The sequence below is a fragment of the Xenopus tropicalis genome, chromosome 7 (genome assembly GCF_000004195.4).
Source record: "Xenopus tropicalis strain Nigerian chromosome 7, UCB_Xtro_10.0, whole genome shotgun sequence".
NCBI classification, from domain to species: domain Eukaryota; kingdom Metazoa; phylum Chordata; class Amphibia; order Anura; family Pipidae; genus Xenopus; species Xenopus tropicalis.
The window spans coordinates 47,562,575-47,634,663 of NC_030683.2; the positions used below are offsets into that span (position 1 = coordinate 47,562,575).

General features: G+C 37.4%; 3 protein-coding genes across 3 annotated transcripts in view; 2 read left to right on the forward strand and 1 right to left on the reverse strand.

Moving 5' to 3' along the window:
• The first annotated feature begins 2,211 nt into the window (after window positions 1-2,211).
• mttp.2 (microsomal triglyceride transfer protein, gene 2) lies at window positions 2,212-39,703 on the forward strand. The gene is made up of 18 exons (XM_002939722.3): window positions 2,212-2,577; window positions 8,276-8,463; window positions 8,809-8,919; window positions 12,961-13,068; window positions 14,953-15,069; window positions 19,927-20,066; window positions 20,646-20,793; window positions 24,026-24,183; window positions 24,619-24,787; window positions 25,732-25,839; window positions 28,191-28,403; window positions 28,803-29,017; window positions 29,747-29,844; window positions 31,255-31,376; window positions 31,448-31,678; window positions 32,527-32,651; window positions 34,543-34,713; window positions 39,376-39,703. Exons 1-18 carry the CDS (start codon window positions 2,505-2,507, stop codon window positions 39,524-39,526), a joined length of 2,646 nt encoding a protein of 881 aa, XP_002939768.2. The 5' UTR covers window positions 2,212-2,504; the 3' UTR covers window positions 39,527-39,703.
• A 17,261-nt stretch (window positions 39,704-56,964) lies between these two features.
• LOC116412463 (steroidogenic acute regulatory protein-like) lies at window positions 56,965-65,386 on the forward strand. The gene is made up of 7 exons (XM_031906729.1): window positions 56,965-57,089; window positions 58,949-59,071; window positions 59,897-60,036; window positions 60,637-60,795; window positions 61,455-61,639; window positions 61,722-61,815; window positions 63,554-65,386. Exons 1-7 carry the CDS (start codon window positions 57,026-57,028, stop codon window positions 63,668-63,670), a joined length of 882 nt encoding a protein of 293 aa, XP_031762589.1. The 5' UTR covers window positions 56,965-57,025; the 3' UTR covers window positions 63,671-65,386.
• A 2,302-nt stretch (window positions 65,387-67,688) lies between these two features.
• LOC100488368 (protein NDNF) overlaps window positions 67,689-72,089 on the reverse strand; it is a 12,137-nt gene continuing 7,736 nt past the window's right edge. The window contains exons 3-4 of the mRNA XM_002939723.4: window positions 71,837-71,964; window positions 67,689-70,743 (exon numbers count right to left, since the gene is read on the reverse strand). Of these exons, the coding sequence (XP_002939769.2) occupies window positions 69,389-70,743; window positions 71,837-71,964 (1,483 nt within the window). The 3' untranslated portion in view covers window positions 67,689-69,388. The remainder of the gene's footprint in view (window positions 70,744-71,836; window positions 71,965-72,089) is intronic.

Below are 72,089 nucleotides of genomic sequence, written 5' to 3' on the forward strand. Positions count from 1 at the left end.
AAAATAAAATATATTTTTGTTAAATATGAAATACTGTTACCATTAAACATATATGGGCTGCTTTTTAACAGGTCAAGGGGGTTAGCAGGACCAGAACTATGGGTAGGCAGAAAAAGTTTACCATGGGGGGGACACTTGGCACATACCTCTATTTTTGCCTACCCCTAGTCTGGGCCATTGTTCCCTACTGCCGCATGTCAGCTCTGCTCCGGTGCGTGGTCCCCCCACCCCTACAGCGTAACTGTGCACACGCGAAAGAGCGTGCACACAAGTGGTAAAGCTGCAGGGGGGGGTGTCTAGGGCGCCCAACCGGCTTGTCCCAGCTCTAGAGGTTAGTCGCACTTTTTTGTCGCCCGCGTCTTTTTTCGCCGCCCACATCTTTTTTTTTTTGTCGTTCGCGATTTTTGACGTACCCAATGTTTACGCGACCACACCATTTTTTGACTTGACCGCACCCAATTTTTACGTGTCCACGGGCAATTTGATGCGCAACAAATTTTTTTCCACATGACAACTTTTTCCACGGCAAACTCTCACAGAACTTTTGCAAAACAATTCGCTAATGTCGAAATGTGAAAATTCGCTAAGAATCCATGCCTGCTGAAAAAAATCTCTCATCACTATTTTACATGTATATTACATTGATTCATAGTAAAATGGCACACACATTCATTCGAAATATGCAGTGTTAACTTGATGCATAATGACGCAAAACAGTGCATAAATACAGAGCCAAATGCACCTCCAATAGACTTAATTTTAATCAAATAATTAAAATAGTTAAAATTTGCTTTTTCTCTGTAATAATAAAACAGTATGTTGTACTTGATTCGAAGTAGGATATAATGAATCCTTATTGAAGGCAAAACCATCCTACTGGGTTTTTTTAATGTTTAAATTATTTTTTAATATATAAGACTTAAGATAAGGATATCCAAATTACAGAAAGACCCCTTGTCTGGAAAACCCCAGATCCCAAGCATTCTGGATAATAGGTCTCATACCTGTACTAAGCACATAGGAACCATACACATTGATTTGGCTCAGATATTCACAAATAAAGCCACCCAGAAACAAATTCAGATATCTCCCATACCTTCACTCCACACTACAGAAGTTCCCACACACTCTCTGTATTTCTTTTCTGACACACCGGGGTTCATTTATAAAACTCGTGCAGTCAGGGCCGGAACTAGGGGTAGGCAGAAGAGGCAGCTGCCTAGGGCGCAACGATTGAGGGGCGCCAGGCAGGAGCCTCTCCTGCCTACCCCTAGTGCTACTTTGTCATTGCCTCCGCCGCTTGTCATTAGCAGCGGAGGCAATGACCGATCTAATCGCCCCGCCCCCCCTGGCCCACTCCTGCGTGGGTTGCCTAGGGCGCCTGGTCGGCTTGGCCCGCCCCTGCGTGCAGTGCATATTTTTCTCGTAAATGGTTGTTTGCGCATGTTTTCCCCTAAATGCTTACATTTTGTACTACTCTGCCCATCTTTTCTGTTTTTGCAAATTACACTAAAATGCGAATTGGGCTCAAAAATTCGCAAATGAGATTGCGATTTGCAGGAGCATGCCCTCTGTGTGTTTATCTGCTAATAAAGTTGTGGAGTAACTTAGACGCAGAGTGTGTGCATACATATTCGCATATATATGCTATATTTAAAAAGCTCTAAGGACATTCAGACTGCTAGTAACATTTTCACAATTATGTATAAAGGTTTTACAAATGAGTTAACCAGTGTTTGTTCCTGGTGCTGGCAGTAGTATGAATTATCCAGTTGTCTCAGAAATGTATACAAGTACAGCATCTTCTCTGTACCAGCGCACAGCAAGTCTAAGCAGAGAAGCGCCCACCCCTTCCCTTTGCTCTTGTACCCGGTTTGCTAGCATGGCAATAATCAGGCAGTGAATGTGTGTGAGGTTAATACTGGGGATTGTGGGAAAGTTAATAAAGACACAATGGCCCCCGAAATCAGGGGCCCTGGGCAAACTCCACTGCCCTTTTAATTAAGCAAACTGTCTCCAAGCTGCTTCCCCGGGCTCAGTCAGGGAGCTAAGCTCATTCTCCAATATGAAGCGACTGTGCCGCTACCCAGAAACATCCAGACTACTAGGGATGTGGGAGGGGAACAGCAGCCCGGGTAGCCACCAATCAGATGGAGGAAAGCCGTGGGCGGGGTTTAGTTGTCTGACTTGGTGCTTTCCTGTGTTCGCCCTGTGTGCATGGTGGGATTAATGATTAAACTGGGTCCTGGGAGAAGTGAGAAAAGCAGAGATGGTTGCAGTTTGGAGCCTTTCCTGCAGCCTTGCCACTCTAAGCTACATGTCACTTCACATTCCTGCTGCACCCTGATAGTCACAGGCAGCACCGTTCCTAGGTTACTGCAATGGCGTTAAGTGTTAAGTAACTTTTGTTAGTGCAAAGGGAGGGGCAGCATTTTGGCTCTGGTGTAGGAACTCTGAGCACTTGGTTTCTCATTCAACCCAATTCAAAGCCCTTTCAATGAAACATGGCTATCAAGTCACATCCCAGCTTGTCCTATACACAGATAGCGCTTCTCCTCTTCTGCTGCTCTGCAAAGGGTAAGTAACAGTGAGTCAGAATTACTAATAAGGAGCAAAATGGACAATCATGCATTCTATCTCATAGTGCAACTTTTAACTCTTATTTATCCCGAGGGCTTAGGCAGTATTGAAATTTAATGGGAGATTTGTCAGGGTTATGCTTTTCTCTTGCACTGGTAATCATTTATATCAAAGTTTAGTTAAAGGGGATGTAAGCCCAAAAATAAAATGTTTTCTTGTGACTTGAACTAGGGTGCCACCTGGCAAGTAAAACTCAAGCTTTATGTCAATAGTAATAGGGAAGAAAGATAAAAATGTTGGGGGGCTGGCATTTATTTTTTTTCAGAAAAGGTGGCACCCCTAATTTGAAAGTAGCATCTTTCTGTGCCTTATGGTTCTCTTCTGCCATGTTTCTTACAGGGGTTGATCACCTTTAAGTTATGTAGATGATGTAGAGAGTAACATTCTGGGACAATTTGCAATTGGTCTTCGTTTTCGTAGTTAAGTTATTTCATATTCAGTTCAGTAGCTCTCAACTTTGGAGTTTCAGCAGCTGTTTGGTTGCTAGGGTCCAAATTACTTTAGCAACCAGGGCGTGGCTTGGATGTGAGACTTAAGATTAGGAGGGTGGCTGAATAGAAAAAAAGTACAAAAAGTAACAATAACAATAAAACTGTAGCTTCATAAAGCAATAGGTTTTTGGCTGCTGGGGTAAGTGACCCCCATTTAAAAACTGAAAAGAGTTTGAAGAAGAAGGCAAATAATTCAAGAACTATAACAAATAAATAATGAAAACCAATTGAAAGGTTGCTTAGAATTGACCATTCTATAACGCACTAAAAGTTAACTTAAAGGTGATAGATCCCTTTAACTTTCCAAGTTTTCCCTGTGCTGTGTTTTTATCTTGGGCCAATGCATTTTTTCCTAAGGGGAAACCAGAAAAAAAAAATATTTGATTCACTAGTGGGTCCATAAAATATTGGAATCCCCCCTGTAAATAGGACTTTCCTTGTTCTTTAACCCTTTCAATGTTAGCCCATTTCATACACCACTTTTTAATTATTGGCAGTTGCATTTTGAACTTTTTGTTTTCTCCTGATGAGAACTTCTTGGTTTGGTTTTGAAAAATACACTTTTTTTTGGGGGGGGGGGGGGGATGGGGGGCGACCCAAGCAGCTTTATAAATTTGCCTGTATTAATACCTTTAAAAGGAAACCATTATTTTTCACAAAACTGTACAGAGAAACATATCATTTTTTGTATGCTGGTAAATACAACTGATTTAAAAACCTCCATGTTTTCCAAGTGCATTGATACCAGATATCCCACAGCTGAGGATAGAGGGCTGCCATGTGGCCCAAGGTGGCACCTTGAGGTGTCCAGATACAAGAACAACAACAGACACATAAGGGGTTATTTGCAATGCTCTATGCAGTGTGCAAAATGCATAAAACTCTACAGTTAGCCATTTTTTTGCACTTGCGTGGTCGCAGGAAAGATAATTTTAATGTGTATTGCCACCATTAGACTTCTGAGTGTACCTCAGAGTGCAGAATACGCCTTGAATTGAGAGCTGCGTAAGTTAGGCAGAGAGGCAGAAGCATGTCGGTGACCCCCTTCCTTCCCTTACACGCCACTTCATAGGCGCAAGGAACAGAGCTGCAGCAAATGCAGCCCGCATTGGGCCCTGTCCTTGCACCCTTATTGCTCTTGTATGTGCTCCCCCTGGGGAAATGATAAATGACCCCTATAGTTTCTACATGTCTACTGTTGTTCTTGGCCCTGAAAGGTGGGTGAACAAGTGGGGAGCAAATGGGCAGCTTTAAAAGACAACCATCAGCTTGGCGATTATTACCTTACCTTGGCTGAAGAAAGGGTTAAGGAGTGATAAAGGAGACAAAAGCTTATAATGTGTATATAAAATGCCTGTGACTCAATCAGGAGTGAGCAGTAATGTAACTCTGAGAAAAAAAGGCAGAGAGCCTTTACTATTATAATACAAAATCTCTTTCTGAAATATGGGAATAAGTAAGGCTCATTAATCTCCATGAAATATGTAAAATAAAATTAAAAGTGATTGGCCAGTCAGAAAGTAGTTTATGTGAGTTAACAATTTCAACAAGGTTATTTATCAAAAGGACAATGCTTGCAAATTAAAGGACAAAAAGTTAAAGTAAGACACACATTGAAAGTCATGATCAAGCGTTTATACAGCACATTATGCAGATTGGACTTTTCACCCACTGCCAAGATAGATAATGTATGCTTGTTGTCAAGGGTTCCCCACCCAAAAACAGTTTCTTGTGTAATAAAAAATGCATTTCTAAACAACTTAGAAAAAACACTACTATTTAACACTATTGAAGATTTGTATTTAATGTATACTGGAAAGTTGTTTAGTATTCCATTTTTTGTTACAATGTATAAAACAATCCAGTTGCAAAGGCTTTCATTGTATCAATGCAGGAGCCCTCAATTATAAGCTAAGTTGTAAGAAACTCATAGCAACCAACCAGGCATTTTCCACTTGTTTTAAGGGGATGAAAGCAAATTTCTGTTTGTTTGCTGTTATTGCGCTGACTCCAGTTAGACTATTTTTTATTAAATGTAGTCAAGCTCATTGTCATAGGGGTAAAGAGAATTTGAGAAGTCTGAATTGTATCACAAAGTCTATAAATGTGCATGAAGCTTTATTTACAAATTCAGATTCAACATCTGATAGAATAGTGAGAGAGTTCTTGGACTGGTTACTGGATACAGACTACAAAGGAAATGTATTATTTAGTATGGGACATAGCGAAACATAGCCTGTTTGCTAGATCTGGGCCATCCAACCAAACTCCTTTACAGGTCAGGACTTAAGGTGGCCATACACGGGCCGACTATAGCTGCCGATATCGGTCCCTTGGACCGATTCGGCAGCTAATTGGCCCGTGTATGGGGAGAGCAGAGCGGCCTGGCCGACCGATATCTGGCCTGAAATTGGCCAGATCTCGATCGGCCAGGTTAGAAAATCTGGTCGGATCGGGGACCGCATCGGCTCGTTGATGCGGTCCCCGATCCGACTGCCCCATTGCCGCCCACATAATCCGATCGTCTGGCCCCAGGGCCAAACGATCGGATTATTATTTTTTTTACCTAAATGGTCCCCGATATCGCCCACCCGTAGGTGGGGATATCGGGGGAAGATCCGCTCGCTTGGCGACATCGCCAAGCGAGCGGATCTGCTCGTGTATGGCCACCTTTACAGGTAGATATGGTTGGTTATTGTAGGTTTGCTGTACACTGAGCACATATAGCAGCCCACAGTCTAATAACAAAAGGGCTCATTTATGTGTGCGAGCGCAGTGTGCAAAGTGCAATTGCCAATGACCACTGCAGTAGCACTAAATTATTACTTTCATTTGCATTTGCCTGGCTTTTATCTGCCTTTTAATTGAGGCTTAAGCTAATATCTAGCTATAATCCCTAAGGTATCTGGCACTGGAGTACTGTGCAGACTGTCGGAGACATTACAAATGTTTCTAGACAATTTCCCTTGCTCTCCCTATCCATCCCCACTTTATCTGGAAAACACTCTTAAGATTGCAAATGAGATTCCTAGATTGTGTAACACTGAAAGTACAGAATGCTGAGAATATACAAATGTAGAGCAAATATCGCATGATTCAAGCTGTGTTCATAGAGTGCACAAGGCATCTTTCTGTGAGAGTCTATAAAATATTTGCATTATGTTGGTATAGGAATGCCAAAACAAATTAAAGGATTGGTAAATTAGTTCATAAAGCAAATAAGTCTTAAAGGAGACCTAAGGAGGCACATTCATTAAAGTATGACAGGTCTCATTACAAAAAAAATAAATTTTTTCTAAAGTTTACAACTTTTGTGTATTTTCTGCAATATTTTCGTTAATTTGCCCTACTGTTTCGTACTTTGCGACAATTTGTGCAACAAAATCGTATTTGTTGCTACGAGTATGAAAGTTTCGGATTCATTCAAGCTTCGGTATCGTGACTTTCCTTGGGCCAGGTTGGAGGTACAGAGTGCCATTGAGTCCTATGGGAGGCTTCCAAAATCATGCATTGAAGTGTCAAAGTCAGAAAGGTTTTCCCGCCATTTACGATCGCTCGGCTGTGAAAATTTAGTGACTATGGGATCGCCAAACGTTTCAATACGAAAATTTCAGAACTTGCAGATCGTAAGTACGAAATCTTCGTATTCAAATGAATGGAATTTTCGTGTCTTTTGCAATCATCAGAAATTATCGGATTTCGTTATTCGGATTCGTACTTTAATGAATGTGCCCCTAAGTGTAACAAAGTAGGGTATAAATGCTGCACAATTTGGTTTGGTTCTGTACCAGCCCAAGACAACTGCAGCCCATGGCAGGGAAGATCCTTGCCACTAAAGATGCCCCAGTAGCTCCCCATCTTCTTCTCTGCTGATTCACAGCTTCTGGGCTGCTGTCAATCTGGATTTAGTGACCAAAATACTGTATATATATAATATAATAGTCACAGTACAAGGCTAAAGTAATTCATTCAGGTTCTCATTAAATGGCAGTTCCAAAACCAGCACAATAAGCATCAGAATTCAATAATCAGTCCTTTTGCATTAGGTTATAATGCCATTTGAGAATCTAAAAATAGATGTGACTTAAACTCTTAAAAGAGAACTAACCCCTAAAAATGAATATGGCTATAAATACCATATTTTGTATACTGAACTTGTTGCATCAGCTTAAAGGATCCGCAACTCAGTCACAAGAGCTTGCCATCTTGGATTTTGTTAGTCAATGGCGCCACACATGCTTAATGTACTCTGGGTAGCTATTAAATGAGAACTACAGCCCCCTAGGTATAAAAGCCCCCTTAACTGGCCTGCATCAACCCCCCTCACCTCTCCCTTCTGGCATAGTCTATAACCCTGCTTGAATATGTGCAGTTGAAGCTGATTCCGGCTAGCCCCGACTGTGCATGCTCAATCAGGGTCCATGTCAGCGGTGAGACCCAAAGCATATTCTTTTGAACAGGAGATGGCGCCCATGTGCGCTGCTCTGCATTTTTAGGTGGGGTTTTTCTGTAGGGCCAGTTTTTAAAGTTATAGACTATGCTCAAAGGGAGAGGTGAGGGGGAGTTGATGTAGGCCAGTTAAGGGGACTTTTAGACCTGGGGGGGTGGGGTGTAGTTCTCCTTTAAGAAGCTAAGCTTAGGGGTTGAATCAGCAGAAAAAAAGATGGGGAGCTTCTGGGGGCATCTTTGGTTGCATAGATATTCTTTGCTAAAGAGCTTTGGTTTCCTTGGGCTGGTACATAAGACCAAAACATAATGTACAATATTTCTGCCCTACTTCTTTAGTTAGGCTTTATTGCTCCTTTAGCTTCTACACTTAAACAATAGGATTGGGGTCTTGTAGAAAAGATTACTCCTAGAAACACATCTAGAAGTGTCAGCAAAGGGTGTGGCAGAATGCCTTATACCTTGCTTTTTGTACTAGTTACCTTACCGGGTTAGTTTACTACTGTAGCTACTCACTCTGATGGTCCTTTATGGATAGCACTGTTACTGTGTATGCCTATTTGCTCCTTAAATTTAAAAAGGTTTCTATTTGTAGAATGCTAATAGGAAATGTTGACTGAGAGCACTTTTGAAATCACACTGCTCATTATTACAGTTCTGAAGCTATCACAGCTTTTTCATTGTTTTTGATGATTTAGCTTTTTCAGAAGCCCTATCATTCCAGCCAGGAATTTCCTACCAGTACCACTACATGCTTGATTTAAAGGTAAAACATATCTCCCAGCCATCTATGCCAGAAACAAACCTGAAGATTGATGCCAATGTTCAGACTTACCTTCTATGGAGAAATAAAAGTCAGCTAGAAGAGCAGCTGGTGCATGTACAGGTTAGTGCTGGTATTAGATGTATCAATGATGTCAGATAAATACAAAATTATTCATTATATTAAATACATTTTTGTGAAAGATTTGGTTTTCTTTTTAAACGGGAAAAGGATATTTAAAAAATGTTAATGTAAGAAATTACATTGTCTAATGAAATCAGATTTAATTTTTTGCAGCTTTCCAATACTCAGTGGCTGAATTATTTTCAGTTTTAAAGTTTTTCTTAAAGAAATTGCCAGTAAAAGCAGCGTCTGTCTGCCCCTTGCAGTTTTCTGCATAAATTATTTTTGGGTTTATAAAGGAAAATGCATATTATGGATTATTTATACTTCCTTTTTGTTTTTTAGATAAAAGATTCTACAGTTCACAGAAATAACAATAGTAATTCTGTTATCAAACATGTGATAGACACTGGCAATTTGGGCCGCCCTGTCCTTTTCCATTGGATATCTGGCAAGGTAAGTAATGTGTGATTACTTGAAGACCGTTATACTCCAGAAGTGCCCCTGAGGGCTGTAAATCCGGCAATTTATATTCTCACCGGTGGGATGTCATATCGGGGAGATTAGTCACGGGCGACTAATCTCAGCATGTGCCACAGCCCTGGGAGTGCTTGTGACTTTAGTTGTTCATGGAAAAGCCACAATTTTTTCTAAAAGGCAAGATTTAGAAGGGAAGTGACAATGGGAAAAATGTGTGTGAGAGGAACTAAGGGGCTGATTTATCAACGTTTCAAATTTTTACCACATTTAAATTCTTTGGTGCTAAAACTCATGAATTCAAATGGTTTCCAAAACTTGAATGTTCTATATTTATTCAGACTCGCTTTCATCCGGTATGGTACCTTATTTTTTTGGCAGTTTGTAGACCCATTGAAAGTGTTGCATAGAATAACATTTGACGCATGCAAGAATTTTTTGTAACGGTTTTATTTGCTCAAGGTATTTATATGCAGTGCAGGTATGGGACCTGTTATCCAGAATGCTTGGGACCCAGGGTTTTCCACATAAGGGATCTTTCCGTAATTTGGATCTCCATAAACTAAAGTGTGCCAAAAATCAATTAAATATTGAATAAACACAATAGGCTTGTTTTGCCTCCAATAAGGATTAATTATATCTTAGCTAGGAATAAGTACTCCATACTGCTTTATTATTATAGAGAAAAAGGAAATCATTTTTAAAAATTAGAATTATTTGCTTATAATTGAGTCTATGGGAGATGGCCTTTCCGTAATTTAGAACTTTCTGGATAACGGGTTTCTGAATAAGGGGTCCCATACATGTACTGTAAAAACTGGGATGTTATGTTATAGTCTACCATTTACAAGATACCTTGTTCTGGTGGATTGTGATTCTCTAATGCAGTGTCACGCTAAACATACAAGAACTTTTTATTGTTGCGATCCTGTAGAGCTGACATAACTTTTAGATGTTAAAGGGGAACTCCGAATTCTGAGCCAAAATGTATAAAAGAACCCCACACAACACAGAAACTCCTATACACCTATCACTGTAATCTGTTCCTTTAAAACATATAAATATATACCATTTTTATATATTTTAATCCAGCTGTGAAACAGTTCTCTTTCTGCATCATTTGGAATTCTAGCAGGGGAGAAGGGACTAAAACATTGATGTTACAAATTGTAACAACTTCTGCACAGCTACAGACAGTGTGCAGGAATTACATAACACACAGTGCACTGCACTGTGATGCTCTTTCCTTATTGACTTTACATGTGCAGGGAATTGTGGGATTTAGAGGTTGCAAGCTGAAGGCAGACTAAGGCCAGTCGATTACTGTTAGATTGTTTTTGTTTTTTTTGAGTCTCAAAGTAGTCAGCCAGATCAGCAGGAGAACAGGGGGCCAGGCTTAGGTAACTGTTCCAAACCATATTATTACATTAAGAATCATGAAAAGGCTTCATATTTTTTCATTGATGTATATTACAAAGTTGTGTAAAATTAGGTTTACTTTTCAAAAAGCTTAAGAGTTCTCTTTTAATAACAGAGCATACCATATACTATGTCACTTCACATAGTATATGGGTATGCTTAGATGCATATAATTGTTGGGCTGCTAAAACATGAAAGTTCTTTATTGCAGAGTATTGAATCTTAGGCTTTGTGTAAGAATTAAAATCACCACTAGATGGCAGTTGAACATTAGAAGATACAAAGCATAACACTATAAGCTAGAATTATACATAGTTAAAGGAAAGAATTTAGGACAAAGATGATAAGGGCAGTGATCCAAATTATACAAATATATCCAGGTATTTTTCTTTAATGCTCCAAAAAGTTAACTATAATTATAATGTTCATAGGCATTGAACTGGAATATAATTTGTATTTTGTTAAATCTTTTTTTTATTTGGTTGTTCAAGCAGATTGGCCAGTCATTAGTTAATATGATCTGCAGTTAAGAGATTTGAAATTGGAAACAGAGTAGAAAATTCTATTCAGTGGTGGCCTCCAGTGCCTCATGTGACCATAGGACTTTGGTTTTAATTTCCAGCCCAGAAGCAGATAAGTTGGAAAACAGCATACATAAAGGGTCATTTACACTGTTGGACGCTGTGTGCAATGTACAAGAAAAAGCTGCAATTGGTCTTTTTTTTGCACTTTGCACACTGTGTTCTGCTCTTGCAGAATGGCTGCAGGCTCTGTTCTCCTTTCAGAAAACTGGGGATAACCCCTAGAATAGAGCACTGCCTGTTTGAGGCAGCACTCTATCCAAGGTAAGTGAATGGGGGGAGGCATATAGATGTCCCACCCTCTACCTAAGTACAGGGTTCCTCAAGTGCTTGTTAGATGATCACTAAGGGGCACACTCTTACACCCCAGGGGTCTGTAAATGAACCCATGATTTTAACCTTTGACAACCAGGAAAAAAGAAAAACGTGCACTTGAAAAGTACTTTATATATATATCCAACTTTAGTTATAAAATAATATTCTTAATTGCCCATAAACGCAAAAGCAACAAAAGAACTGAGCTTGTCAGTCTTTCATCTTAACCAACTATTGATTGACACTTTTTTGGGCCCCAAAAATCAGCCTATCACAGGGCAATGAATCAGATCTCGGATTCGGTGTTACCGTGTGACAGTCTGAATCTGCCCAAGTAAATCTCACTGTAAATTTAACATTTTTCTAATTGTCTATTTTTTCTTATTCCAGAGGTTTAAAAATAAATAAATAAATAAATAAAATATATATATATATATATATAGTTTTTATGTTTTTATGTAAAGGTTGTGACCAATCTAGAGTTTGTGTTGTGTTACTGCTTCCTTTGGGTCTTAATATGCCTATTTCATCATACCACGCACCCCCACTAGGCCATTCTTCAAATCTATTATGTTAGATTTTTACACAATACTTTAAGGCATATTTAGCAAAAATTTAATTTCAAATGTTATTTATTTTCCATTGAAAAAACAAACACCCTCAAACATGCTAAACTCAAATGTGTCACACTGAACCCATCATTTTCAATTTAAAAAGTCAGTTTTGCTAATAGAACTCACATTGATTTCTACATTCATTTATCAGTTTTTAGATGGTGAATTTTCATATTAGAGTTTTTTTTGGGGGGGGTGGGGGTTGTGCTTATAAAGCTTGAACATTCGATTTTCTGAAACCTGAATTCCAATTTGCTATTTTTGGTGAAAATCACATTAAAACTAGAAATTGATAATAAATATGCCCATTAAGGTGGCCTCACGTACAGGTCTTGTTGTATAACACATTTTCACACACACAATGGTCAGATTCAATTTTCACAAACCAGGGGTGCAGAAGAGGCAAATACTGTTTTCAAATGCAATTAGATTTGTAAATAACTTTAAAAAATCAGGTGAACCTGGTTTGCCTTTACTTATTTGGCCCATTGGTGGTCAGTTGGCCATTCACATTTGTGGAAAAACCACACATCTCCGTAGAGACAAGACAAAACAATACCTGCAATATCATTTAGATATTCTTTCATTAATATTATAAGCAATAGTAATTGCCTAGATCTATGCATTTTATTTGTTCCTGTAGTTATTTGGCAGCTTGGCTCACTGGTGTAAGTAGATATTACTAGGACCCCACAACAAATTCATTTTCAGTCCCTTAAAATGTTCGGAGGTTCATCTTTTATACCAATAATTATTGAAAATACTTAATAATTAGGGCTTTGTGTGGCCCCCTGCAACAGCAAGGTCTGTTTCCTTTGTAGTTCTGGCTTGGCCACAGATCAGCCAAAGCAGTGTTGTTTAGTCTAGGGTACTCTATGTATGGGGGTGTACTGCAGGTACCAGCAGTGTGTGCAACTGCTTACCTACTATGTGGTAATATTCCTTTAGGAAGGTACTTTTGAGCTGGCACATGGTGGTAACTGTAACTAACATCCATTAAACCAACATAGTGTGAGTGGAACACCTATACCACTGGTAATTTTGCACTTGTTTCAAAATAAATTTGACAAACCGACCTTTTTTTTTTTTAGATTGTAGGTTTGTATGGAACTAAAGAAGACAAGTCTCGAATTCTGGACTTGAAAAGAGGACTTGTCAGCCTTTTTCAGTTTCAGACTTTTTCTGGAATTCAAACAGAGGTAGGCATTTCACTAACAGAGCTGGTAATAAAATATTGTTTGTGGGGGTTATAATCTTGCATCTTACCTCTTTCCTATATTATGATAATAACATAAAAACACCATCTCATAATTTGAGCTGGCTGCTGTCCTTGGTGTAAATTCCCTGAGAATTACAATTCAAAATCTGTTAAATTATAAATTAAGATTTGAAAACTGAACAAGTGAAAAGTATAGAAAATTGTATAACTAAGGGGCACATTCATGAAAACACGAGTTTGAATCCCGAATGGGATAAATTGGGATTGGATACGACAGTTTCTTAAGATCGCAAATATCTCAAATATGCTTATGAAAAAAAACGTATTGGTCACGATAATATTGTATCGGCGATCCAAAATTTTCATACCGAACAATCATAAAATGCAGGAAAACCTTTCTGACTTTGATCCTTCTGTGCATGATTTTGGAAGCCTCCCATAGGAATCAATGGCACTGTGCAGCTCCAACCTGGCCCAAGGAAAGTCTCCCATAGGGCTCAATGGCACTCTGCAGCTCCAACCTGGCCCAAGGAAAGTCTCCCATAGGGCTCAATGGCACTCTGCAGCTCCAACCTGGCCCAAGAAAAGTCTCCCATAGGGCTCAATGGCACTCTGCAGCTCCAACCTGGCCCAAGGAAAGTCTCCCATAGGACTCAATGGCACTCTGCAGCTCCAACCCGGCCCAAGGAAAGTCTCCCAAAGGAATCAATGGCACTCTGCAGCTCCAACCCGGCCCAAGGAAAGTCTCCCATAGGGCTCAATGGCACTCTGCAGCTCCAACCTGCCCCAAGGAAAGTCTCCCATAGGGCTCAATGGCACTCTGCAGCTCCAACCTGGCCCAAGGAAAGTCTCCCATAGGGCTCAATGGCACTGTGCAGCTCCAACCTGGCCCAAGGAAAGTCCAATAACGAAGCTTAAATGAATCCGAAACTTTCGTACTCTGCGCGACAATACGATTTTGTCTCACAAATATTGTGGCAAAGTACGAAAAAGTTGCGAAAAATACGAAAAAGTCGCACAAGGTACAAAAAAAGTTGCCGAAAATACGCCGACCTAATGCTCTGAGTGTTCGTGGATTAGTCAATCTCCCCCTAAGTGTTAATTGAAAGGTTATTTTAAAGGAGAATTGGGCAGTGCCAGACCAAGCAAAATGCGCACCTATGGCAAACCCCCTAAATACCAAATCTTCCCACCCACCACCCCTAATTTTGGGCTTGTAATAGAGCATGGCCAACTGCCCAGTGATTTATCACTCCAAGGGACAAGGACAAAATTAAAAAATATCCTCTTTCCAATCTATGTGAATAGAAAATGCCGGCTTATCCAGCTCAAAGATACACATTGCTTGTGGTAAACATATTTTCAAGTTTGTGTCAATAGACAACACGAGGCACAATCGCAATGTTTCCCATTCCAATTGTAGTGATTTGTAGTGCTATGTCTTCCACCCTCAAAACCACTTATTACTTGGGTGAGAATACATTGCACATCACCCTGTGTGCCATTACCATTAGAGTAAAGCCACTTGGAGTGTAGGGTCCACTTCGCTCCACCTGCATTTTTCAGGTAGGCGGAGAGAAGCAGATCAACTACTATACATTTCTGTCCTGAGTGCAGCTACACAGGGTGGAGCAGGGACTGGTCCAGAAAATGCAAAAGCAGGCTTTTTTGGGCCGATTTTTAGCTCCATGTAGCTGCTTGACAGTTCAGCTAGATACAGAAGCATATATATATTGTCTCCACTTGTCTCCACCTGCCTAAAAGCAGGTAGAAAAAAAGCAAACCTTGTGCTTCACTTGTCCTCAGCCTTATGGGTAGCAGTAGTAATCAAACTAATTGGCTCTGCATTCAATTACATTTTTAGGAAGATGTCTCAGGGACATGTTCAGTCACTTACCAGATATCTGACGGCTCCATCAAAAAGACAAAAGATCTGAGCAGCTGTACAGCATTACCCTTTGGCTATCAAGCTGATAACACTGTAAGTACAAGTATCTGTGAACTGGCATCAGCTTTTTTTTTTTTTTTTTAAATATTCAGTAGGATATGAGGGCAGAATAAACAAACAGAAAGACAAACCTTTCTAAAATCAGTGTTTATTGATGTGGGTTTATTATTCACCAGTTAAAGTATTTATTGAAGTTATGGTTTTTGGATTCTAAATAATCGAGACATCTTTAAAGGAACAGTAACATCAAAAAATTAAAGTGTTTTAAAGTAATTAAAATATAATGTGCTGTTGCTCTGCAAAAAACTGGTGTTTTTGCTACAGAAAAGCTACTATATAAATAAGCTGCTGTGTAGCCGTGGGGGCAGCCATTTAAGCTGGAAAAAAGGAGAAAAGGCACAGGTTACATAGCAGATAACTAGTAGATAAGCCCCATATAATGGGGATTTATCTGTTATCTGCTAAGTAACCTGTGCCTTTTCTCCTTTGAATGGCTGCCCCCATGGCTACACAGCAGCTTACTTATATAAACTATAGTAGTCTTTCTGAGGCAAACACACCAGTTGTACCAGTGCAGGGCAGCAGTACATTATATTGTATTTACTTTTATACACTTTAATTTTTTGGTGTTACTGTTCCTTTAAAGTAACAGTATAAACCCCTTTTCAGCCTTAGCTCATGACCAGGGCTTGTGCTAAACAAGTGGGTGGATATAGTAATTATTATAGGCAGTGTCATTATAATGATTTTAAACACCCTCCACCCTGAATTTTTTTTCTAACCCTTAACTTTGTAGCCCCTTACATATTTTTTTTTATTAATTTCTTAGCTCACTCTCATTACATGTGTGGTTTGGACTGACTCCCAACATTTTTTAATGTTTATTTCCTGCTATAACCTGACTTGTTTACTCAGCTGGGACCTGCTACTTGAAGGAAAAGTTCAGAGTTAAGCTGGCCATACACGCACTGATAATATCGTACGAAACCTCGTTTCGTACGATATTCAGTGCGTGTATGGCAAGTCGACTCGCTGATCGGCCAGGTTAAAAGATTTTTATCGGGCCCCATAGAAGGCGCCTGAGCAAAATCTGCCGTCAGGGCTGAATCGGCAGAAGGGGGTAGAAATCCTATTGTTTCTACCTCCTTATCTGCCGTTTCAGCCCTAAAGGTTAGTGGCGGGTCTGACGAAAGATCGCAGATCGCCACGTGTGTGGCCACCTTTAGGCAGCCTTTAGGCCCTTTAATGTGGCCATACACGTACCGATATTATCGTACGAAACCTCGTTTCGTACGATAATCGGTGCGTGTATGGTATGTCGGCGAGTCGACCGATATCGCAGGAACCTGCTGATATCGGACGACTCGCCGATCGGACCAGTTTGAAAATTTTGATCGGGCGCCATAGAAGGCGCCTGACCAAAATTCTCCCTTCAGATCTGAATCGGCAGAAGGAGGTAGAAATCCTATTGTTTCTACCTCCTTACCTGCCGATTCAGCCCTGAATGGTGTGTGGCGGATCTTACGATGTTTCGTGCGACCGATGGTCGTACGAAACATCGTCAGATCGCCACGTGTATGGCCACCTTTAGGCAGCCTTCCTCACTGAATCACAATACATGAACAGACTGCTGCAGTCAGACAAAGGGTTTAGTAATCCCATTATGTTGAATCTAGGGCGAGGCAAACACTTTTAAACACTTTTTGCCTTGAGAGGGGGAGATGCTTCTCAGGCATATGTGCATAATGTGTCAAAATGTGCACAATTGTGTTTTGTAAATGAGAACTGTATATGTAATTCGGACACATTTGTGCTGATATTTTTCAGTCGTCAGTTTGTCATTTTTGGCACTTAGATTTAAAATAAAAACTGCTTGTAATTCTTTAGTATAGACACACTTTGTGGTAATCATAGAGGTAGCAATTGTTTCAGGGTTCCCCAGTGTCAATATGGGCACTTGTGCACACTTCACAATAGGATCCTGCTTTAACAGGAGGCAGCATCGGTAGAGCGGCACCAAGCTCATCTATCTGAAAGTGCAAGGAGGAGCTTAGGATGCTGTACATTTAATGAATGCCGTCTATTCACGTAGCAAATTGTGTTAATATTTGCAAGACAGCAGTGCAGATCAGACTGCTGTTATATCTGTAAATGAGCCTTATGGTTTTTTTTACAGCCCTCTTTTTCCCCATGTAATATTGGTCTACTAAAGTCGCTGCTAATACAGTCGAATAGCCCACTGTTTGACTACAGTATGTGAATTTGAATATGAGTTTGCTTGTATGTCTCAGTGTATAAGTATAATTACATACAGTTCATTTTGCACCAGTCCACCATTTGGCGTAAAGTTAATCATAACATACTGTATTTGTAGAGATGTATCATTATTGTTCTACTTTTTTCCAGAGATGCTCTGTATTACAGGTATGGGATCCCTTATCCGAATTATGAAAAGGCCATCTCCCATAGACTCCATTATAAGCAGATAATTCAAATTTTTTAAATTGATTCCCTTTTTCTCTGTAATAATAAAATAGTACCTTTGTACTTGATACCAACAAAGATATAATTTATCCTTATTGGAGGCAAAACAATCCTATTGGGTTTACTCCATATTTTAATGATTTTTAGCAGACTAAAGTTATGGCGATCCAAATTACAGAAAGATCCCTTATCCGGAAAAACCCAGGTCCTGAGCATTCTGGATAACAGGTCCCATACCTGTACTAAAGTAAGAATTCCAATTTTTAGTGAGCTGCTGCATTTGAAAGTTATTACAGTTGCAGGACATTATTGAGTAATTGTGCAGAGTAATGCAGGAGATGAAGAAACTGACATGTAAAGTAACTGTGAACTAATAGGGGAATATGATAAAATACATAGATACACAGAAGGCGGTTGTGGGAGCACTCCAAGGCTAAATAGATTATACAAATACATTGGAAGTGCGACTGATCTGGCAAATTAACTACAAGCATACAAAAAAGAGAGGGGGATTGATTAATGCGCATTCCCTGGTCCCCTGAATGGCTACTGTGCACGGCAGTGCCAGCCTTTGAAAAATATGACCAGAGGTAAATAGATGTGGTATACCTTGATGTGGTATGGTGGCTTACCAATCCTATGATCATAATTTTGTAACTTAAAACCCCTGTGTTTTGTAAATACATGTACTAGCAAAGATAATTTACTTATGAAACCAGGGAACGTGCATTGATCAATCCCCCTCTCTTTTTTTGTATGCTTGGGATATGATAAAAGTCACAAATGATTACAAAATGTGCATAAAGAACAAAAATGTGCATTTTCACTGTGATATTCTTCATTAGACAGATGTCACCTTTCTGAAGAGTTACATAGTGCCATTGTGATTGGATTAGTGGAAGAGTATATATGCTGAGGACTTCCCATACCAGTCAGTTGAACTGAAGAAGCTGCTCGGATGAGTAGTGAAACGTCTTCAATGATTACTAAACAAGTCCAGTTGCTTCAAATTTATTTATACTAGATATCTTCATTAGACAGTTACTGCATTCTGAATTTTAATAGCACATTTTTAGGAATGTAAGGGAGTATAACTGAAATGTTAATAATTATTTAAATAATTCATTATACAGGTATGTGATTAAATACAGTAACTGGAATAAGTACAGAAGAGGTCACTTATTGCTTCCCCATTAACCTGAAACACACACAGAAGAAAACATAGTCTCACAGCCATTGCCTCTGTCATAGTCAGTCATGCATCTTGACATAATTGAGAAGAAGGAAACATCTGTTGCAACCTACTGTTCTATTTGTTATCATAACTGAGAACATATTTTTGTTCAGGCAGCAAGCCAGTCAACATGATCGTTCTTTTTGGTAGTTACTCTTTCTTAGTTTTGTGCTACTTATGACATGTGTACTTGCAGAATAGGTTAAGAAGGTAAGTATATGTTCCACCACTGCAGTACACAAAGTTAAACTATTTGAAAACATTTTTTGACAGACATCATTTAGGCATCTGGGGTGTGTAACTGTAATACTGCATGATTCCAGAAGCCATTCCAGGGGGCAGCTGAAAATGTAATAGACCAACCCTGGTTTCTCTGTGATCATAGTTGGTGGTCTTACTTGCTTTTAGAATTTCCCTCGTTTCATCTGTAAGGTCAGGGTAAGGAGACAGGTGAAGACTACCACTTGCGTCAGTGTTTTCATAATATCTTCATTCTAGGCAGAGATCCAGGCATCTCTTATTTGGCACTAGTTCTGTGTATTTCATTATCTTTATTGCTGCTCTTCATAATAACACACTCAGTCCATCCTCATTGCTAAATGAGAGTTACAAATATAACATTATTTGGAAACCCAGTTTTAAGGGCCATTGGTTATGATTCCTAGATATGTTACTTGTATATTCTTCTTAAAAACAATTATATAAAAAAAGGAAAAGCTAAAATAAATTGTTAGTTCTTTCCAGACAGATGCCTTTTTGTGTGTGTGCATTTTTCATTGAATCTTAAAACCCTCTTTCATAGAATTTATTGGGAGAACAGAAGGATGAAAAAGCATAATTTTGAAAATAAAGCTCAATGCGGGTTACCATAGGGAAATTTCACAGTTCTCTATTTGTGTTTATATGGATTCCTAAGTACTTTTTATTAGGTGAAAAGAGAACCGTAGAGTTGCCATTGCATGAACTGTCAGGAAATGTATTCTCACTCTTTCCTATATGTATTCCCAAGCAATTGTTATATATTTTTTTAATATCCGCTATATTATTTGACTTATTTATAATATTGACCTTCTTAGAACAGGGATGTCATAGTCACACAATGACATCTTAAATTAGCTCCAACTTTTTTTTTTAAGAATCTGTCTTTAAGAGAAATTTGTCTTTTCTTTAAGGTTTTTGGAGTTTCTTTAAATTCCACCAGCAAAAGTGAGTTGTCACATGTTGGAGGTACAATCCAGACGGCAGCTTCAGAAGAAAGTCATATAGTCTATCTGCGTGCAACATCTTTACTTGGTTCTGAGGTTGCTTCAAGGTGAATTTAACTCTTGTGGCATCACAGATTTTAAGGAGAAACCATTTACATTTCTATTATTATAGTACTACCCTTTAAAGGCCATAGTGCTGCTATTTGAATAAAAATATATATACCTGGCACCTGGTATTTATATAGCACTGACACATTTTCTGCAGCACTTTACAGAGATCATACATAATTGAAATCAGTCCTTGCCCCAATGGAGCTTACAGTCAAAGGTACCTAGCACATTCACACACACACACACACAGTAGGGACAATTTAATCAGGAGCCATTGACCTGCCTGTATAGAGTATTTTTAAGTATGCTTTTCACTATGTATATCATGTGATGGAGTAGTATGTATATATATATATATATATGTATATATATATGGGAGAGCCTTCTCCTGACAGTATATTTTGCTAATAAAATAAGTGTATTTTATATTTTATGCTTAGTTTTCTTCTACACTGATTTGCATTCCCTAAATACTGCTGGAGTCCTTGTGCCCCTCTAGTAAATGATATCTCTCCTTGATTTTAGTAGTTATTCTGTTATCAACCAATACAGTAAGTTATTTCTGGTTCAAACAGGCAATACTTGGAACTAAAGTCTTCCATTCCCGGACCTGCTGAGATCCCTGAGGACAGTGTTCAAAACATACTAAAATTACTGCCTGAAAAATATCAGAAAATAGAAATTGCTAGCCATCCTCAGAGACGAAATGAAGGAAGCCATTTGGTATGTTTGTAATATCTTTCACCTTCATAGTCACAAAGTTGTGTATTTACTATATATTTTTTTTTCAAGTCCTATTTCTGTCTCTAACCCCCACCCTTGATTTAGTACATTTTAGAGGCATAAATAGTCTTGTATCTTTCTATCATAAGGGTTTTTTCATAAAATGTATAACATTTTGAGTTGTCCTGTAGCTTGCTCCGGTGAAAAAAGTGCCATCTGTACATGTAGCACTGTTAATTTTCTGGACATGCATTATATGACAATGTGAGCTATGATACCATTCTTTAATATGTATAAAGATAACAGATGGACAATAAACCTTACTTAAAAGAGGAGTATTGGTTGTACAATATTAGTGCAGACGTTGTGTACAGTACAATATAATCTAGCCACATAGAGTATACAATGAAGGTGTTATGTGGAATTATTATTCTTTGTTACAGTATTTATTGTAAGGACTTATACACGCAGCAGTATAGTTGGCAGTGGTCCCTAATTTCCAGGTCAGACATTTTAGCCAACTTTAGTTTGTCTGTGTGACCTCAGCATTCTATACAGTTTCTGCATAGCTGCTGTCACTCAGCACATATAGTCACCCCTACAGCAATTAAAACACAGAAATTTACTTTATTTATTTTTTTGTAAGTAACCAGCATACAAAGCATTTCAGGAGCCTATTGCAGTTCCTACTTCAAGTTTATTACTAATAAAAGGATAGCCAGGTTGGCAACTAAACACATGGCGTTCTGTGTTTTTTTTTTTTTATTTAATAAAACTCCTCTTTTGACTTGATGCTATGAATATTTATATTTTTCAGTTTATTTAGCATGATTATTGAATACATATTATATTCAATTTCTGCTTCATATTTTTTCTGCACAATAAATTGAGAATGTCCTTTTCAGTAAAGTTAGATAAGGAAACCTTGTTCCATCAAGGAAAGCAATGATAGCCTTGGTACATATTTGTCAGAAAATTAAATTATTGCGGTCAGTCAGGGATTCCTCTTAGAAAAAGTTTGCAGATTTTAAATGTATAATGGGATAAGCTTCAAATACTATTTAAATTCTATTAACCACAAAGGTTCAGGTTTTCTAAACAGTAACAATACATAAATAAACTAAAAAAAAGTACTAAAGATGCACATTACGTTTACATTCTTTTGGTAATCAAAGAGACATTTCTGACAGTACTAGATTGGATACTTGAATAGAAATGAATAACAGACAAAAAGTGGATTGCTTTTACAGTGTTGTGTAATACAGGTATGGGATCTGTAATCCGGAAACCTGTTTTCCATAAAGTTCTGAATTACAGGAAGGCCATCTCCCATTGACTGCATTATAAGCAAATTCTATTTTTAAAAATTATTTTCCTTTTCACTTTAATAATAAAACTATTATTACTGTATGATTTAACATTTTAAAGCCCCTCTTACACATTATTTTAAATGTAGCCTTTTAAGGTGGCTTTTATTTTGAAAAAAAATATTGTTTTCACCACTTATTTTGTGTACAACTGGTATAACTAAACATATTAAGGTTATTTTACTATATAAATACTGCTGTGTGTTTTTTCATTTGTTGATTGAAGCAGTGCTGTCTCATCTCAGTCTTTTCAGTTTGTAACTTTTCTTGCGTGGAACACAGACAAGTAGCACTTGATCAGGTGCTTGACCTCAATATATCACTGTGGAGGTCATCAGTTGTACATTAAATATTCTTGGGAATTGAAGGCTAGACATTTTTTCTGCTTCTCTCGAGGCTGTGAAGCATTAAGGCAAAAGAGATATCCACTTGGGCATAATACCTTGAGTAAAAAAGAGGTGACATCGAATGGATTTGTATTGTTCTGCAAACTTCTTAGATTATTCTATTCCATACAGCTGTTAAAACTAGACATGCAATGTTAGAAAATGTGAAAAATGGAAATTAACCTGAAGTCTGTACACATTTATATTCTTGCCAAGTACCATATCCTCTAGTTTACCTGTTCTTTATGTCTAAAAGTAAGCACAGCATTTCTAATACATCTGCATGAGCAGAAACCCTCAGGCACATAATACTGTCAGGATCTGGATTATCATAACTGTTGCCTTTAGGATAATGTAAATTGTCTCAGTTTCTTTCTGTTTTGCCTGTGTGAACTTTCTGGGAAAGGTCTCCGTGTCATAGTGCAGAGAATAATTCTGAGCATCTTTTCATAATAATCATGGGAAATGTTTGTGATTCTAACAAACAGAGCAAAATATCTCAATCCATGTTTTCAGGTTGCCAATGTGCACATTCATGTGTAGTACCCGTTGACTATAGAAGGCAGATGAGCAAGACACACTGTTGTATTTTGTTTTTGAAAACAAAAAGTTGCAGAGCCAAAACCATGACAAATCGGCACATGTGATAATATCCTTATGCACCCATGCCAAGACTTGTGATATGCTACATACATTTCCCATGTAGTCATGGGACATTGTGCTGTTTAGAATAAAATGGAAATATGCCAATGCTGATCAGACCTCTAGATAATAGAACCTGCGAATGGGCTTCATAGCTTCCTCTGCTTACAGCAAAATGATACCCCTACAATGAATACTTAACCCACTGACAGTTTATTTCATATTAAGTGCCCTATCAAAAAATCTTACCAAACTGGGGTATATGTATTAGTAAATATTGCCCTTTTACATCTTTTACCTTGAGCCACTATTTTGTGATGGTGTTGTGTGCTCCCTCAGCGATCACCTGACCAGAAATAATGCAGCTCTAACTGTTATAGGAGGAAGTATGAGAGTAAAAGACAGAACTTTGTCCATTTATCGGCTGACCTAACATGTATGTGTGCCCTTGGTGTGTTTGTGTGTGACATGAATCGTATGATCCTAACATGTGGACCTTAGCACTTATAATGGCAATTTTCTATTTAGGATAACCCAATGACACACTACTAAAATAGTATATTTTTATAAAATGGTTTATTTAGATGAAGCAGGTTTTTACATATGAACTGTTTATGCAATATATTTTTGTAGAGACCTACATTGTTCGAAGCTATAGTTTTCCTTTGATGTAATAATAAGGTTATCCAGCCCACTAACATGTAGTTCATAACATTCCTTTGTTTTGAAAAATGTAAATTATCCATGGCAAACCTTATACTTAATTGTCCTACTAACTGAATATATGTCTCAATGTTACATAACATTCTGCCTTATATGTTGTATTTTTCATTACAGCTTAAAAACTATTTAAAAACCTCTCCAAAAAAGCTGACTAAACTGACCATTTCTAAAGTATCAACAACCAGACAATTTAATGCTATGGTGAAGATGCTCCGTCATGCAAAAAAAAGGGATATTCTCCAGCTCTTACAAAAGGCTGCTGGTGAATTGGTGTAAGTTAACTGATAATTAATTATCCTTAGAATATCATTAGGTAACATAAAAACTGCAAATGTTGCCAAGTTTGCTTTTCTTTTGTTACTATAGGCTCTATGAGCACTAAAAGATGAAAGTGTTCAGTGAATATTACATTATTGTCCCCACAGAAGGGGGTTCTGGCAGTCAAAGACATTTTGAAAAACCGACACATTGATCAAAGTGCTAAATGTTTTAATAAATGTTTTCATTCTTTAAAAACTTTTCTGAGACAAGACAGTGTTAATAAGTTGGGAAAAAACTTATTGCGGGATATCCCTTTTTATTAACCAGTAGGCTATTAAGTAAATCTGCCACTTACTCAAGTTTGTAATTTCTAGCCAGAATAGCTTTATAATTTACTTCCATCTTTCAGAGAAATCAATTTCATGTAATGATAATTTATATTTTAGCCCTTTTTACATTGATGCTGCTGTGGGAGCCCAATCATCCGCTTCTTTAGCAGCCCTCTCCGAGTTCTTGGATTTCAGTAAAAAGAAGCAGGTCAGCTTGCATGAAAAATTTCTTTATTCAGCAGCACTTGCACCTCATCCAACAAAGGAAATGCTCAACCTTGTTTTAGTAAGTACAATAAATCTATAATGTACAAAGAATTGATCAAGTGTTTATATTATTTTAATCTTTGAAGAAGTTAAATGAGCCTTGATGGTTTCTATGTATAAATCTGTTGGGACCCATTTACTGTTTGGTTATCCTAAACTTTTTAACTTTCCATACTCTAAATATGCTCCAAAGTTCAGTTGCTTTACATAAAGCATATGTGTATGAGGGCTGAGGAATGGGGGTTGTGTGCTTGCTTGCCTATGCCTAGGGGGCTAATTTACTAACATAGGAAAAATTTAAAAAGTTGGCACATGTGTGCCATATTTTCTACTGACAATGCAAGATTTTTCCCAAGATCCCAGCAGGGCTGTGGAGTACAGAACATCTATGGAGTGTGGCTACAAACAGTGATGTAACTAGATGTTACTGGACTTCACATCAAATTAAGTTTAGGGCCTCAAAACATTGGTAAGTTGGCCTGTTCAACCTTGGCCTATTTAAGATATATTGGAATTGCAAATTATTCAGGGCCTTACTGGGCACTTGACACTCCTGCAACCTGCAACCACAGGGTCTGCTTCCTCTGTAGTTATACCACTGGCTACAAAAGTGGGTGTCATCTTTGAAAGTGGGCATGGCATTTGCAAAGTTTTCTCCCTACTGCTATCTGCCCCTATTTTCTTTGAGCATTTTGCGCTTACAGAAAATGCTCCCTGATACATAGATGATGAGGTTTTTGTTTGCATGAAATATATGTACCTTATGTTTGTTTTGAAGGGTTGCTGTTGTTTAAAGCTGTGTTGAAAATGCTTTAGCTGAGACAAGTTATATGACAACTTAAACACAAATCTATGAAATATGAGGATATGACATGTTTTGGCCACGTAGTTAACTGAAACATCAATTTTCCTTTTGACACTGGATGTAATTGTTTCATTTTTCATCTTTTTTTATGCTTTTAGGAGAAACTGAAGGGTAAAGTTTCAGACCCAGTTATTATGGAAACTGGAATTGTTGTAATTGGAGCTATCGTTGGCAAGATGTGCAAGATGAAGCTTTGTGAAATAAAGGTTTGCATTATTAACATAAAATATTTATATTAAACTAAAGCTGCGAACCTAATGGCCTTGGACAGTCTTCCATTTTCTGCAAATGGAGAGTCTCTTTCTTATTCTTAAATGAAAATATGAGCTTTATTAGTTCTGGCTCTTTTGGTGCAGTTTAGCTGCATCTTCATTTTTTATCCCTGTAATAGTTACTGTGTGACTCTGTGTGAACGCGGGCTTATTATCTCTTGTTTGGGAAACAGTACCTTCATTAGAATGATATTGCATTAAATCATTATAAATAGTTATTTTAAGTTGTGATATTTTACTAAGTTCTCAAAGCTTAATCACTTCTGCTTTGGTTCACTCTGGTTGCCGGAAGCATCAATATGATATACTATATGAGATTACAAAAAAGATCAATGACTGTTCCCTGGCCCTACATTTCATTAATACCTCATTCTGTGCAAGTGTCTACATTTTGAAAAATTGGGTTTTAGTTGCTAATTTAAGGTTGTGACTCCTATGGAGCCTGGCACTGACCTTGGGGATGCACAGGTAACACCCAGTCACCAAGAAAGCAACATGGCACAAAGTTTCCTTATTTAAAGCTCACTGACACAAGTGGTCCTGTCAGATCTAAGTCCTTGTCACCTTGTTCTTGTATGTTTCTGCTGGATTCCGTCATTGTGATTATTGCCTATGTCTGCCTGTCTTGACTCTTGCCTGGACCTGGACTTGATCCTTGCCAAATCCATTGATATCTTGTCTTGGGCTTTGTTTTGTTTGCCTGGTTCGAGCATTACCTTCCTTGCCTAGCCTTGCTTACCCTGCCTGCAATAAATTACAATCTTTCCTGACTTGCTTGTTTAGTCAACCTTTCTTGTTTTGCCTGTTACCCGGCTCACCTTTCCTATGTCTGCCACTTAAAGTCTTGCCTGTCTATCTCTTCTTTATTATCAGTGTAATGTTGTTTTATTCATTCCTGTAAGAATGTTAAAAGTTTATTTTAATACACATTGGGCCCGATTCACTAAAGTCCGAAATAAGGAGTGCTATTTATAGCATGCGTTAAAAATCTTATCACTTCTTATTTTTCGCTCGATTCACTAAAAGGACACTTGTCATAATTAAGAAGCGATGTTCTTGGCGTTATTTATCTTACAATGACATATTTTAATGAAAAAAACTATGCGATAAGCGTTATAGGGGCCGATTCACTAAAGGTCAATAACGCTTATCACATAATTTTTTTCATTAAAAAGCATGCGATAATTAAGTACCGATTCATCAAAGTCATTTCGCATGTGTTAATCCGCATATCGCATGCACAAAAAAAACGCATTGCGTTAATTAGCGAATAGAAATAGTACTAACGCACGATTCACAAACACATATGAAGCGTTAAACGTGCAAAATATCGTGTTAATCTGTGTGAATATTAACCCTTCTTGGGGCAGGCGGTACTTAAAGAAAATTGCGGTTCGTGAGCTATTGGCAACACAACATGGAGTTTGCAGTCGTATTTTTTCAAGTATATGTTGGCCCTAGAGTGATGCATCCTCCAGTTTTCAGGGAAATGGTGGTTTTCAGAAAGTAATGGTTACGTGCGTAATATATTGCGCTCTGCGTAAAATATCGCACGCTGCGTAATATCTTGTGCGCTGCGTAATATATTGCTTGAAAAAAAGGCATCGTAAGATAAATAACGCCAAGAACATCGCTTCTTAATTATGACAAGTGTCCTTTTAGTGAATCGAGTGAAAAATAAGAAGTGATAAGATTTTTAACGCATGCTATAAATAGCACTCCTTATTTCGGACTTTAGTGAATCGGGCCCATTATCTGCTAAGCACTGGGTGGACTAATGAGAAAGGTTGTGCACACGGGAAAAGGAAAGGGGAAATGAATGAGGGGAGGAGAGTGTGTGAAGAGAACAGCCAAGAATAAAGCTAAGTTCTACCCTGTCATATCAAATTTAGCCATATCAATTTGGCCATATCAAATTTAGCCATATCAATTTGGCCATATCAAATTTAGCCATATCAATTTGGCCATATCAAATTTAGCCACACTTATTTTTGATTCCTTTTGGTTTTGTTTTGGAAGGCAGGACAAATTTACATATTGCCGTAGCACTGCTAAACCTGCCTCCTTAATAGTGGTTATTTATATTTAAAAATTGTTGTCTACAGCATGTTGCTGATTTAACACTTTGGGACAACCAGGCCAAAAACAGTGGCAATTTAAAAACAGGTATCCATCTGTGACCGAAAGCACATGCTGCAGTGACAGTCCTCACCTTCAGTTTATTTCAAAATGATTCCCTGTCCATTTGTAATAGTCTTTATAAATTTTATGTCCATTCTTTCTAGGATGTTGATATTGCAAAAGCCACACTCGTAGAAGGTTTGCATGAGGCAGAGGAAGAATCTGAGATAAAAATTTATCTTCTTGCTTTGAAAAATGCCCAGCTTCCAGAAACCATACCCCTTTTACTTCAGTATGCCGAAGAAAATGGCGGAGCTGTGTCCAGGAAAGCATTAGCTGCTTTACAAAGCTTTCCAACTGAAATGATATCTACAAAGGTAAAATATATTTATGATTTCTCTGTTGTTCTGTACACCTATAAAATTTCAAACCTACAGGCCCACAACAGAATTGATTTTTTTTTATTTTGATTGAATCCACTGATGGCATTCAAGCCTGCCTTAAATGTGTACCTTACACAGATCCAATGTAGGGTGACCAGATCACTTGAAAATTCAGGGACACATCTAGAAAATCCAGCTAGCAGCGCTGAACTGACTGCAGTTTAAATGCAATCAGTACTGCCCTGCAACATGTATTTATTGTGTGCCTGAATTTTCTAGTCATCTGATCACCTGAAAAGGTTTGTTCACCTATGTACAGGTACTAAAAAATTGTAGTTGGTTTTGAAGAGTTTCACCTTCCCAATACTGAAAACATTTTAATTTGTACTCTAGGAGGTGAAGAGCACTTTAAGAAAGATTTTTCATCAAACATACCAAGAGTATGATAAGGCAAGTCGGCTGATTGCAGCAGAGATATTGTTGGTAACAGAACATTCACAGATGGACCTCATCAATATAATACTGGGCCTAGAAGACATTAATACTGAGGCTTCAAAGCTACTGCTTTCCAAAATACAGAGAGGGCAACAAATAAAAAATCGGTTACGGTAAATTTTGTGTGTGTGTGTGAATATTGCTGAGAGTATAGTGAGTCTAGTCTTTTAGGGCTCAAGATTAATTATTTTATTTTCCTTTAAAGGGGTCCTAAACTCCAAAAAACTAAAGATATATATATATGTAAAGGGTGCTTCTTTAATGCTGCATTGTACGTTTATTGTTTTTGCAGTTCCTGAAATGTTTGCAGATATAGACAGCTTATAGCAAACTTTTTGCTCAAATGAGTCAGCAACCTGAATATTCCCAAATTCAGAAAGTGCATAGACTTTAAGGGCATGGTCAGACAAAGCATATATCTGCTTCTTTCAGCCCTGCGCTTTTCTGCCTGGCTGAGAGAAGCGGATCCGCTGTGGTACGCCGCTCTGTGTGTGTGCACTAGAAGCAATAGCAAGAGCCCGAGTGTGCACACACAGAGCAGATCGGAGGTCGACCTGGAAAATACGAAAGCAAACGGTTTCCAGGCCGAACGCCGCACAGAGCCAGGCAGAGAAGCGGATATGACCATGCCCTTACATTCATTGACACTCTTCACTTCATGAGCCAAGTCGTCTAAGACTGAATAATATCTTAGAAACCACCAAAAATAAAAAATGAATGTGAGTTTCAAAAGTGCTCAGAACCACTCTGAGTATGTTTACAACAATTATTTTTCTAGGTTTAGATCCCCTTTAAGTATTATTAATAATATTTTTCACCATGATCACTTTTCTCTTTTATAGCAAAACAGAGAAGACACTTTTAACAAACAAACATCTGTACAATTACAGCAAATTATCACAGTCAGGGAGATCCACATTTTTTTCTGGACCGTTAACAGGTAATGACAAATAAAGTTTGTATTTACAATACTATTAATTGCAAAATTGCTTTAGGGTGTTTTGTTGCGTGAAAAAAAGCTACTGTATGTGCTCTTACCACTGGATTCTGAATCCCATACTTCTGCTTTTCACTATATACATACCATTACTCCTTCGGTTGGGAAATACACAGTTGAGTATTTCATTGTACAAGACTCTTAAGTCTACCTAATAGACTAATGGGCTAATTTATGAATACAAGCTAAATGTACTAGTTGCAAAATCACATGCAAAGTTCCATGTTTCTTATATATATTATTAACAATTCCTACATGACAGCCAGAACCCACACAATATTATGCTGTATATTATGCATGGCATTTACTAATGTGAATGCCAGTTAGCTTTCTGTGTTGGTAAAATGCACCCAAGGAGCAGCACACATTAGATGCAAATAGTTTAATTTCTGGCTTGCCATGCAAAAGATTCATTAGTTTAAATAATTGGAGCATGCACTAAGGGAACCCTGGAAGTAACACCTATCAGTAGACCACTTAACTTCAGGACTCCCTTGCATCCACGCATCATTTACTTTGAACTTTGCATAAAAACCAGCAATGGAGCTACTTGAAACTAGCACATATAACACAAGTACCTTTATGAATAGTATTTATATGCTTAAAGGAGAAGGAAAGGCATTTTATTGCCAATAGATTGGTCACAATAGTGCAAGCTAAAACTCTATATTTATTCTGCAGAAAGCTTTACCATACCTGAGTGAACAGCCCTAGAAGCTCCCTCTGTTTGTTTAAGATAGCAGCTGCCATTTTAGCTTGGTCTCCGTAGCTTCCGTGCTGCAGATCTGGCTGCTGATAGTTCAGATTACACAGCACAGTTGGGAGAGGGAGCTGGAAAAGGGAGGGGAAGCAAATTGAGCAGTCTCATGTCATTCCCTAAAGGATTTTTCTGAGAGCAGGAAGTATGACACAGAAGAACACGTGTACACAAAAGAAGAAAATAAATCCTGTTTCTTTTGATAGAGGACTCAGTGCAGCTTTTCTGTGAGTGCTTATGGGTGTATTTACACAGGCCTTTCTGATAAAGTTTACTTAGTTTTTATCTTTTCTTTTCCTTTAATGATGGGTCAGTAGGTGGTTATCCAGGTTCAGATTCATGTCCTTTACAACAGAAATACTGTGTGGCTGCAAATGACCTTTCCTTCTCCTTTAAGTACCAAGAAGAAATCTCATGCCGACACAGGATGAATATACAAACTGTTTGCAGATGATTATTTAAATGCCAAACACGAACAGTAGGGATGGTAGGAGATAGTTGCAGTGGTGGCTGATCATGCATGAATATACTGTATATAATTCTTTTTGTTTCTTTAAATTTCTGAAAGAGCATTTAAAGTTTCATTGATATTTTAGCTACAAAAGATGTGTCATCCACCTATGGACTAGATCTTTTGTTCACTGAATCTGGGTTACTGAAGCAGAGCATTTCAGATATTACATTATTTGGCCACAACAATCATCTCAAGGCAATGCAGGTATGTTTTAAATTATATTCACTTTATTCATTTTATTAGCAATATTCCATTAATGTCTCTCCTATTTAAAGGTTTCTATTGAAGCTGAAGGCCTGGAGTCTCTGTTTGGGGATGGAACCGATGATGATGATGATGAACACAAGGATGCAACAGTTGGGATGTCAGCTATGTTGTTTGATGTGCAGCTACGACCAGTAGTATTTTTCCAAGGTTATATGGATTTGGTGTCAAAAGTATTTTCAAGCAGTGGAGATCCAATAAGTGTGGTGAAAGGAGATGTTTTGCTTATTGACTATCTCCAGGTAAGGCCATCTCTTCTCATCTATATTAGTAAATTACCCCCTATATATGGCATAGGTCTAAAATAATTATCACATACATATATGGGCTCAACAATTGAGAAGCTCCAGTATCTAGCAAACTCCAAAAGGCAAAAATACTGTTAACCACAGTGCCTTATTTAAATAAACACTTACAAGCAATAATACAATACCTTGTACTTTATGCTGCCCAGATGATAAATCTGTTAATGGCAAAACAATCCTTTCCTTTAAGGCAGTGACAAGATATAGGAAAGCATTTGTGTAAAGTATTTAGCCATATTTTAAGAGTTTCAAGGCCACCAAATAGGTTTTCACCTCATATATCACTCTAGCTGGGCTTCCCGGAGTATCTAGTATTAGCCTACTTGCAATTGCTTCAGCCGCATAATGGAAAAACCTATATCTAGTAAATTACAAGTTCCAGGCATTCTATGTAACAGAGTCATTATCTGTATGGCAAAGCAAGGTATATGTATATCTTTATTTGTATAGCACTTCTAATGTATGCAGCGCTGATGTGAGGGTTTTTAAGAAGATTCTGATCAGAAAGTAAGAAGGGAAGTCTTAAGTTGAGAGCATCAATCTTTTGTGGACATGAGGTTTTAACTACTGGGTTAAATGCAAGATCATATTAAATTGAAGTGATTTTGAGGAATAAAATGAGTTGATTTGTAAGTAAATATCAAGGCAGCTCTTATTTAGATACAGTAATTCCTTCTGCTCCAAAAACTTTATGCAGCTTGAGTGAACACATAAGCTTTATAGCACAAATACTGTGAAAAGCGTTTGAATTCTGCAACTAAATGACTTAATTCTCTTCTTTCCAGAGGCTGCCAATGCAGTCTGGGCTGCAGGCCATTGTTGAATATCAGGGTGGGCTTGGCTTAGAGGTCTCAGCAAACATTGATGTCAGCATCTGGGAACAAGAATCCAAAACAAACATCAACACAAAGTATGATATAAACTGCTACAAATGTCTAGTAATTCAAGGTCAGAAATGTGGAGCAAAGACCATTCCAATGTCACTTCATTGTTTTGTTAACAAATTCTTACTTGTACTTGCATCTACCAAAAGGAATATTTTTCCACTACAGCCTGAAATATAAATCTTTTCTTATGTAGATATTGTGATATATTATAGAAATATCAAGATTTAATAGGAGAGCAATATATGTAAAGGAACAAGTAGGATACCATACTTGAGCTTCTAGCAGGGATGGCAATTGTGTAACAACATAAAGCATAGTCATAGATTTACTATTATCCATTTCAGGTTATGCCATTTTTCTTCTCCACAAGGGGGCTATGTTGATGCATTCTCTTCTTTTGCCAGCTTAACTAATCAGGGTGTGCTGTCAATGAAACGGTCAACTACTGTCAAAATTCATTTTGAAATGCACTTCATATTGACTTAATAAATAATAGTTGGCAGTACTATAACAGTACTACATGTTGTAAGATTTCCGTTACAAAAATCAAAAGATTGCTTTCCTATAGAAGCTGTAAATATGTTTTCTGTACTAGGCATGCAAATAGGATTCCAAAAAATATTCAGGGATCGATGTGGAACAATGCACTGCTTTCTGTTTATTGTAACATGAGGCTTTAATAGAGGTCTCCAAACCCCTTAAACCTCAAATAACATTTAGGATTTTTGCAGTTGGCTTTATCACTTGAAATTCCCTAGTAACAGCTTTAAGCAAAGTAAACATAATAACAATCACAGTGTTCAAACAAAAAGGTAGCTGTGTGATTACTGTCACATCTTTTTGGGGGGAAAGAATTTTCTTTTTTAACAATGGCTTATAGTTTTACATACCCTAATTCAGTGATGCCTTTTTATGTAGATAGCCAATTAGCTGACATTATTCATGTTAGTGGGCTGGTTTGTATGTAAATGATGGTGTCTGGGGAGCATAACAGTACCTTTGTGACCACATCTGGGCTTGAACCTTAAATTGTATAGCCCTTCCTGACTTACTTCAGTTGGGTTTCATTGTGAGTTACTTGTGATTTTACAGTAATACCGTGATATTTTATTTAAGAGTTGAGGCATCTTATCTTTTAAAGTGATACTAACACTAGAAAACTACTCATCAAAATATTAATGCACATTAAAAGTTACCTATAGGTCATGTTGGCTGTCTTTGACTAATAGGGCTGCTTTTGTAAGTACTTGTAGTTACTTGATACTTGTAGTTCAAAAACCTGACTGTTTTACCAACCTGACTATCCCTTCGCAACCTATCAGTTGTAGCTTGTAATGCTAATGGCCTCCTGCTGCACGAATATGAAACCTGGGGGATCAGATAGGTAAAGTAAAAGCATTTGGCACATACATTCTGGTGTCAGTATTTTTTTTAAAAAACACAATTAACAAGTGAGACACATTATTTATATTTTCCTCCACCCTTCAGTCTCCTGGGCACAGTGAAGGCAGGGCAGTCCAATGTCATCTCTGGTTGAGCACCTTCTATTTGCTTTGTAAATATTCATCACAGTGAGGCATATGATCCCATGTTTGTATCAGAATAGAATCCTGCTTGTTATTTTTATTTTAATCCCAGGCTCCACTACACATGTGATAGTTGAAGGGGGCTCAGAGAGCATATATTTTTGTAGAATAGATAATGGAGTGCGGCATAGCTGAAGTGCTTAATTCGTTTGTGAAAAGCTCCTTAGTCTCTGTGAGACACTACACTGCTCAGTAAATGGCCCTTGGAGGTACCTGCTCCATTGACTTTATTATGGCACCTTCCCTTTGGAAGCCACATTGTGTCATGCATGGCTGATGTAATTGCTAGGAAAGAAGAGTTTTAAGGTTTGCTGTTCTTTATTCCCAGGGCATCTCTTGTCTTTGAATTTACAACAGAAGTGGATACCTCTTTTTTCCAAACTGATATCAAGGCTCAGGTTGATGCAGAGACTGCAGTAGACTTTGACTCCATTATGAAATTTTCATCTTTTCCAATGCTTATGTGCCTTGAGCTGCGCCAGAACAACATGCCTTACAGGTAATGAATACAAAAAAAGCCCATAGATTAGCTTGCTTAGTGTATACTTGCAAATGATGGAATGATTAATACAAACTTTTTTTTCTCGTTTTTTTTCTCTGATAATATTGTATAATATTGTTAAATGTAACAAATATATATACATTTGTGTTCCCTTTTTTCTATTAGGCTAACATGAGCAAGTGAAATGCAATTAGCAATAGTCTGAAGATTTTTAGTGCAAATGGACAGCTGATTCTGGGAGGTCAGTGGGGGCAGAAGATGCTATTGTACTTTGCAAAGTGTTATGTATTGAATATATGGGCAAGTACAGTAGTGATTTAAATACTTTAGCAAAGCAACAATTTAGCCTTTCTATAAAACATTATATGAGTACAATTCCTGCTGCCTTTTCAAATAACTGAAGCATTATTCCTCTGCTAACACTTACATTCTTCATAAGGGTTAAGGTCAAATCCCAAAGAGTAGTTTATTTCCTGCTAGTCTATACAACAGGGAACTCTTTATTTCAACCATGTCACAACCTCAAAGCCTTTCAGTGGTGGTCCAGCACATATAACATTTTATGGTCTTATTGCCCTAAATCCTGTGGGAATATTTACAGTGCAAGCTCCCCCACTATGTTTAACAGCACCTAAAAGCTGTTTCTTATACTGTCTCTAGGATTCCTTCTTTATCATTCAGGAAAACCATTTGTGATCTTATATCACCTTGTACTATATATCTCAGCAAATAAACCTTAAGTTATACCCAGGGAAAGAGAACTTGAAACCAGAAAATGCTTCACATTAATACTCATTTAACTTATGAACTTTTATTTTATTTTTTTTGCAATTACTGCTGTACAGGTTAAACATTAATGTAACTCGATAGTTATCAATAAAAAGAGTACCCCTTACTTCACCAGGGATAATAGGATTTTTTTTGTTTAAAGCAGATAATAGAAAATATCTCTGAATTAATTCTGCTGTACAATTTATTGATTATTGCTATTAACTTCAAGTTGCAATATGAATGCAGTTTACATTCTAGGTGCACAATTCAGACATTCCCAGGGATGCAGTTTTTACGTAATCTTGATATATTTCTTCCCAAACTTACATGTTATATGCATTTCCCTTTCCTTTTTAAAACCTTTATCATAGACTGTCCCCTAAAAACAGAATTTTAATCAATTGTAGTAAAATAATAATTATGCAGTAAAAACACTGATTATAACATAAAGAAAGCAGCCCTTGTATCTTTTATTATTTAGCTCTCCCCCAGATTTCAATGCTGTAACAACCAGCATGCGTTATATTTCTCCAGACAAAATATGACTCTTGTTCCCATTAGATTGCTGATACATTTTAGATACAACTTAGGTTTACCAACAGAGATAGTTGTATGTAGTCCCAGTGCTATAAAGTAACCAGCAGTGGCCTGTTTCCGCAGCTCTCCCTGGCACAAATATAGGCATTGTTGCTTAAGAGAATACAACTTCCCTTAAAAATCTTTTGAGCAGGGATGTCTTCCTCTGTACCACGACTGACCTTTTTAGTTGGATTGTAAATTAGCGCTTTTGCCTCTTAAAAAAAACACACCCCCAAACAATGTAGGTTTCTATAATAATATATTGCATAAAAAAAGCTCATGTAAAACCCTGCTTCCTGTAAATAAACTATTTTATACAAATATATGTTTAGTATTATATGCTATTTTGTACTCCTAAATAGAAATTGGCATTTGAAGAATTAAGGGCCGCCTCCTGGGATCATAGGATTCACAGTGCACACAAACAAGTCAAGGCACACATACATACCCCTCCTAGAATGTCTTCCCGATCCCAAAAGTAGTTTTATAGCATTTTCACTAGGTAATCACCAAATCCACTATTTTTTTTTTTTTTTTTACTTCGTCCGAACCCCGAATCCTTCATGAAAGATTCAGCCGAATGCAGATATATGCATATGCTTCACGCGCACTTATAGTTTTTTTTACTTACGTGTTCACGTGACCAAAAGTCACGTGAGTTTAAGAATTCGGTTCAGCCAGACACTTGGGGGCATATTGACTAAAACTCTAGAATTTTTCATGTTTTTTAATTTTCAAACTAATTTCCTTGAACGTTTACTAAAAAAATCTGTTAGCAAAATTCGCAAAAAAACTAAATTTTTCTAGTTGCCGATATGAAACAGAGCACAAAGTGTTTTACTGTGAATCTGTAAGGAAATCATCTGCCATATTTTAACTAAGCAATTTTTATACATCGCTATAACAGTATTTTACATTCCAAATGGCCTGGCAGAGCTGCTACAAGTATCTTCAGTGCCACAAGTTAACTGAAAACTTACTAGCAATTAAATCCATCAAAATAATGGTTATTTCATGGCATAGTGCTATATATATTGATGGAATTGATATACAGTAGTAACACAGCAAATTACAACATAAGTGACCTTATTGTTATCCTATGCAGTGAAACCTCAGTTTATTTTTTACCCCACTAATTCATAATGCATATAGCATTTTGTTTACACCACATATAATGGGGGGTTCTACTGTATTAATATAGTAAAAATATATTCCATAGCTCTGTACAACTGGTAAGATATACTGGGCATACGACACAATAATTAAAGTGCAGGGTCCTAATGAAATTGAATGATAGGGGAGGCAGCTTACTTGAGCTTACAGTCTAAAGAATGAAACCAAAAGATAAAGTACCAATTCAGGAGAACATTGATGGCTATGAATATATGAAACAAATATTAAAGATTAGTACATATTAAGACATCAACCTGTCTCTTCAGCTGTTATGTACAAGGAAGGCTGGACAGAATTCTCTGATACAGAACCTACAGTTATCTGGTACAAGAAAATACCACCTCTGTCATTTGGGTAGGCATGTGAAATTTAAATTTAAAATCCTGCTACTCTAAATTGTGTGTGTATGTATGTATGTATAAGTATGTATATCTTTATTTATGAAGCACTACTTATGAACGCAGTGCGTACAGTAGAATACATTAATACAAACAGGGGGTTAAAGATAATAGTAGATAAATACAAAGTATAACAATAAATACAAGATACAGTTGCAATAAGTTAAGAGTCAAAGACACAAGAGGATGGAGGTCCCTGAGCTTACAATCTAGATGGGAGGGTAACTTAAAGACACAAATAGGCAAATTAAATGTTAAGTTATACAGTTATTTCTATGGTTTATTTGGATTCATATGGTTTGTATTAGGTGTGAATATGCTTGATGTCTGTGTGTGTGCATTGTTACCTGCAATGCAGCATTTTCACCCAGATTTCCATTGCTAATCTGCATACACTTGTGTACTTTGCTTGCCTCGATAGGGGTGGGAATCTTGTCATTTCTTGTGCACCAATGGATGTAGTGCAGAAAAGGCATTATAGTGTAATTCAGTGGGTGCAAGTTGGTTCTGTGTGTACATGCAATCTCAAAGGGAGCCCTTAAAGCAATATTTCATCATGGCAGATGATTTTTATTCAGCAAAGCAGAAGAAACCAGTATTGTCACAAGGGGCATCTATAAAGGACTGTATATTGGCACAAGTATCTGTAACACTTGGATGGATACAATTTTTGCACTTGATAATTGCACTTTTGTTTTTAAATAAGTCCTGGATTCTCTTCTTTTTGGAGACCAATGAGACCAGTGACTGCTTTGTGTCTAATAGAAAACACCCCTTTATAGGATATGTCTGTACACTTAGGGGCACATTTACTAACCCACGAACGGGCCGAATGCGTCCGATTGCGTTTTTTTCGTAATGATCGGCATTTTGCGATTTTTTCGGAAAAATGTCGCGACTTTTTCGTTACTAATACGATTTGTGCGAAAAAACGCGAGTTTTTCGTAGCCATTCCGAAAGTTGCGCAAAATCTGGCGATTTTTCGTAGCGTTAAAACTTGCGCAAAAAGTTGCGCTTTTTCGTAGCGTTAAAACTTGCGCGAAACGTCGCACCTTTTAAGTTTTAACGCTACGAAAAAGACGCAACTTTTCGCGCAAGTTTTAACGCTACGAAAAAATCGGCAGATTTTGCGCAACTTTCGGAATGGCTACGAAAAACTCACGTTTTTTCGCGCAAATCGTATTGGTAACGAAAAAGTCGTAAAGACGCCGAAAAAATCGCAAAAAATACGAAAAAGTCGCAAAATGTTCATTTTCAAATCGGAATTTTTCCAATTCGGTTCATATTCGTGTCTTAGTAAATGTGCCCCTAAGCTTGTTTATTGTGTGTAAGACAAACCGAAAAGTTCCCATCTGAACAATTCAGTAAAGATTGTCTTTTCTTGCTAATTTTAAGATTTACTTGTTAATTTAAGATGACCTTGTTTTTTTACCATGAAGTTTTACAGGGTTACAAGGTACATGCAATATATATATATATATATTTAATAATTTTTGTGATACTGACATACCCAGCCCAGTGTAGAAATTATTCCAGTCTTTCAGAATATTGCATGACTAACAAATCCATCACTTTTGGGGACAGCACCTCGGGATGTAAGGGGTGAGCAGCTAAAATAACAACTTTTTGGTAGGCATAGTTACACGATAACAGTCTTTGATATGAACACATCAGTATCACTTTCATTAATATTTTCACATGGATGGATTGCTGTCATTTGTTTGTTTTTGTTCTTCAGAGAGACCTACATCTTGTCAGAATCGCTTCCAGAGAAGAACATCACATACACGAAACGAAAAGGACGGAAGGCAACACTCTGGGGGAGAGATTTTCCTTTTCACAGTTCCAACTCAGAAATGTGTAGGAGCTTACTGACTGCAGATGAATAGCCCCATTATCAAATTCCCTGGCAGAAGGGTCACCAAGTTATCTGCCCTTATTGTAACTTTTGAACAGCCTATGGGTTACAACAGAGATGAACATTGCACATTCCTGCATATTGAATTGGTCATTCAAAAAAGGTTCCCCCTATGGAGAACAGCAATAAAACAGATCCTTCTATAATATCTGCTTCTGTTTACTGTTTCTCTTCCCAACACAGGAATGTTCTTGTGGCTTTTGAGAAACCAATATTTTTTAACTTACACCAATTGAGATGAGCTAAACAACATGAAAATTACTTGGTTACCCAGCATGTGATTATTTATTTTTGCTACATGTGCCACATTTTGCTTTGATTTGCTAGTTACTTTATGTCAAAACTAATCTTTTTTTTAGTTTAACAACTAGCTATCTCATGAGCATTACACACTGATTTTTATAACAGACACTGCTGTGCATAGTTCCTTTTCAATCTGTCATTCAAAGATACTCTTATTTTAGTTAAAAAGAAAATATCCCCCCTTTTTGACATGAGCTCATTCAATTGGGCTTCTAAGAATATATGAAATGTATTTTTATACAGACATACCTGATTCCACAAGTTGAAGGCAACCATGATAACTATTGCCCAAAGATCCCTTATGCTGGGAGTGTAATGCAACCCCCTTATTCACTTTGTTACAAGTGATAAATTCTGGGATTGCTGCTTCCCATAGTAAGTGGGGCACAGATTCTCTGAAAGCAGAGGGACTTCAAGTTATAATTATATTATCGTTAATAAACCTTTGTTTGTATTGATAAACAACTTGTTAACAAAAATCACTAGTTTAGCGCTAAATTTTCTAATGAATGCAGCTTCTACCAAATTCCCCATGCAAGACCTTGTAGCAAAGAGTGTGCTGCTACCTCCTCCTAACTTTTTAGTACAGCAAGAATTTTATTGGCTGCCAGTGCAGTTTATACAATGTAAATGAGAATCAGTGGCGTTTCTGAAAAATACAGTATCGCCATTGCTCGTATTTATTTCTGTTACACACTGCTAATCGCTGCAAGAAAGTAGTGATGGTGGGGTTGGTGAGTAGAAAATTTAAAGTCCCTATTGTCTAAATACTTATACAAAATGGTGGCCATCCCCTTCAGCTACTGCATGTGCTGCGCTGTCCTTAAGTTGGCTATACAAAAGCTGACTTCAGCAACAGGCTGGCCAAATAACTAAAGTGTTAGTATATGCTAATGGAGCCAGTTAAGAGACAAGGAAAAGTGAGATGAAATTGTAGCCCCTCACTTCCTAAAGCTGATGATTCTTCCATGTGAAAGAAGGAGCATTTGCAGAGGAAATGCGCAGTCCAGACAGAGCAACTCTGATCCTTTGGAATTAACCACTTCTTAGTGTAAAAAAAAATTGTGTTAAAAATTGGCCCAATCAGTGCATACGTACCTACCTTAACTATTTTTTGAAGAGGAAATTAAAATAAAACTAAGCTAATGTTAAAAATAGCTGACAAAATAGCACTAGCGTATTTACCTGCCAACTGGCATGATGCTGTGAGTTAAAATAAGCATTAATAAGATTGGACAGTTTGATAAGGAAAAAAAAGTTACTGTATTGTGATACACAGAAAATGCCATAGTGTTCGTGTAACAGTAAAGCTTCCTGAAAATCAATATGCAACAAAGCTATCTAGGTCATTTCAGCTTTATCTATTTATTTACAGAGGCAGAAGCAATACACATATATATATTATGGCCATTAAATCAGCCTTTTAATTGTTTTGTTTCAAATGACGTAGGTGTTTTCTTGAGCTTTTATTTAGTTAGGGGCCTTTAATCTGCCAATTTGTCAAGGAAACTAGGAGATGAACACACAGGTCATGTAGCTGGATCACTCAGAGGGCAGCAAATGGTACTTGACATACAGTAAATATTCCACTAATTGCCACAAAGCACAGAAAGGGTAAAAAATACTGGCGCAAAGCTCAGCGTGTGTATGTAATGGAACTGGAAAAGCACATTGCATTTTGTTATAAATCTGAGACTAATAGATGACAAGATTGTAATGGAGCTGTGTTATATATTCTCTTCAGCCAGGCTACAGTGACTGCACTTACTCAGAATACATGTATGTACTCGGTACTCCAAAGCTAGGGAGAGGGTTCTCTTATTTTAATGAACATACGGCCATATTACTATTCCTTTGGAGTATCTGGATGATAATGATACTTAGGTGCCTATTTAATTACATTCATTTTTTTTTTTTTCGTTTCCACAAATAGTTGTTTTTATCACTAAAAATCGTGGATTATACTACAAAAAAACTGAAAACACAAACTCAAAAACACTGTCATTTATTAAGCGGGAAAAAAACACAAACCTATGCAATCTAAAGGCTGTCAAGGTCAGGTAGAAGTCAATGGGAGTTGTCTTAAGGTGGCCATACACGTAGTAATTACGATCAATGGTCACAGGAAAGATTGTTCGTTTTTCCCATTGATGTTCAGGACTGAATCGTCAGATATGGAGGTAGAAACAATAGGGATTGTACCTCCACCTGCCGATCCAGCCCTAAATGTAGATTTTGCTTGGGCGCCTGATCAAAATCTTTTAACCTGTCCAATATCTGCAGCCTTTGCGATATCGGTCGCCTCGATGATCCTCCATACACACCAGCTTTAGGCAAATTGTAACAATCTTTATTTAATTTGTGGTTTTAGAGGTTCTCGTGGTTTTTTTTTTGTTTGTAAGAGCACAACATTTTTTACGAAAATTGAAAAGTTTTAGGTTTTCATGTTATTTTCATTCCGCATTTAATTTAATGTTTGTGCTTTTTATGTTCGGATCTTTTAATAAATGACTAGACATTTGTGGTTTTAGTGGAATTGTATTGCTAAAAGGAGAAGGGTGATAAATTTATATGCTCACTTTGCTGAGTCAAAATGATGGCATCTAATTCACAAAGTGATGAATACATGTATGCAGACGTGTAAGGATTTGCACAGAATGTATTATAAATATATCTGGATAAGCACAGTAAATGTAAATTTTAGGGTAAAGCCTATTTTTATTCACAATTCATTGATCACTTTTGTCTTAAACTGCATGACTGATACAGGTATTTGGTAGAAAACAGGGGATCTAACCCAGATTGAGCAGCTGCTAGAATCACCCATGTCCAAGACTCGGTCTAACCTACATTCTGGAGTTGACCAGCAGCTTGAAACAATATAGCTATTATTTGCACACAAAGAGAAGGAGAATGATTGCCAGGGGACAGTACCAGCCTTTGTAAATAAATAAATAAATAATTTTAACAAAATATGAGGTGTTCTTGCCCCTCATTGTATGTGAGTCCTATACCAGCTATTTGTGTACTAAATGTATAGTGCATTTACAATTATTAGTCCCCCAATAACAATGGGAAACTGTATTAAGGCCATTTTGCACTTTCTCTTTAGGTTAATGCCACTTATGGCTGATCTCTGCCAGCAGGAAAACGGAAGCAAAGAATAAGCCCTACACTGGCCTTGCCAGAACCCAGAACCATTGGATTGCTGGGGTACAGACACGAGCAGTGGCTATAGGCTCCAAAATACAAATTCTCATGTTTTAGTGCCAATGTCCATTGTATGTGCCTGCACACAGGTTTCTGCAGTGGTTCTGGGTACAGGCAAAGGCAAAGTAGGAGACTGTTGCCAGCATAGGGGCTGATTCTTGGGCTGTCTTTTCTCACAGGCTGAGAATCAGCCCCGTGTGGCATAGTCAGTAGCTCAGGTATATATGTGAAAAATTCTTATTCCAAAAGCTGATATGGGAATGTATGTGGCAGCAGCGCAGATTAAAGGGATGTATGTGGCAGCAGCGCAGATTAAAGGGAACATCACCACAAAAACAATTAGTATCACTGGCACTATATGTATGAGACTGAACAGCAATCATGATTTCCTGCTTGGTATTGTACTAATACTAATCACAACCCTGTGGTAGAAATAGAATAAGCTCCCAAATAATACTAAAGCAACTTTCCAGGAGTTTTAGAAAAGTAAGAACAAAAATGTTTTATATCATGTAAACCCCTCCATGTTTTAAAATACGAGGCCCTTAGAAGTAAGTGTGGGGTTCTATGAGCACGTAAAGGCACAAAGACCCACATGGAACTTTTTATTTTTGTGTATTATATAGGAAATAATGTAACTGCAGGGCAAGTGCTTTAATACAGGCCATGTGATGCCTAATATCCTCATATTTATTTTTATAATACATACGTTTCAGTGAGTTGTGACAAATTACATCAATCAGCATTGATTATAACAGATGACATCACTAAATGGTGTTTATATAATCAATAACATACCTCGATTGTAAAATATAAGGATATTTAAGGGACCAAGGAGCTTCATGACCATGAGGCCAAAGGCTGAGTACTTTTATACGGGTCATGGAACTTCAAGGTGTCTTATAATATCCTAAAGTTTTACCATAGGGGGTACATTATTTATTGTAATAACACAAGTTTCAGTGAGTCATGTGACAGAATTTACAAATGGTTTAAAAATGGTTTTTGATTAAACTTCAATATCGATTAATAGAGAAAATGTGGGAAAAAAAAAAATTTTTACTGATTTACATGGGAAAAACATTTTGTATGTTAGTTTAGTTAGGGGCTGATTTACTGCCTTTGCTAAAAGATCTGATTTCAGGGGTGCCTGACATTGACATTTACTGTTAGGTTGACAGTATCTACTGAGACCCTTTCCATGTGTGCCCAGCCTCTACACTACATGTGCCTCTCACAGCAATATCATTATATTCATATACTGTGCAGCTCACATTTATCCTGTGGGAATATTTAAACAAATGTTATAGACAAAACAGCAATGCCTGCCTGGTTCCTGCAAATGTGGCCTTTTCAGCATCACATACCACATCATCGCCATGTACACATATTGTAATAGTGTCACTCAATAAGAAATGTGTGAATTCATCAGGACTTGCCAGCTTGACTCTCTGCTGGAAAAAAAGACCTCACAGCTTTCTTATATACACAGTATAGTGCAGCCAGAACACTTCTTTTAAAATAGCTTTTTTCTTTTATATGTTGTAACCCATTCCAGCCCGGCCCAGGATGAAAGATAACCTGTCCCTTGTAATAAACAGTCATATTAGAACTGCAGATTTACTGCATATCTAATAACATACTGTGAAATTAGTATTACAATTATTATTAGAAATTACATTATTAATATGAGGACTTCAAAGTAAATATCCATAGGAATCTTCTTTTCCTTACTACACATAGCAAACTAAGGCAACAGATGTTATTGCTTTTGTTCTCAGCTTAGGAACCAGGGGGTAATGTACCCCAACTCACTGCCCAAACTTTTTAAGCAGAAAGCATGATTGTAGGGGAACCCCTGCCAGCAGTGGTCTCCACTGTTTCCCCCTCTTGGGGCCCTGGAACTCTGCAGTAAAACTGACAGGGAACCTGTACACTATACAGATCAGACAAGAATAAACAAGGTATAAACAAGGAAAAGGTAAAATCGTAGTCTGTGACAGGCTAGAGTTCAGTATGGGGGGCTAATAACTAAGCCAGAAAACAGCCAGGAGTTAAAAACAGGGAATCACAGTAGAACAGGTTTGCAGGATCTGAAGTAGCTTGTGGAAGGTTACTATAGGGAGAATAGCAATTTAAACCCGAAAGCGGAACTGACACCAAGAACTAATGCAACAGCTTCAAAATGCACATACTGCAACATTATGGAGCATGCTGCCACATGATGACACTGCGTGCTCAAATGGCGTGATTGTGCACACAAAGACATCCAGGGACAGACACAACATAAGTAAGATAGCGCACTGGTGCGCTTTACACATATACACTTTATACACAGATCAGAAAATGAAGCAGGTTCATAACAGGACTGATTAACAAATCTGACATAAACAACAAAAAATTTGATCAGTGAATTTGATCTTTGAAATCTTTAAATACCTGCCACTCTAGTTGTTCAAAGGTTAATAGTAAGGCTGTAGCATCCCCTTAATCACTTAGGGTAAAGACACATGGAGCTGCTTAGTAGCAGCTACTTGTCATGGCTACTAAATTACAGAAAATACCCTGCATTAGACAATACTGAAAATTGCCTTAAACCCACTTAAAAGCAATTATCAGTAAATGATAATGTCTATTTTAGTTACTAGTAGCTCCATGTGTCTTCACCCTTACAATTCCTTCTCCTCCTCGGCCACCTCCCTCAGAGATTTACTTTGGCTCTTGGCTAATGAGCATGCTCAGTTTTTCTTAACTCAGGTTACTAAACACACCCTTCAGTCTAGCAGCCAATAAAAAGATGGCATTGCTGGTTCCAATCGAAACTCTGATCTAGCATTCTGCTCCTATTTTCTCTCCTAACCTCCTCTCCTGGGCTCAGTTTAACCACTGAAGTGCTCAATCCAAGCAGGACTTTTTTTTTATCAATGTAAGCTCTACCTGTGTAAGCCTGCATCTTTCACTGCATGAACTTTACATCACACATGTGCAGTTTGCAGATATAAATGTCACTAAAGATGTGTGAGAGGAAAAATGTCACTGGGTGAAAACTGCTGTGATTGCGATAGCAAACGGAGAGGATATATGCAATAAAAATAATGCCATTTGGGTGAGGGAGATGTGCCCAACTTTTATACATGGTAGGCTTTACATAAAGAACAGCTAGAGTACAAACACATTTACTTCTATCATTGAATATTAGGTCCTTCTTTTATACGCTGTTCACTCAGATGTTTGAAAAGGGCAAATTACTAACCATACAAGATTTGCTCAAACTAGTGAATATTACCATGTACACAGCTTTTATGCAGTAATGTAACTAAGTCTGGTCTGACCCAGGTGCGGGCTTTGCAACCCGCTCCCCCCACCCTCTCCAGGCGGTTGCACCCCCACATCTCTGCTTTTATGCACATACATAATGCAACACTGCCTCAAATCCACCTACCTCTATGCAGTCAATTTAAAAAAAAAATAGAAATTACACCAAACCCAGCTTAATAATAATAGATTAGGTTAAGAAACATGTGAATAAGCAACAAATATTTCAGTGAAATAAAACAACATTTATTGGCTCAAATTTAAACAAACAATTCAACAAAAAGCAAACATATTAGACATACTATACCAAACAACGGATAGGTGCATCCCAGTGCCTCATGGTACCCACTCTCCTAACGCATTTCGCACCATGGGGTGCTTCATCCTCTTTAAACTAGATGATATTCAGTTCTATGGTATCTATACATTCATCATAAGCTTTCTATGCATTTAATATCTAAGTAAATTTTCCATTCCACTGGTGATAGGTTAAGTAAATATATTTTTAATAAGTAGCATAATACATAACCATTTTTACTATGTAGTATTATGCAGGTGGGACAAGAAAAGAAAATAATCTGCAGACTCAACAGTAGTACATTGTTATAATTAAATAATAATTTATATTTTTAATTATTAACACCCAGAACCTATGAACGTACAGAGAATTGTGTTGTTCCAATTCTTTGCTTTAATTGCATGCTGCTATTGGTGTCATGGTCACAAGGGCAGCTTTCATCTTAACAGGGGTATCCCACGCGTCTGAATCTGTGGTCTGAGCTGGAGGCTGGCCAGGCCTGTACTCACAGCTTTCTCCTTTCTCTCTCTCACACAGTCCCACTTGTCCCTGGTCTATTTGATCCTAAGCAGACACAACACAATACTGGTTCTGACGTAGCCACCATTTCTTATTTTAATTATGGATTTGATATGTTCCTGAGTTTTGACTGCAGAGTTTAATTCTTTCCTTCTCCAATCTACTAACGCTGATAGTTTGCATTTCTGTGCTGCATCTTTAACTGAACATTATCCATTATTAAAAACACTTTTTTACTGAAACACATATGAATCTGTAATGCTTGTGAGATGTGACCTAGAGTAACGGGTATTTCCTTAATGCAGACAGGATTTCTGGATCATAGATGCCATTCCTGTATTGCGTGTTTATGAGCCATAAAAATAAGAATACACTAATGGTTTTCTAAAGGACTAATACGCACTTTTTTCAATACTGATAATCAATCAACTGTACAGATTATAGAGATTACTCTACTGCCTAGCACTTTATTCCTCTCTGAATGTTACCTGTAAAGGTGGCCATACGCAGGCCAATTGCAGATGCTGATATCGATCCTTTAGATCGATTTGGCAGCTTATCTGCCACTGTATGGGCACCAATGATGAGCCTCCCCGACTGACATCTGCGGTCCCTGATTTGACAGCACCTATGCTAGCCATTTTAATTGGATCCTTTGGCCCTAGCACCAAACAATCAAATTAGCCCGATATCGCCCACCCGTAGGGAGAAGATCTGCTCAAACACAGCTTTCTTTGACCTTGTACAAACACTGTAAGCACATAGTTTGTCTTGTGTTTATGGTTGTTCCTTGCTGCCTGTGCAGACCTTGAATTTCTTCATTACAGTCAAAGTGGGAAACTGTCATGGCCATAGCATATGTTGTGCTGCCTCTGGTATCCACAAAATTGGATGGTGGGGGGAGAGACTGATTCAGTAGACTTCACAAAACAGGAACATATACTAGTAATAAGATAGAGATTTGCAGTGTTCCCAAACGCAAATGGTCCATGCAACTTCACCGAGACTGGGAGTAAATTAGCATTCCTCAGATGACCAATCAAAGGAATAGTAATTTCTTTAATATATATATATATAGTCCAGACAAGAGGTTATTGGATAATGTGAAAATTTGGGAGACTTCTAAAAAATCCAGCTAGAAGGGACTTCTAAAAAATCCAGCTAGAAGGGCTGAACATAAAGAGTCCACCCATGGAAGAGGTTTTGTTAAAAAGTGCAGACCAAGGGAGTCAAGCTGCAGGGTCACTTAGTAAAAGAATCATGACCCCAGGATGGAGAAACAGCAGCAGTAGCAGTTTAAATCAGGTTGGGGGAGCCTCACCCAGTAGCAATAACAACTAATTTGGAGGAGCCATAAAGGCACAGCTATTCCTGTGGAGTGTACTTAAAAGTGACCACACAGTGTGTAAGAACCCCAAGGCTAGAGGGACACCAGGTATCTTTCTAACACAACAATCTCTTAGAAATCAGTGGGCAATATAACAGTTTTTTCCTGAACCCCCAAAAAACTGTCTGCCATTGAATTTAAAGGCAAGAACCTGTCATCGTTCAGAACACACAGTGGCACAGAACTGTGATATTGCTTACTGACTTCTAAAAGAGAACTGATGCAAGCTAGTACAATCTCAGTAAGAAGAGTTTGGCATTCAGTATGCTAATGACTATACAAAAAGGAAGTTACTGTTGAAGAGTTGCTCAGTTGTTAGTAGTCTTTATTTTCCCACAGGGGCCATTCATTCCAGTTCAGGAGGTACTATAAGTTGCACCAAGAACTACCACTGCCAAGACAGTGATGTAAGGTGAATGCCACAGCAAAAGTATTTAGGGAAAGAGTGTTATGCAAGATGTTGCCAGAAGACAGATATCTTCCAATCTCCCTTTTATATGCAAACATAGCATCCGCCTGTTTTCTACTGCAGCCATCTAGTCTTTCATGCAAGGGTAAAGGTGGCCATACACGTGGCGATCCGACGATGTTTCGTACGACCATCGGTCGCACGAAACATCGTAAGATCCGCCACACACCATTCAGGGCTGAATCGGCAGGTAAGGAGGTAGAAACAATAGGATTTCTACCTCCTTCTGCCGATTCAGCTCTGAAGGGAGAATTTTGGTCAGGCGCCTTCTATGGCGCCCGATCAAAATTTTCAAACTTGTCCGATCGGCGAGTCGTCCGATATCGGCAGCTTCCTGCGATATCGGTCGACTCGCCGACATGCCATACACGCACCGATTATCGTACGAAACGAGGTTTCGTACGATAATATCGGTGCGTGTATGGCCACCTTTAGGCTAGTGCCCCACGGAAAGATTTGTTGCCTGAGATAAATCTCTGCTACTGCAAGTGACTAATCTCTCTATCCACCAGCAACAAAAGGAATCAGCAGTGGAAAGGCCTACACATCGCTTTGGCTTTTAGTGTACAAACAAATGTGGATTTTAGTAATAACATTGTAAGGGCTTTCCAACCCTACCAATGAATGATGTACCAGCAATATTCTGTAGGCCCACAAAGGCCAGGTAGTGGTCTAGCCTTATGGCAGAGATTCCACTTATATTTATGACAATGTAATGAAATAACTGTGGTCCTGGATCCTGACACTGTATAGTTCACCATGCAGTTCTGATGCAAAATGAACTAGTATTGTGCTTTTAATGGGAAAAATTAGCAGGGATAGCAAATTACTCGACAACAGTTTTACAATAGGTGATTTTTGTGAGGTGTAAAAGATGTTCATTATGACATTTAATTGCTCAGCATCAAGACTTGAATGGAGTAGGGGCGAATTAGAAATTATCCCACCCCACCCAGGTTTGGTGACAATAACCTCTGATTTATGATTGCAAAATAATATTATCATGAGTAAGTTTGTGAATTCTGACCAAGAAAGTTTTTCGAAAATTTTTTGTTGACTTTTATGTTCCTTTGTGTTCTCAGTAAGTTAAAAAAAAAAAAAAAGAGTTAGAAATGTGGCCAATCTATACATTTCCCTTTTTAAGCTAAAATTCTATTTTATGTAGCTATATGTGCAAAGAATAGGCAGGTGAAGAGGGTTGTTTGCTAGGAATGTTTGATGGCCATTATAGCAGGATATTGAGCCTATAGCTACACAGAAATGGGCTGTACTGTAGCTACTACAATTGGGCAAGCTTTGTGTCTTTTATTACACATAGATATATGAGTGCAAAATTATTTAACTTCCAGTGTTTTGTTGGTAATATTTTAATTTACCGGAAGCTTATTATAGAACAAGACTCTAAGACAAGGTTCTCAGCATAACTGATGCTTTATTTATGAAACAGTGAGACAGTGTCTAGTGGAAGCTATCAGCAACACAGAACAATAACTGAAATATGTCACAAACAGCTTCAGGTGAGACCCTGAAAGTCTTAACCTTTTATAGAGATAATATGGCATACCTTTTCTCAAAACTAAATGACACCCCTTTTACAACTTCCTGTGTATTCCGTGGTTACAGCTGTGCAAACGGCAAAGTGCATGTTGGGGCTTAGCTAGTCAGCACTGTCATGTCAGGTCCTTCTGGTATTGTAAGATGGCATATTGAACTTATATTTTATAGTTTACAAATATGGCATATTTAGATACTTTTATCCCCTACCTCACCTGCCTTGGGTTGTCATTATAGGGGACACTTGGAATTTTATGTGTCCCTTTATACAGAACTTACCCGTCATAAGTGAGTGTCTCCAACAGTTTTTATAGCTATCGTTATGTTTTTATCTTATCCATATAAATATATATTCACTTTGAGGATTTAAATATACAGCCAGGAGCCAGCATGAATTTCTTTGTCATTTCCCCCTGATACAGAGAGTTATGACTGTGATATTTATTGCAAATATAAACAATAAGATGTCATTCCGTGCAACTATACTGACATAATTCAGTTTTTGGACTGAAAAAGGGATGACTGCGACTTATTTACTGATAGCATAGCTCAGAAGTATGCCTGCATAAAACAGATTAAGAGCTGAAATTCACTTTTGGATATACCACTTATATGCTAAATGGTCATGTGATTATACTTTAATAGCCTTGGTGAGCTGAATTGCTTGAGCTTTGTTGTGCCAGAGTATTATTGCTCTAAATACTGTATAACGGTGGCTAGATGCTGAAGTGGCCTGACTCAATGAAGAAAACTTTTAGCCACTGCAAGGATGTACCAACTGGAGAGGCAGAACCTGCCGGGGGCAGGTCTACAAAAGTTTTTCAGATTTGGGTCAAAACGTTTTAGTTACACCTGGGATTAAAAATCTAAACTACATAAAACTCTTAAAATATGGACACCTTGGGAATTATTTGCCAACGAATAATGAAACCCTACTAATACCCTCAAGAATATCACCTTAACTCATAAATCATTGTCTATCTCCTTTGTTTCTTATTACTCTTACTTCAAATTTTCTTGTTATCCGATTTCATGTTATGAAAATGTTTTAATATTGAAAAATTGTTGAATCACTGTCATAATATGCGGACATAATGTACATGTCCATCAGTTGTATATTCAACACTGAAAAACTTAATAAAAAATTTAAGTTACAAAAAAAAAAAAATCTAAACTGCATTAATGTAGATCCTTGCAATCCTAGAAACACCAATGCAAAATTTTGCCTCCTTGAAAGTTTTATTAAATGGTATTTTGTCAGTGCCTCCTTGTATTGGTGACCCTTTGCTTGGAATTGCATATGACAGTGAACGTGCAGGCGAATGAATGCAGAATTTGCACATGCATTATGTCACCAGCAGGGAAATGTACTTGTTTCACTGAACAATTCTTGAAACAGTAAAAATTTACTGAATGCATTGAAGTCAATGGGCTTTTATTTGTGGCAACCTTTTTTGTTACCATTGGAGTCTGCGTACAGTTTTTCATGGCAAAACCTAGTACACAATTTCACTTATCACTAATTACTGGTCCCCGGGGCATCCAGGGTATGTAAGTTAGGGCACTGAGGGCCAGAATATTTACAACACACTAAGCAATAAATTAGAAAAAACAAGAATAAAAATAGCCACAGTATATTTTTCTTTCGTTTTTTTTGTTCAGTGTAATTATTATTATTTTTAAGAGGGAGCAGGGAGATTTGGCAAAGGGTAGGACCACTGTATATATTAAGTGGTTAGAACATATAGAGGTAAAACAGTTACATTACATAGTTACATAGTTAAGTTGGGTTGAAAAAAAAAGCCAAAGTCCATCCCCTCCAAGTGAACTCAGCACACACAAACAAATACTGACCTATCTATCCACTCACATACAGACCCATACTGATCTATCTATCCACTCACATACAGACCCATACTGACCTATCTATCCACTCATATACAGACCCATACTGACCTATCTATACACTCACATACAGACCCATACTGACCTATCTATCCACTCACATACAGACCCATACTGACCTATCTATCCACTCACATACAGACCCATACTGACCTATCTATCCACTCACATACAGACCCATACTGACCTATCTATACACTCACATACAGACCCATACTGACCTATCTATCCACTCACATACAGACCCATACTGACCTATCTATCCACTCACATACAGACCCATACTGACCTATCTATACACTCACATACAGACCCATACTGACCTATCTATACACTCACATACAGACCCATACTGACCTATCTATACACTCACATACAGACCCATACTGACCTATCTATACACTCACATACAGACCCATACTGACCTATCTATCCACTCACATACAGACCCATACTGACCTATGTATACACTCACATACAGACCCATACTGACCTATCTATCCACTCACATACAGACCCATACTGACCTATCTATACACTCACATACATAAACCCATACTGACCTATCTATACACTCACATACAGACCCATACTGACCTATCTATACACTCACATACAGACCCATACTGACCTATCTATCCACTCACATACAGACCCATACTGACCTATCTATACACTCACATACATAAACCCATACTGACCTATCTATACACTCACATACAGACCCACACTGACCTATCTATACACTCACATACATAAACCCATACTGACCTATCTATCCACTCACATACAGACCCATACTGACCTATCTATACACTCACATACATAAACCCATACTGACCTCTCTATACACTCACGTACAGACCCATACTGACCTATCTTTACACTCACATACAGACCCATACTGACCTACCTATATACTCACGTACAGACCCATACTGACCTATCTATCCACTCACATACAGACCCATACTGACCTATCTATCCACTCACATACAGACCCATACTGACCTATCTATACACTCACATACATAAACCCATACTGACCTATCTATACACTCACATACAGACCCATACTGACCTATCTATACACTCACATACAGACCCATACTGACCTATCTATCCACTCACATACAGACCCATACTGACCTATCTATCCACTCACATACATAAACCCATACTGACCTATCTATCCACTCACATACAGACCCATACTGACCTATCTATACACTCACATACATAAACCCATACTGACCTCTCTATACACTCACGTACAGACCCATACTGACCTATCTTTACACTCACATACAGACCCATACTGACCTACCTATATACTCACGTACAGACCCATACTGACCTATCTATCCACTCACATACAGACCCATACTGACCTATCTATACACTCACATACAGACCCATACTGACCTGTCTATACACTCACATACAGACCCATACTGACCTATCTATCCACTCACATACAGACCCATACTGACCTATCTATACACTCACATACAGACCCATACTGACCTGTCTATACACTCACATACAGACCCATACTGACCTATCTATACACTCACATACAGACCCATACTGACCTATCTATACACTCACATACAGACCCATACTGACCTATCTATACACTCACATACATAAACCCATACTGACCTCTCTATACACTCACATACAGACCCATACTGACCTATCTATACACTCACATACAGACCCATACTGACCTATCTATACACTCACATACAGACCCATACTGACCTATCTATACACTCACATACAGACCCATACTGACCTATCTATACACTCACATACAGACCCATACTGACCTATCTATACACTCACATACATAAACCCATACTGACCTCTCTATACACTCACATACAGACTCATACTGACATATCTATACACTCACATACAGACCCATACTGACCTATCTACACACTCACATACAGACCTATACTGACCTATCTATACACTCACATACAGACCCATACTGACCTAACTGTAGATTTTAGTACCACAATAGCCTTAAATATTATACTTGTCCAATCATGCAAGCCCCTCTTAAAGTCATTAACAGAATCTACCATCACTAGAAAGGGCATTCCCCAACCTCATTGTCCTCACCATGGAAAACCACCTACGCTGCTTAAAATGCAAGTTCCGTTCCTCTAATCTAAAGGGGGGCCTCTGGTGCCCTGATTGTTTTAATGGGAAAAAAACACCCCCTATATGCCTATATAATCCCCTCTAATGTACTTGTACAGAGTAATCATGTCCCCTCGCAAGCGCCTCTTTTCCACAGAAAACAACCCCAACCTCGACAGTCTAACCTCATAGCTTAAATCTTCCATCCCCTTTACCAGTTTAGTTGCACGTCTCTGCACTCTCTCCAGCTCATTAATATCCTTCTTAAGGACTGGAGCCCAAAACTGCACTGCATACTCAAGGTGAGGCCTTACCAGGGACCTATAAAGGGGCAAAATTATGTTTTCATCCCCTGCGTCAATGTCCTTTTTTATGCAAGACAGCACTTTATTTGCTTTAGTAGCCACAGAATGACACTGCCTGGAATTAGACAACTTGTTATCTACAAAAACCCCTAGATCCTTCTCAGTTAGGGATACCTGCAACCATTTAGTGTATAGCTTGCATTTAAATTATTTCTACCAAAGTGCACTTTTCAACATTGAACCCTTATTTTCCATTTTGCTGTCCAGTTTTCAAATTTTGCTCTGCATCCTGCATGGAACTTAGGGCTATATTTATTATGCTAAGTGGAGTAAAAGATTACCGGTGATGTTGCTCATAGCAGCCAATCAGATGCTTTGCTTTGATTTTCTAATTGTTGAAATCTAATTGCTGATTGGTTGCCCTGGGCAACATCATCGTTAATGCTTCACTCCACTTTTTACACAGCATGATAAATATACCCCATAGTCTTGCATAATTTAGTATCATCAGCAAAAATAGAAACAATACTGTCTATGCCCACCTCCAGGTCATTAATAAACAAGTTAAAAAGCAAAGGCCCAAGGACTGACCCCTGCGGTACTCCACTAACCACACTGGTCCAATTAGAAAATGTTCCATTTACCACCACTCTTTGCAATCTATCCTTCAGTCAGTTCTCTATCCAATTACAGATTTGATGTTTTAGGCCAATATTCCTCAATTTTATCATTAACTTTCTGTGCGTTACTGTATCAAACGCTTTAGCAAAGTCCAAGTAGATAACATTCACTGCCATTCCAGCATCGCGGTTCCTGCTCACCTCCTCATAAAAGGCGACTAAATTAGTCTGGCAAGATCTGTTACGCATAAAACCATGCTGGTACAAACTTATAGTATTGTGATTTGCTATGTATTCAAGTATCCTATCCCTTATTACCCCTTCCAAAAGCCTAACTACCACTGATGTCAGACTAACAGGCTTCTAGTTTTCAGCTGAGAACAGGATCCCGTTTTGAATAACAGCACCACATTAGCAATTCACACCGCCTCTTGGCACCATGCCAGACCTTATTGAATCCTGAAAAAATTAAGTGAAGCGGTTTGACAATCATAGAGCTAATCTCGTTTAATACCCTGGGATAAATACCATCCATTCCTGGACCTTTGTTTAGCTTTACATGTTCAAGTCTCATTTGAATTTCCTCCTGAGTGACCCCTGCATCAGTAATTATATTACTAGAATTGGATCTATTAAAAGGGAAGCCTTCATTAGCTGGCTCCTTAGCTGTGTAGACAGATTAAAAATAACAGTTCAAAAGTTCTGATTTTTCCCTGTTCTCATCAACCAACTGACCTCCCTGTGATAATAAGGGGCAGCTTTATCAAAATGTGAGTTTAGAGCTTAATACATAAAAACTCACCCATGTTCTATTCATTCCTATGAGATTTTTAGAAGTGTATTTATCAAGGGGTGAAAGTTAGAACTCACCATTTAATAAAAACACTTCTAAAAATCCAATAGGAATGAACAGAACGTGGGTGAGTTTTTATGTATTAAGCTCTAAACTCACATTTTGATAAATCTGCCCCTAAGTGTCCCACCCTTGCTTCATTTTCTTACTATTTACATATTTAAAAAATATTTTTAGATTTATTTTACTCCTTGCTTTATTATTGAGTTCATTAACACATAACTTTGAGCCTTTGAATATATAATTAATTCATAATGGAAATTGTGTGTAAAATTATTTTTTTTTTTATGCAAAAACAGTTTCCAGGAAAGGAATTTATTAATAAATAGGATTTTCACACATACTTGTGCTCTGAAAATGAGTGTATGTGTCCTTTTGTAGAATCACATTTTTCTTCCTTTGCTTTTTCCCCTCCCACTAGGCTTTCTCTGTCCTTGGACTCTGTCCATTCCCCTGGAATATCTAGAAGCTTACTCCCTATCATCAGGTGCTGTCCTTCAGGATGACTATAAAGATAGAAGCTATGCTGTGCGCTGCCTCTCTGCCTACGGCCAGGGTTACTGAGCCGCCAGACTATGCTTCCTGCAACGCTGAAACTCTGCTGCGGGATCTCCCAGGAGCATCTCAGGAAACTTACTGGTAGTGTATTATGTCTTTTATAGCCATCCTGCTGTATTCTTAAGGGTTTTGCAATGTTTGGGGGTTTTGCAAAGTGTGTTTTGCTTGCAACTGAAAGATAATATCAGTTAGGGGAAATACTGCATTCATCTTTAAACTGGATTGCAAAACGATATTTATAAAGAATCATTTGCATGATCTAACAAGGTGGCATTCACTGACCCCTACCTGAATGTCAAGTGCCTGCATGCTTAGTCAGTCTGTGTAGTCTTAGTCTGTGTACACGTCTGCTTTTAGTGCTGTCAAGATAATAGCAGTGTGCAGAGGAAACTGGTTTCTATAAGTACATACACAGACAGTAATAGGTATAGGCACAATTAAAGGACAAACAAGGCCTGCTTTTTGGGCTGCAGTCAAACAGCAGCAGATTGCTGCACCATTTGGGCATACAACAGAAGGAAGTAAAGTATTTATGTGTAGCTTGTAATAAAGGATACAAAATACAGTAGCAGTTCTGTGCTAACATTGCCTTGTATTGTATGTATATTGAACCAAAGTGGGGGATGGTAAAGTGCCCGTATTTACAAATGTTGCAATAACAGTGGGACTGTGTGGCTGTGATTTATCCCAAATCCCTGTGAATTAATCCCAAAGCAGGGCAAAGAAAGATTACTGTTGATGTATATTGTGCCAGTCTGTTTTTTAATGACCTATTTATATGGGACACTGCTTGCTACCAATCAGAAATTAGAATTCAACAGTCACCTGCAAGTAAGAAAGCAAAAGCAAAGATCTGATTGGTTGCTATCACACCAGTGATGTTGGCTTACACACTATAATAAATATGCCAGACTAACTGAAGGTCATGGGTCTAATTCAAGTTAAATGGTACCTCATACTGTACATAACAACTATTATAATATTATTTTAGAGATTTATTAATAAGAACAATTGTTTCTTCTTTGTCTGGAAAAATGGGCAAAGCAGGTTTATATCCCAGAAGCACTTATAATTAATCAGCATCACAAGCAATCTACTACACCCATAATTTAACATATATATTTCCCACAAAACTTTCATATAATATGACACAGAACCTTTATATCATCACATGGGCACTCCAATGAGAACTGAACAACCAATCAGGGTAATAGTTGATAACATTTAAAGGGACTGTTCACCTTTGAGTAACTTGAGTAACCTTTTAGTATAATGTAGAAAGTACTGGCAGATATTTGCAACTAGTCTTAATTTTTTATTATATGCAGTATTTTAGTTATTTGATTTTCAGTTCAGGAGCTCTTCAGCTTGGAGTTTCAGCAGATATTTGGTTGCAAGGGTCCAAGTTACCTTAGCAACCAGGGAGTGGATTGGATGAGAGACTGGTATTTAAATAGGAGAGAACCTGAATAGAAAAGCTACAAAAAGCACGGTAACAATAAAACTGTAGCCTCACGGAGTAATAGTTTTTTGACTGCTGGGGTCAGTGATCCCCATTTACAAATGTCAAAGAGTTGGAAGAAGGCAAATAATTCAAAAACTATAACAAATAAACGATGAAGATCATTTGAAAAGTTGCTTAGAATTGGCCATTCTATAACATACTAACAATTAATTTAAAGGTGACAGTAGCTGGTTGGTACATTTGCCAGATTAACCAGACTAGGCATACAGTACAAGAAACTCAACACTCGCTTGTGTGAGAAAAATATGAGCACAATACACAGGAAAGCTGCCCCATAAGTGTCACATTAATATACATTAATATTGCTACTGCTTATTTATAAAACACTAAATGTTTTGGTCAGAACTGTTCAGCCAGGGTAGCAGCTTACATGTACTAACTGGTCTAAACTGAATTGTTCATGTATTTTTTTCAGGCCTGCAAAGGACAGCAGTGGGGGCTTTTGGTAAAGAAATATCAAAGTTTAAACTGAATTTATCCTATAGCTACTTACAAGATATTTCATATTCTGCGCAAAGAACCTTTTTCTGGACATTTGGTAAGTTTCTTACAATGATTTTACCATATTTTGTTGTAAGATACCCCCATGTGAGCTAGATACCCCCCATATCAGTTAGATACCCCCCATATCAGCTCTGTTTCTAAGAGATGCAATGGCATTAAGTAAGAAAATTGATGATAACAGCTAATAAGTTACTGATGACAATGCAGGCTACTGTAACAGGATAAAGGATACCACCCAAATACAGCATGCCCAAAAGGCATTTATTTAGAGTCAAATTGACTGCCCTGTAATACAAAGAATATGTTTTTGATTTAACTATATAAAAGGCTTTCCCTGCATCAGTAAAAACATTGCTCTTGTAGGTATTTTCAAATAGAAGCAACACAAACTATAAAAAGCATCAGTCTAGTCTAGACTTTTCTGGGCTAAAACGGCACCTGCCCAAATATGCATGGTATAAAGTTCCATGTATAATTTATGTTTTGTACAATAAATCCACTATTCACAACAGCTCAGTTTGTCCTGGAATCAATGATTTGTCAAGGATATTAGGAAACAAAAAGGTGTACCTCTGCTACTCCAAGCTACCATCTATTTAATAGTGGTTAATTCATATGCCATGAAATACTTAAGTGCTTTATATAAATGGTCCCTAATGGATACAGTGTCACAATATGCCTTTAATGTGGACATAGACCACTATTTCCAGCTGACCACTTGGGCTATGTTTTTCTGCCTCAGGCTTGGAACAGAAATAGACATGAGTTTGCAATCACGACCGCTGTACTGTCTACATAGTTGGATGTTTAAAGATATTCTAATACTGCAGAGCAAATACTTATCTGACCGTTTTAACAGGAAGGAAAATGAGTACATCCTACAAAGAGAAAAGATTGTCCACCTTACAGATGAACTATATGAATCAAGCAGAAAGCACGCTCCACAACGCTTTGTCAATATTAAACCAGCAAGAAGGCTGGAAGGCTGAGCCCCATCAGGTGAGAAGAATGCATTTGAATATTAATGCAAGAAATGGTATGTTTGTGTACATTACAAAAACATTCACATTTCACATTATATTCCCAGTGTATAAAAACTATGTTCTGTTTAAAGAGCATATTTAATTATATTATTCAAAAGCGAAATAATTTGAGAGCATAACGGCAAACACAGAGGTTTCTTTTTCTGCATATATGCATTTATACATATAGGATATAACTGCTATGCTGCTTAGTTGGTGTAAGCAATATGGCAGAAAAATCAAGTCATTTAATTCCATGCAGAGACTTATCTATTGGGTTGTCTATTGGGTTGACTTTTGGACTGCTTACAAGATGGTTTTATCCCTGGCTACTTTAAACTTGCTTATAAGTAGACACATAGGCTCAATAGAACCATTTCATATAAATACACTTTAAAAATGTCTGAAACTTTTAACCACTTCAGAATTGATAGTAAACACAAATGAATGGTATCATAATGAATCACTGAGCAATAATAGTCAAGAAGGTACATACCAGCTTCTATGTTTTTTTGGTTTATTTTTGAAGACCTGTCTCAATCAATAACATGCATGCTTAACTATCACCCCTCTGCAGGGAAATGGAGAGTGGATTTGCAGCAAAAGAGTCCCAAACATAGGCAAAGTGTTTCGTGCCGAGGCTGTTATAGACGCACCGCCTGAACACATCTACACACTTCTCTTTGAAAAGATTGAACAGATGGATGAATGGAACCCTGGCATCAGCAAAGTGCAGGTAATACGGTAATAAGTATTTTATTCAGTGTCTAACTTGGCCCACCAAAGAGACTGACTCACAACACTTAGGGGGCCATTTACTATTAGCTATTAAAGTCACAGGAAAGAAAACAAAATTTTTTTGAAATTTATTGTGTGTAATAACGGCTAAAAATCGGAAATCCGACAATTTGCCAACTAAAACTTGCCAAGACCATGTAGAAGTCAATGGAAGATGTCCCTTCCCTGTACATTTTGTACAGAAAAGCCATTTCATCAATGTATCCAGTCAGGCAGGCTAGCATTATTTTAAAAAGGTAATCAAAATAGTTTATTAAAGTGAATGTAAATCCAAAAATAAAACTTGATGTTATACATATAACATGAGAGGCAAAGTGTGCTCAATTTGTCTTGTTAGCATGTATGTGTGTAACATAAGGGTATGAAAATAAAACCCCCCAAACATACTATAATAGGTCTTTCAGAAATTATTTGGTTTAAAGGTTTGCCCTAAGCTTCTTACCTTTTTTGACATATGGATTTGGCCTTTAATATTCCATAGATTAAGGGAATCAAACAGACCTGGCTTTACAGTTGAAGGTCAGTTGTGTAAACAGTTTAGGACAATGCTTTTATAATGTGTGCAAATAACAACAGTGTGTTTCCTTTCCTCTACAGATCCTTCAAAAAATTGGGAGCGACACCCTTTTGACAAGAGAAGTAACATCAGAGATTCCCATAAATCTGATTAGCCAAAGAGACTTTGTTAGTGTACGACACTGCTGCAGAAAGGGCGCATCATTCTATCTCATTGGAACTTCAACAGATTCTGAACTGATGCCCCCGCAAAGAGGAATTATAAGGTATACCTCCAACTACATCATCTTTTTAAGAAATAATAGAACAATGTATTATGAATAAACATTGCAAATTTCCCTTTGGCAGAGGTGAAGCGGGACTGACTTTTATTGTTCTCCGACCCCTTGATTCAGACAATAAAAAAACACAATTGACCTGGATTTTAAGCATAGACCTCAAGGCAAGTGGTAATGTTTTGTGTATTGCTGATATATTTGTAGCATATATGGAACCTTAACTATAATAGATGTGGAAATTATATTATTGTTATTTAAAATGTTATGCAAAGCCCCAATATGTATATATATGAATAGAGAGATAGACAGACAGATAATAGATAGATAGATGATAGATAGATAGATAGATAGATAGATAGATAGATAGATAATAGATAGATAGATAGATAGATAGATAGATAGATGATAGATAGATAGATAGATAGATAGATAGATAGATAGATAGATAGATAGATGATAGATAGATAGATAGATAGATAGATAGATAGATAGATGTGGTGAACTCCTAAAAGCAGCAAGTCCTGTTATAGGAGGAATACATAGGTAATAAGTGGCATAGGGATTGGTACTGTTAATATCACTCAACTTTAATAGACTTCAACAGAAGTAAGACATATTATGTAAAGCTATGCATATATAAAAGTCTTAGTAATGCTTTATATAAAGTACTATTATAAATATGGTTGCAGTGATTTCCTTACCCTACAGAATCATAGGAACTGATTTATTAACATAGATGCTAAATTACAGAAACCCATAGTAACCAATCAGTAGCAAGTTATGAATAATCTAGTAGAACTGAGAAATAAGAGTTAAGGATCTGTGGAGCTGAGCCAAGTTGTATTGCTGATCAAGGCAATAGTATCTGGCCCAATGCCCACTCACCAGCCCCTACTGCCACAGCTGCTAACCACCCGCCCCTCAGCTGTCACGCCAACATTCCCTGGTTACTGCTGGGGTTGTAAACCCATCCCCCAACCCCCCCTCAGAGGTGTCACTCACTCTTTCTTGCCAACATATTCTTGTCTGCCAACATATTCAAAGTGAACTGTGCCCCCCTATGACAAGTGCTTACTCTACCTATCCCTAGATCTGGCCCTGGGGATCTGATGGGTTGCTATGGTGAACTGCAATTTAGCACCCAAATCAGCCCCACTTTGCACTTTCTTCCATGTTCTCTTAATAAGCCCTAATGTGTTTTATATATGGCTATTGAAAATTCATGTCTTCATTTCTGCCATAGCTTTATTTCTCTGCTAGTATAGGCATTACTTTCCTTTGGGAAGATACTTTTTTCAGTTTTCTACTTTTCAAAACAAATGTGGTTTTTTATCAGAAACACTTTGGTAATTTATCCTGTCAAGGGCTCTGAATCCCACAGTGATGTAAACAATAGGCTTGAGAATGTTAGTTAAAGATAGCTAGAATATAAGTAATAAATGGCATGGGACAGCTATGCTGTGATAGAAAAGTATAAAGCTGGTCCCACAGGAAACAATTTCCCTTAAAGTTTGCTCAGATTATTTGATATTGCAGCACGTGTGCCACTACAATACAGCACCTTAAGGCGCAAATTTATATATACGTGTATAGGATCGATTATCTGGAATACTTAGGACCTGAAGTTTTACAGATAAGGGGTCTTTCCATAATTTGGATCTCCATACCTTAAGCCTGCTAAATATCAATCAAACATTAAATAAACCCAAAAGGATTATTTTGCCTCCAATTCATGCAGGGTAGTTAATATTAAGTACAAGGTACTGTTTTATTACAGAAAAAAAAGGAAATAATGGTTAAAAATTTTATTATTTGCCTAAAATGGTGGGATTGGAAAATGGGGATGTTTTATGACAAAATAATGTTTCTTCACTTTTTCATTTTGTTTCCATTTACTTACAGGGCTGGGTTCCCAGAGCTCTAAGTGACCAAGCATTGTCAAAGTCTCAGGTTGATTTTATCACGCACCTACGGAATCACCTCTCTTTCTCAGAAAAAAAACTATTTGTTGCCAGCTGAGTAATGGAATGTGGAAATTCATTGTCACGGTGTATTTATATTTCATTATGCTTAAGCAGCTTGTACATAACTAGACTCTGTAAGAGCTATGCTACAGGACCTAGGTATTAAATATAGGACAAATGGCTAAGGCAATGTTTCCCCTTAGCCATGAGCTGGAACGCATGCGCAGAAATTCTGAGACCAGCGCACACAACACATTATGGTGCACACAGGCAATTTTATATTAAAACAATGGATGTTTAACGGGGAATGACAACTAGGCAATATTCCAGAATGGAGTTATATTATTTCTTGGGGGGTGTATTTTGTAATTTATTTACACTTCATGGATTCCTGTATTTAATGAATCACATACATTTTGCTTTGTGCAAATATTTTCAGCCAAATTCAAAGCATTTGGGTTTCTAAATAATATGTACTAAAATGTATTGAAATGTATTTTCCCCTGTCTTTCATGATTGAGCCTTTCAAAATACTGGTCTGAGCTTTGTTCATCAAATGAACCCTTTAAAAAGCACTATTTCCGAGGCAGTATAAACCTATGCAGTAATTACTAGCTTTAATGTATACTAGGGATATCATTTTAAGGGAAGCTCAACATGAAGACTGACCGGTATTATATATTAGGAGTTAGACTATAGCTACATATCACTGATTCTATGAAATACAGACAAAAAGACAAGTGCCTTTTATTAATGTCCATAAGCGGAGTAATACATTCAAGTGTATGACGGGCCTTGTTCATATGTAATACAAATTAGCAGAGAAGGAAAGAGATGTTCTAATATGTTAGATATTAAAATGGAGGTCACCATGGGAGACTAATTGCTCCGAAATGCCTTTCCACCAGCAACAAAGGCAATCGCTGGTGGAAAGGCCTACGCATCGCTTAGGTTTTCCGTTGTCACATAAAGTTTCCTCCAGCAGGCAACTTTGCACAGCTTTGGAAAACTGAAGTGATGCAGTGGCCTCTCCACAAGCGATTGGCTTTGTTGACAGTGGAAAGGCATTGTGGGAAACTATATCGCTCCGTGGAACATTAAAAGTGTCAACATTCCAATGCACATGCATTTTTTTTTAGTCATTTTTGAGAGATTGGCCCCCCAGTCTTAGCCAACAACTGTCCATCTTCCATCCTGCTGAAATCATGGTTGGTGGGTCACAATGTGTCCTCTCTGCAGTGGGAGCCAATATCAGTCAGTGATGTACTATTTAGCACCATCAGTACTGCCACATGGGGAATTTTTTCAGCCAGTGGAGAAGCTGAAACTGCTACTAGCACCTCCCATGCACTTGAATGGAAAATGAGTGACAGCACAAGTACACCCAGAATCAAGGGCGTAACTAGAGAGGAAGAAGATGCTGCAGGTGTTTGGGGGCCAAGTAGTGTGTGGGGGGGGTGCACAGTAAGGCCCTAATTAAAAAGCAATTTCCATATATCCTGGTAGAACTGGTGACTGATTTCCAACAGTACTCATTTAAAATGTAAAATGTATTTTTATATTAAGCATTGCGGAGTGTCACAAAAACAGTATTAACAAAAAATTTAAAGAACAAAATGTTGCCTTGTTGTACACTTTTTCTGTGTGGGTATGCGCAGCATATACGTGTATCATTGTGAATCTGTATATTAATATATTGTATATTATATTAGCATAGAATGTGTTTTTAATAAAAACTTGTACAATAAAAAAAATATTGTATAGATATGAATAAACGCATTTATAGTTTTTTCTAGATGACAATCTATTTACCAGAGTAAATAATAATTTACTTTCATATATTGCCCTTCACAACATGTAGTCAGAAACCTATTAGCAAAGATAATCACATTGCGATAAATATATATACATACATACCTGTATACTATATATGTGTGTGTAAGGAATCTTCTGTTAAGAACTATTATTTTGAGATAATCAGGAAACAATCTTAATAAAGGGAAGAAGTGCCAGGGAGAAAATTCCCTTAACATTTAAAAAAATACAAAAGACAAAGTCTGTTGTATTTCCTGCTTAAGTAACAGAGTCTTAGAAGCCTATTTATCAAGGGTAGAAAGATAATTCTCCAAATATACTTCTAAACCCCATTAACATGCATTTGGAATATTCTTCATAGAATTATGGTGAGAAACACTCATCTTTGAAGCAAAAGTCAGTTATTGTAATATAATTTGATCAATTCCTTTCTCTGCAGATAGGTGGTAACACAGCGTGGAAGAGCAGCCCTATCCTGTTCTGTGTCTGCTTCATAACATTGGTTAGCCTGTGGTAAATGCCCACTTTGAAGTGGCCCTTCGAAAGTGGGCATTTATTTTTTATCAATGCAGAAAGTCAGATGTAGATTAAAATTGATTCAAATAGATTTAAATTTTAAATTCAAATAGATGTAAATTCAAATGCAGAACTCCCATGAAGACTCTATTTACTGGCAATATGCTTCTAGAAGTTTCTTGACCATTGTAATTGCTCTTTCAGTAGCACCTTGTGCTAATTAATTATTTTATAGCATATGGAATACGTATTTCATACTATATTAAAAGGGTAGTTCAACTTTAAATGATGCAGACAGTGGTATTCTCAGACAATGTTCTATTGCTTTTCATTTTTTATTTCTTGTGGGTTTTTTTTAATTATTTGGCTTTTTATATATGAGCTCTTCAGTATGGAATTTTAGCAGCTATCTGCCTGCTAGAGTCTAATTTACCCTAGCAACCAAGCAGTGGTCTGAATGAAAGACTGAAATTGGAATAGGAGAGGGTCTTAATAGAAAGATAATAATTAAAAAGTAGCAATAACAATAAAAATGTAGCCGCATGGGGTAATAGCTTTGTTGGCTGCTGGGGTCAGTGCAATTTGAAAGCTGGAAAGAAGCTGAAGGAGAATGCATATAATTAAATACCAATTGACCAATTGAAACATACTGAACTTAAGGGGAAACTACCTAAGGGGAAAATGGGGTCTTATTCTAGTCTGTATGAGAAACATACATATTTATTACATTTCATTGTTCTCTCTCTCATAAGTTCTCCTGCACTAAAAACTTATGGCACATGCGCACAATTATATTGTCACAGATAATAAATATAAGCATCATCTTTAAGACAAAGGGTGGGGAACACAAAAATATTGCCAGCATTAGCTCTGTTAGTGCTCCTCCCCCCCCCTTAATTAGGGCTTGAGACTTTTATACTTTTAAGGTTTCTAGTTAAATTGAGGAATCTCAGTGCAACATTGATGCTATATAAATAGGCAATTATATCTCCCAACAACTACTGAAGACAGTTTTTATAAGTAGTTCCTGATCTCCAACATCCTGGTTATGATGAACTTTTATACTGTAGTTATGCATACTACTCAGGGACAGATTTACTAATAGGATTCCCCGAATATATATATATATATTTAAACTACAGGTATATTAAATATCTTTCCAGCCCAAGACTCAAGACTGAAAGAACCCATGGAAAGTTAAATCCATCCTTCATTATTACTAGATGTATATATTATGGATATAGTATATGTGGGCCCTGTGTCTTGGATACAAAAATAGACACTGTTTTTTCCTTTTTTACCTTAAAATTCTGCAAACTATTTTAAGGCATGGATAATTTCTGTTAGCCTCTAGTCTAGTGCAGTATATAAAATACATTTCTAGCCATAGTAATTTTAAGCATCGGTTCTCCTTTAGAAAAGGACCAGTTATCTATAAAACCTTAGTTTTGGAGGATTTTACTTTCATGTTGGCATCTCATTTGTATTAGGAAACCCATGCTTGTTCTCAAAATGATTTTGAAACAAATATCCCTATGCATATAATCCAAGACTATTAGTAGCAGAAGCACTGATACCTAGACTATAAATGGAAACTGAAATAGGCATTTTATTATGTGCTGATTACACTAATAGGATGCTGGACAGAAAAGATCAAATAATAAACAAAATAGTTGCACCACTCCCCCATGTTGGTTTCATTTAAAAACAATAACATTCAGGCACACAGTCACAATGGTTTTTTTTTTTACTTTATTACAAAAATCATAAACGCAGATTCAAATAAATGAACAATACAAGCCGGTCCAAATACTAACCAACATTGCTTCATTAATGAATGTACTGTTATGTTGTCCATCCTTTGCCATCTTGATGTACATAGAAAACAGAGCGAAGAACACAAAATAAACTGAATGTATAATGTGCAAATAATAATGATTTCATATCATTCTGCTAGGTCTGATAATATGTACAAAGCTAATATCCAGCTGTAATATACTGATAAATGCGATTTCACTTTTTGCAATGGAAGTAAAAATACACAACAGTGAGAGTTAAGTTACTATACAGAGACAAAATTTCTGTAACAAGAAATACCATTTTAATAGCTATTCTAAAGATTTTCAACACTTTAAAACAATCATTGGTGACAAACAAGAAAATACAAATGCTTGTGTGTTTGCTGCTGGATGACTCTGAAAATACCTACATCCAAACAAGAGGTCATGATAAAGGCTGCGACCCTTCAGGGATACAATAATTAAAACACAATTTTGCTATGTGCCTAAATTAATCTGATGCTCATGGTCAGACTGGCTTACCAGGATACCGGTGGGCCCTGGTCAGGGAACCCCCTTCTCTCCTTTCTGGAGCACAGTGGATTAGCTCTTTACTATCTATTACATGTTCTGCCAATCCCAATCATGAAAGAAACCCAAGATAGAGATAAGGAAGATTTAATTTAGAAGTCTGTGATTGAGTCAGGAAAAGACAGATGCCAAAGGGAGGCTGATTATTTTTTTCTCTTAAGGCATGAAATTCCTGTTAGTTCTGCAACTTCTTGTAGGATCTTCCTCATTCTAGTTAAATAGTCATGCTAGTTGGATACAGACAAGAAATCCAACCAATCTTCAGATAATTATAATCTTGATTGTCTTAATTTCACGAATCTGCAAACTCAGCAAGTGTCAGGCTGTTAGGGTAATGTCCCATGTGATAAATCTCTGCAGGCAACTGCATGCAAGTTCAGAAAAAAGAAAAGAGATGCGTAGGCCATTCCACCGGCAATTCTCTTTATTGGTGGTGGAAAGGCTTTTTGGGGAGATTAGTCACCTGTGGTAGCAAAGATTTATCCAAGTAGGGCATTACCCTTAGGCTGCTGGTCAAACACCTAACTGGAATTATTTTGATCCAGAAGGACTTTTTGCAGTAATATATTGGTTATTTTGGGCAATGTGACTATGTTATGCCATATGTGGATCATGCAATGTCATTACTATATGACCAACAAGTGGGTTCATGTTTATTTATCCTAATAACAGTTCTTTGGAGTAAAAAAAGTGTCAGTGATCCTGTCTGTTCTATACACCACTACAGCCAGGAAAGAAGCTGCACAGAAGACATGAGAAATTTAAACATACATATAGCAAGTAAAATTTCATTAAGATACTTCCTTTTATGAAACATCTCTTATACTTTAGAACTTTTGTACTGTTGCACTGTTTAAACCTTTATACAAAATAAATGGTGTTAGGCTATACATTTGCAAATATGCACAAAAAAGCACAATACTGCCTTGTTCTGGTTATTTTTAGACAAACAAAAAAAAAAGTGTTTTCTGTACTCTTTACAATTGGAGATCTTGTATTTTTTATATTAAATATAACATAAGCCAACACGTTTACCCATTTTTCGCTGTTTTTACATTTAAAATTCTGAAGCCTTAGCAATGTTTCCTTGTTTTTACCACCTTGGTATGGTACCTCACCAGTATGCCAGGGGATCCCACAAGATACACATCTATAAGGTATAGAGACCCCCTTTCTAGTCCAGTTATGATCTCAGTGGTCACTGCTTTCTGAAGGTTGATGTTATAGAAATATTTACAAGAAACTTTTTCTGATTTTGGTCGTGAATCGGGTCCTAAGCATCTGTCATGATTGGACATTTCTTTCCAAACCTGGTCCTCTTGAATTTTTTTCTTATACACACAATATAAATTTCTCTCCTGGGTACCAAGCCAAGCTATTGTGATGGAGTTGCAGGTTCTCAGCTTGTTAAAAGACCGTATTTTTAAGCTATCTGGGAAGAAGGGAAACAGAGGTTTGTGGATATGTGAAGATGCTTGAACCATCACAGAAGAATTTGTGTTTTGCTCTGTTGATGTTACTACAACATATTTTTCCAGTATTTTACCAGTCAGTGTTATATGTCTTAAGCCTTCTATTGATTCAGAAAATAAAATTTTTCCATTTTTTAATATTTGGGCTCTTACTTGTCCTTTACATGATTGGAATGTAAACTGAACTTTTTTATGCGTTGCTTGATATTGAAACGTATTGCTTTTTTGAAGTTTTCCATTAAGGGTAATTTGGACAATTTTTCCATCTTTTAGTTGCGAGTACTTGGGTTTGGGCTCCATTAATGTCTTTGCAAATGTCCCTGTGTATGCAACACTGCCATTAGTGAGGAGATTGACTACAAACACATCAAAATAATATTGAGTATTAGAGGTCAAATTAGACACTGTGTATACATTTTTATTACCAATACATATTTGTCTAACCTCCATATTATTGGTTCTTTGAATGATACTAAATTCCCTGTTTGATAAATGCATAACACCTTGATGGTCATCTATATGTTGTGACACAGGAACATTTGAAAACATTGTCCGTTGCCCACTTATTGATCGCACAGCAGCATCAGCAGCACACAAGCTTTTATAATTGTGTTTTTCGTTTACAAGAAGGCAGTATTCAACGTATTCCCTCGTTTTCAAGCCAGTAGGGCTTGGCTTCCAGACAAGGCTAACAGAATTATGGTTTAACGTAGTGACATCAATGCGTGGATCTCCAGGAAGTTCAGGAAATAGAGTTCCATATGCTAGGTCAGTGGTTAAGTATACTGAAATGTGAGTATCTCTCTCAGTAGATAAAAATTCCAACAAGAACAGGGATGAAGAATATGATGATACTCCCACATAGTTTTCTACAGAGTTCCCTTTATAATGGAAAAGTGCAGACACTGTCTTATAAAATTGTCTTGATTTTAGATCACCCAAAGGTCTATAATTATCTAAAATAAAAAGATACATGTATAAAATAAGTCATTGCTGATAATTAGTCATTATTTAATTAATTAATACTTTTACAACATTTGTTGTACAGGCATAGGATCTATTACCTAGGAACCTGTTATCCAACACCAAAACACGGGAAGGCCATCTCCCATTGACTCAGTTATAAACAAATAATTCACATTTTTAAAATAGATGACCTTTTTCTATGAAATAATAAAACAGTACCTTGTACATGATTCCAACTAGGATATAATGCATCCTTATTGAATGCAGAATAATCGTATTGGGTTTAATTAATGTTTAAATGATTTTTTAGTGGACTTAAGGCATGGTGATCCAAATTACAGAAATACACCTTATCGCAAGTCACAAGCACTCTGGATAACAGGTCCCATACCTGTAGTATTTATTAGGCAAAATCAAAGCCGCCCTCCATTAGCCATGCACCAAAATCGACTGAAGCCCACAAAAATAAAATAACATATTAGTATGTACAGTAAGTATAAATATGTATAGTTTGTATAAATACCAGTAACACCTGTGTGTTACTGCTGCAACTTCCACCAAAAACAATCACATGACTCTTTGCCAAGTTAGCATTCTTATTTTTGTGTGTTTTCTAGTAATGTTTTTTTTATCTTCATGTCCATCAGAGGGGAGAGGTTAGAGGAGTTTCAATCAACTTTACATACTTCATGTCATTTCAGAGGAGTACACTATATTTATATTGTACCGAAATCTATAGGCCTACTATTCTATAGGCCTAATATTTATATTAATTAGTAGGATGGAGAAGAATAAAAATGCTAATATTGGCCTAAGCCCCCTCCCCCCAAGAAAAAACTATTTAGGCCAATAAAAATCGATCCAGTGTAATAGCATCTTGCACATAGTGTATAAACTTAAAGCTGTACTATTATAGTACTATTATAGCCATAGCATTTTATAATATTACAAATAAATAAATATTATGCTTTGAAGAATTATAACTTAAAATGGAAAGGGAAATTAATTTATTTTATTTCACATCAGTGCAGGATATAATAAGAGTAGAATCATTGGCTTAATTCTGTACCTCGCCCTTCTTACCTGACTTGGTTCCATGAAAAACATGTGACATTTTGTACTGTAAAATACTCCACTCGATAGGTACATCGCAGGGAGTAACAGTTATAGAGAAGTGATGGGTACTGTTTTCTTCCAAAGCAAAGTAATACCTAAGAAAGACATTAGGTTAGTAAACGTGCAAAAAACACTTCTTGATCAAAGTGGTTATTAGAATGGTTATTCCCTCTACCTTCCACAAATGTTATGTTCTAAAACACCCTGCCCTCTGTTAGGC

What these genes read in the sequence shown, in the direction of transcription:
- mttp.2 (XM_002939722.3), top strand. Translation starts at nt 2,505, where the DNA reads ATGGCTATCAAGTCACATCCCAGCTTGTCCTATACACAGATAGCGCTT. An exon ending in GAAATGAAGGAAGCCATTTG is followed by an intron (nt 20,794 to 24,025) that starts GTATGTTTGTAA and finishes TTTTCATTACAG; the next exon opens with CTTAAAAACTATTTAAAAAC. An exon ending in TGAAGCTTTGTGAAATAAAG is followed by an intron (nt 25,840 to 28,190) that starts GTTTGCATTATT and finishes CATTCTTTCTAG; the next exon opens with GATGTTGATATTGCAAAAGC.
- LOC116412463 (XM_031906729.1), top strand. Translation starts at nt 57,026, where the DNA reads ATGCTTCCTGCAACGCTGAAACTCTGCTGCGGGATCTCCCAGGAGCAT. An exon ending in GGAAGGCTGAGCCCCATCAG is followed by an intron (nt 60,037 to 60,636) that starts GTGAGAAGAATG and finishes ACCCCTCTGCAG; the next exon opens with GGAAATGGAGAGTGGATTTG. An exon ending in CCGCAAAGAGGAATTATAAG is followed by an intron (nt 61,640 to 61,721) that starts GTATACCTCCAA and finishes TCCCTTTGGCAG; the next exon opens with AGGTGAAGCGGGACTGACTT.